The following is a 72,089-nucleotide window of genomic DNA, read 5'->3' as shown; positions in this document are numbered from 1 at the left end:
TTCCATGTGTTTGTATAGTTTCCAGAGTTTCATTTGTTATTAATTTCTAGTTTTAATCCATTGTGGTCTGAGAAAATACATGGGATAATTCCAATTTTTTTGAATTTGTTGAGACTTGATTTGTGACCTAATATGTGATCTATCCTGGAGAATGATCCATGTGCTGATGAGAAGAATGAATATTCTGAGGTTGTTGGATGGAATGTTCTGTAGATATCTGCCAATTCCAATTGGACTAGAGTCTTGTTTAGATCTTGTGTATCTCTACTGATACTTTGACTAGATGATCTGTCTAATATTGACAGTGGAGTGTTCAGGTCCCCTGCTATTATGGTATTAGTGTCTATTTCCTTCTATAGGTCTAATAGAGTTTGTTTTATAAATCTGGCTGCTCCAACATTGGGTGCGTACCTATTTATGATTGTTATGTCTTCTTGATGGATCAGTCCTTTTATCATTAAGTAGTGTCCCTCATTGTCTCTTTTTATGGTTTTTAGTTTAAAGTCTATTTTGTCAGATATAAGAATAGCCACTCCAGCTCGTTTTTCTTTTCTGTTTGCATTATAAATCTTTTTCCATCCTTTCACTCTTAGTCTATGTGAATCTTTATGGGTGAGGTGGATCTCTTGTAGGCAGCATATAGTTGGGTCCTCCTTTTTGATCCAGTCAGCCAGTCTGTGTCTTTTGATTGGGGAATTTAAGCCTTTTACATTAAGAGTTGTTATTGAAAGGTGTTGATTTATTCCTAGCATTTTATTGGTTGTTTGGTTGTCTTAGGTGTCTTTTGTTCCTTGCTTTCTGATTTACTGTTTGGTTTCTGTGTTTGTTGGTTCCTTGGGTTGTAGATAGCGTTTTTTGTTTGTTTGTTTTCTCTTCATGAATGCCATTTTTATTATACTAGTGTGTTTTGATTTTTCTTGGGTTTTTATGGCAGTGGTAGCTATTTTTCAGGAACCAAACCCAGTACTCCCTTGAGGATTTCTTGTAAGGGTGGTCTTGTGGTAGTGAACTCCCGCAGTTTTTGTTTGTCTGAGAAATATACTATTTGCCCTTCATTTTGGAAGGATAGCCTTGCAGGGTAGAGTATTCTTTGCGGGCAATCTTTGTCTTTTAGTATTTTGAATATATCATCCCATTCCTTTCTAGCTTTTAGGGTTTATGATGAAAAGTCTGATGTTAGCCTGATTGGGGCTCCCTTATAGGTGATTTGACACTTCTCTCTTGCAGCTTTTAAGATTCTCTCTTTGTCTCTGAGTTTTGCCAATTTGACTATAACATGTCTTTGAGAAGGCCTTTTTGGGTTGAATACGTTTGGAGATCATTGAGCTTCCTGGATCTAAAGATCTGTGATTTTTCCTATACGTGGGAAGTTTTCTGCCACTATTTTGTTGAATATGTTTTCAATGCAATCTCCATTTTCCTCCCCTTCTGTAATACCCATCACTCGGATATTTGAGTGCTTAAGGTTGTCTGATATCTCTCTCAGATTTTCTTCAATGTCTTTGATTCCTTTTTCTTTCTTTTTGTCTGCTTGTGTTATTTCAAACAGCCCATCTTCAAGTTCAGAGGTTCTCTCTTCAACTTCGACAAGCCTGCTGGTTAAACTCTCCATTGTGTTTTTTATTTCGCTGAATAACTTCTTCAGTTCAGCAAGTTCTGCTACATTTTTTTTCAGGACATTGATTTCCTTGTACATTTCCTCTTTCAGGTCCTGTATACTTTTCCTCATTTCTTCATGATGTCTAGCTGAGTTTTCTTGTATCTCATTCAGTTTCCTTAGAATTATCACTTGAAATTCCTTGTCAGTCATTTCAAGGGCTTCTTGTTCTATAGGATCTAGAGTTTGAGATTTATTAACTTTTGGTGTTGTACTTTCTTGATTTTTTTGTATTTCTGGTATCTTTTTTTTATGTTTATTCATTGTGGCAGGGAGTTTCACAGTCCACCGGTTTGAGACTATTGACTAACTAAGATGTTGCTGTGGTTGCCAATTTGGTATGGCTACCTCCATGACTGCTCAGTTGGCCTCTAGTGCCTTGTGTGTGTGGTTGTCTCGGGTCTTGGGCCTCTCCAGGGAGCCACCTCTCTGGTCAGCTTGGACTCTGCTGGGCTGCCGGATCACCGGGCGGTACCACAGGGTGTGTGGTCTCTGCTGAGCATTCACTTCCCGTGCAGGACTTCTCCCTGATCCCTGCACTCTGGCCCGGGCTGTTGGATTGTGCAGTGGCGACTCCACAGGGTGTGTGGTTTCTGTCGAGTCTCCACCTCCCTAGCCGGACGTCTCCCCACTCTGTGCACACTGGGCTGGGCTGGGACGTGTCTTCTGCAACCCTTGTCTATCAGCTGGGTCTTTAAGATCCTGCTCGGCACCACCTCGCCCAGGAAGTCTACCAGGTTTCTGCTAGGTGCAGACGACCGGTCACTCTGGGTGCCTTTGTAGCACTGTGTAGATCTTTCTCAGGACTTATCATATTCCTCCTGGTATCGCGGTTATTTGTGTACTTGTCTTATCTCCCACACCAGAGTGTGAGCTCCTCGGGGGAGGAGCCCACAGCACACGGTTCACTTTTGAGTCCCCCCTGGTGCAGACTGAGTCCGGTGCCCACCCGCAGTCAGCACTCCGGCAGGTTCAAGCGAACTTGGGAACTCTCCAACCGCACTATTCCTAACCAGAAATCGGTTAGGCATTTTTCCGAACTGGTGGCCTCGGAGATGGTATCTGCCTCCCGGTAACAGGAAGTTTACCAGGGGCCGGAGCCCAGGGTGTGGTGGAGTGACAGTTGGCCCAGCCCGTACTTCCTTGCCCTCCCAACGCTGGCCGGGGACGCCCCATGCCACGAGCCCTGCCAGAGAACCGTGAAGGGATTGGGACATACTGAAGCTTTAGATGTGTGTATGTCCATGAGTCCCAGAAGTGATACTGGTTTAAAAAATGTATATATCCAGTGTGTTCATCTCATATGAAAAAGTATGTATAATATAAATATATAAGTATATTTATAATAATCTATTCACATATTTACATTTATTATAAATATATTTATATATAAACAGGAGAGAAATCAGCTTCAAAGTGTTGTGACTCAACTGGAAAAAACTACAGAAGAATTCGAAACAAAACCTTAAGAGCCAGTATTTGCTCAGAATCTGTCTTTTATTGTTATTGTTCTCTATCCATATATTACATATGTACTGAAAAGTGCATGATAAATACTCACAAGTGATCATACCTTGTGGTTGGCACCCAGATCAAGAAACAACAGTTTTGAAGGCCCAAAGGGAAGTGCCCACAGCCGCAGCAGCCGCTGAGGTGAGCCAAGACCTGCGTGGTACTGTGGCTCAGTCTTAGGCCCTGGAGGGAAGCACCCACAGGCCCAGCAGCTGCAGAGGTGAGTTGAGACACACGTGGCACTGGGAGCTCAGTCTATGGCCATGGATTCTGGAACAGGAGCCAAGGTGATGTAATATAGCCCCTGTTGTACCTACTGTCACTGCAAGGACAGTTCACCACCACAGTAGTGGCCAGGGCTACTCTACAGTCAACCTGCCACTCACTCGACTACATTGATATAAGAAAAGTCACCAGTAGAGCCTGCAAATAGAGGATGAAATCTTTATCCTCATAGCCAACCCCAGAGAAATAGAAGAAGCAAGCCCTCTACCAGATGACCAAACATCAATGAAAAATACTAGAACTATAAACAAACAAGAAGATATGACATTACCAAAGGAATATAGTAATACTCAAATTACAAACCCTACAGAACAGAGAATCCTTGAGATATCTGAAAAGGAATTCTGAGCAATGATCTTAAGAAGACTCAAAGAGATAAAAGACTCAATTAGAGAACACAATGAAACAAGAAAAGATATCCAGTATACGAAGGAGGAATTTTGCAAAGATTAATACCTTAAAAAAGAGTGTAGCAGAACGCCTAGAAATGAAAGATTCACTCTATGAAATAAAAAACACAACAGAGAGCTTGAGCAGCAGACTAGAGCAAGCAGAAGAAAGAATTTCAGATTTCAAACATGGTCTTTTCAAAATAACCCAGGCAGACAGGAAAAAAAAAGGAAAAAAATTAAAAATAATGAAGAAAATCTAAGAGAGATAGTAGACAACCTCAAGCACTCTAACATCTGAATTGTGGGTATCCCAGAAAGGGAGGAGAAAGGAAAAGGTATTGAAAACCTATCCAAGGAAATAATAGAAAACTTCCCAGGTGTAGAGAGAGATGCAGACCTTCAGGTCCAGGAAGCTCAAAGGTCCCCAAACAGATTAAAAAAGATCCTCCCAAGACACATTATAGTCAAATTTGCAAAGCTCAAAGACAAAGAGAGAATTCTAAAAGCAGCAAGAGAAAAGCATCAAGTCACCTATAAGGGAACCTCCATCAGACTAACAGCAGACTTCTCAACTGAAACCCTACAGGCCAGAAGAAAGTGAATTGATATATTCAAAATACTAAAAAAAAGAAATTGCCAGCCAAGAATTCTTTACCCAGCAAGGCTCCCCTTCAGAAATGAGTGAGAAATAATGTATTTCCCAAACAAACAAAAATTGTGGGAGTTCACCACCACATGACCATCCTTGCAAGAAATTCTCAAGGGAGTCCTTCATCTGGAATCTGAATAATGATGATCACTATCAAGAATACATAAGAAAGAGCAAAACCCACCATTAATACAAAAATGCCAGTGAGAAAAAGAAAAGCTAAATAATGCCACCTTAAATTTCCAACTAACATTGAAGAAGAGAAATAAAAGGGAAGAAGAGAAATAATGATCAAAAGATTTTAAGTCATCTAAACTAAAAGCAATTAAATGACAGGAATTAAAAAATACCTGTCAATAACTACCCTAAATGTGAACGGATTAAATTCCCCATTCGAAAGACACAGACTGATTGACTGGATTAAAAAGCTAGACCCAAATATATGCTGTCTTCAAGAGACCCACATCACCAGTGGAAACACACACAGACTAAAAGTGAAGGGATGGAAGAAGATGTACTATGCAAATGGAAACCAAAAACCATCAGGAGTAGCTGTTCTTATATCAGATAAAATAGACTTTAAACCAAAACCATAAAAAGAGACAAAGAAGGTCACTATATAATGATAAAAGGATCTATCCAGCTAGAAGACATACAATCATAAATATGTATGCACCCAATATTGGAGCACCCAGATATATCAAGCAAACACTCTTAGACCTAAAGAAATAGATAGGCCCTAATATGTTAATAGCAGGTGACCTGAATATTCCTCTCTCAGTATGGGACAGATCTTCCAGGTAACAAATCAACAAAGAGACACAGGATTTAAACTACACCTTAGACCAACTGGACCTGACAGATATATAGAGAACATTTCACCCAACAACTAAAGAATATACTTTCTTCTCATCAGCATGTGGAACATTCTGCAGGATAGACCACATATTAGGTCATAAATCTAGTCTCAGCAAATTTTAAAAAATTGAAATCATTCCAAGTATCTTTTCAGACCACAATGGACTAAAACTGGAAATTAATAACAAGCAAAACTCTGGAAACTATACAAATGCACGAAAACCAATAGGCTCCTGAATGACCTATGGGTCTAAGAAGAAATTAAACAGGAAATCAAAAAAATTCTTGAAAGTAATGAAAATAAAGACACATCATATCAAAACCTGTGTGCTTTTGCAGTACTAAGAGGGAAATTTATTGCAATAAATGCTTACATCAAAAGAATGGAAAGACTTCAAAAAAATGACCTAATATTACACCTCAAAGAACTAGAAAAACAGCAACAATCCAATCCTAAAGGTAGCAGACAGAAAGAAATAATTAAGATCAGAGCAGAACTAAATGGAATAGAGACCCAAAAAACAATAGAAAAGATTAACAAAATGAAAAGTTGGTTTTTCAAGAAGATAAATAAAATAGAAAAACCATTAGCTAGGCTAACAAAAAAAAGAAGAGAGAAGACCCAAATTTAAAAAAATAGAAATGAAAAGAGAGACATTACAACCAATACCACAAAAATATGAAGAATCATTAGAGACTATTATAAATAACTGTATGACAACAAATATGAAAACCTGGAAGATATAGATAAGTTTCTGGACACATACAAACTACCCAGACTGAACCAAGAAGAGAGAGAAAACCTGAACAGACCAATAACAAGCAATGAATTGAAGGTGTAATCAGCAATCTTCCAACAAAGAAAAGCCCAGGTCCAGATGGCTTTACAGTTGAATTCTATCAAAACTTTAAAGAGGAATTAATACCAATTCTCCTCAAACTATTCAAAAAAATTGAAACAGAAGCCACTCTCCCAAACTCATTTTATGAGGCCAGCATAACTTTGAACCAAAACCAGATAAAGACACAACAGAAAAAGAAAATTATAGGCCAATATCCTTGATGAACATAGATGCAAAAACCTCAACAAAATATTAGCAATCAGAATACAGTGACACATTAAAAAAATTATACACCATGATCAAGGGGGATTCATCCCAAGGATGCAAGGATGGTTCAACACAGGAAAGTCAATAAATGTGATACATCACATCAACAAACTCAAGAACAAAAACTGTATGATTATCTCAATAGATGCTGAAAAAGCATTTGACAAAATTCAACATCCCTTCATGATAAAGACTCTCAACAAATTAGGTATAGAAGGAAAGTATCTCAACACAGTAAAAGCCATCTATGACAAGCCCAGCACCAGCATCATTTTGAATGGTGAATTAAGAACAGGAACAAGACAAGGATGCCCACTCTCATCACTTCTATTTAACGTAGTACTGGAAGTACTAGCCAGAGAAATCAGGCAAGAGAAAGAAATAAAAGGTATCCAGATTGGAAAAGACGAAGTCAAACTGTCCCTATTTGCAGATCCCATGATACCATAGAAAAAGTAAAGATTTTATCAAAAAACTCAGTAATTTTAGTAATGTTGCAGGACACAAAATAAATGCCCCCAAATCAGCTGCATTTATATTCTCCAATAATGAGCTAACAGAAAGAGTAATCAAGTAAGTAAGCTCATTTACAACAGTCATGAAATAAAAATACATTGGAATTGATTTAACCAAGGAGGTGAAAGATCTCTACAGTGAGAACTACAAGCCACTACTGAAAAAAATTAAAGAAGACACAAAAAGATGGAAAGACATTCTATGCTCTTGGCTTGGAAGAATTAACATTGTGAAAATGTCTATTCTGCCCAAAGCAATCTACAGACTCAGTGCGATCCCCATCAAAATACCAATGACATTCTTCACAGAAATGGAAAGAGCCATCTTAATATTTATATGGAACAACAAAAGACCCCGAATAGCCAAAGCAATCCTGAGCAAAAAAAAAAAAAAAAAAAAAAAATAGCCAGAGATGTAATACTACCTGACTTCAAATTATACTACAAGGCTATAGTAACCAAAACAGGTACTGGCATAAAAATAGACACTTGGACCATTGAAGCAGAATAGAGAACCCAGAAACCACCCCTCAGGCTTACATCTATCTGATATTTGACAAAAGCAACAAAAACCTACATTAGGGGAAAGACTGCTTCTTCAGTAAGTGGTGCTGGGAAAATTGGATATGGATATATGAAACTAAAGAGCTTCTGCACGGCAAAGGAAACAATCAACAGAGTGAAATGACAACCTAGAGTGGGAGAAAATTTTTGCTAACTATGCATCTGACGAGGGATTGATATCCATACCATACAAGGAACTCAAACAATTACACAGTAAAAAAACAAATAACCCAATTAAAAACTGGGGAAAGGAGATGAATACACATTTTTCTTATTTATTTATTTATTTGTTTGTTTGTTTATTAATTTATTATGAATATTCATGAACTACAAAACTGATTGTCCCCCCCTCCTGCCCATGATGTAAGGGCCAGATTCATACTGGGGGCATACCCAATACCAGAAATTAATTATGTACCCTTTGTCCCTTCCCAATTATCCCCCAACCTCCCTCCCCCTCCATCTCTCCCATCCACTCCAATTTGTAGCCCTAGGAATGTTCCCTCCCTCTGTTGGATCACGGCACTACTGTGGTCTTTCTTTCCTGCCTTCCTTTCTCTCTTGGCTCCCACATATGAGTGAGCACATGCAGTATTTATCCCTCTCTGCTTTGCTTGTTTCACTGAACATAAATTTCTCCAGGTTGATCCTTGTTGTTGCAAATGGGAGTATTTCATTCTTTTTTATGGCAGAGTAATATTCCATAGTGTATATATACCACAGTTTCCTTATCCAATCATCTATTAATGGACATTTTGGTTGGTTCCATATCTTGGCTATTGTAAACAGAGCTGTAATAAACATGGGAGTGCAGGTATCTCTTCCACATGATGATTTCCATTCCTCTGGATATATACCCAGAAGAGGGATTGCTGGATCATATGGAAGATCTATCTGTAGTTGTTTGAGAAACCTCCAAATTGTTTTCCAAAGTGGTTGTACTAATTTGCAGTCCCACCAACAATGGAGTAGCGTTCCCTTCTCTCAAACCCTCACCAGCATTTGTTATTCACCATCTTTTAGATTATAGCCAGTCTAACCAGAGTGAGGTGGTATTAATGTGGTTTTAATTTGCATTTCCCTGATGACTGGTGATGTTGAGCATTTTTTCATGTATCTGTTGGCCATTTGTATGTCTTCCTTTGAAAAATGTCTTGAATAGACATACAAATGGCCAACAGGAACATGAAAAAATGCTCAACATCACTAGCCATTAGGGAAATGCAAATTAAAACCACACTGAGATATCATCTCACCCTAGTTAGACTGGCTATAATCAAAAAGTTAGAGAATAACAAATACTGGTGAGGGTGTGGAGAGAAGGGAATGCTCCTACGCTGTTGGTAGGACTGTAAATTAGTACAACCACTGTGGAAAACGGTATGGAGTTTTCTCAAACAACTACAGATAGATCTTCCATACGATCCAGCAATCCCACTTCTGGGTATATACTCAAAAGAATGGAAATCACCAAGTCAAAGGGATACCTGCACTCCAATGTTCATCATAGCTCTGTTCACAATAGCCAAGATATGGAGCCAACCTAAATGTCCATTGATGGATGACTGGATAAGGAAAATGTGGTATATATACACCATGGAATACTACTCTGCCATAAAAAAGAATGAAATTCTCCCATTTGCAACAACATGGATGAGCTTGGAGAAATTTATGTTGAGTGAAATAAGCAAAGCACAGAAGGATAAATACTGCATATACGCACTCATAAGTGGGAGCTAAGAGAGAAAAAAGGCAGGAAAGAAAGACCACAGTGGTGTGTTGGACTTGAGGAGGGAGAGAGCACACCTAGGGATACAAAGAAGAGTGGGGGAAAAGGGGATGGGGAGGGAGGTTGGGGATAACTGGGTGGAGGACACGGTATATAATTGCAATTTGTGGTAATGGGAATGCTGCCAGTATGAATGTGGCCCTCACATCATGGGCACAAGTGGTGACAATTAGCTTTGTATCTCATGAATATTCATAACCAATAAGAAAAGAAACGACACTTTTAATAAACATGAGGAAATTCTATTGTGACACTGTTCTCAGAGAAAAAGGGATAAGCACATAAGGTGATAGATGTCCTCATTCACCTTGACTGCTGAGCACATGCACTTGCATACACACGTGCCCACGTTTTTCTTATACATTTGACTATGAAGATGCCCCCTCTTATATGATCAAACCATTCCCTGGGTGACAGAGACTCTTGGCTGTCTATCAAATAAATATTCATCCTGCCTTTTTTCCCTCAAATTCACAAACCCTGATGTTTACTTGGACACATTGCCATCCATCTACAGGCTCGATTTCCCACCTCCTTACATTTTAGTGTGGCCATGTACCTAAGTTTTAGCAATGCTATATAAGCAGAAATTGTGTGTGCCTTCTGGAAAGGGATGGGAAGATATTCCTCTCCTAATCCTAATCCTAATCCTACCTGATTCACCATGTATATCCTCAAATGGATAATATACCTATTCTCCAATAGAAACCAACTCAAACTTATAGCCAGCTCCTGCATATAGAGACAATACCATGGATACAATTTTGTCTGAGTTCAGGTCTCCAGATGATGGCTATTGTTCTATTAGTTCTACTATGTTTTATAGGCCAATCTCACTTATAAATAGAAATCCTAAATAAAATATTACCGACTTGAATTTATTAATATTATAAAATATTACAGAGTTTATCCCAGGAGTGCAAAGATAAATGGTTTAACTTTAAACATTTTTATTTATAAAATACTATTTAGGTAATTAACCATGAGACATAGTTAAAGGGGGAAAAGCATGCAATCACTTCAATAACGTAAAAGAATTTGTGACAAAAACTTTCTTATCAGTTTAGTAGATGAGAACTTTTTTAACTCAATAAAGAGAATTTTGCTAAAGAAAATTGTGATATAATAAGAAATATATAGTTGGTCTCTGTCCCTAGTTTCTGGCCCACAGCTTCTAAGACTCTTGGAATCTCCAGAGTGATTAGTGTCTTTTGTATGCTAATGAGTTGACCGATGAGGGGGCATAGATAGCTTTAGGATGGGGGCTGGTGACTAGAAATACAAAGGCATAATTAGAGGAGAGGGGAGAGGAACTGAACATTGAGTTGATCACCAATAGCCCATAATGTAATCAATCATGCCTGTGTAATAAAGCCTCCATAAAAGCCCTAAAGGACTGTGTTTGGAGAGTTTCTGGTTTGCTGAACAAGTGGAGGTACCTGGAGGGTGACACGCCTGGGGAGGGCATGTAAGCTCTGCACCCCTTCCCACATGTCTTGCTCTATGCATCTCTTACAACTGGCTGTTCATCTTTATTCTTTGTAATATCCTTTATAATAAATGGGTAAATGTAAGTATAGTGTTTTCAGAGTTCTGTGAAATGCTCTAGCAAATTAACTGAACCTGAAGAGGGGGTTATGGGAACCCCAATTTACAGCCAGTTGGTCAGAAGCACAGGTCACAACCTGGGGCTTTCAATTGGCATATGAAGTGGGAGCAGTTTTGTGGGACTGAGCCCTTAACCTATGGGATCTGATGTTATCTCCAGGTAGACAGTACCAGAATGGACTTGAATTATAGAATATCCAGTTGGTTTCTGCTGGAGAATTGCTTGGTGTAGGGGAAAACCCTCACACATATGGTGTAAGAAGTATTGCACTGAGTGACTGTGAGTACAGAGTAGGAAAAAACCAACTGTTTTTAACAGAAAAACTATAGAAGATTTTATCAAAAATGGCAGAGTAATGTTTTCCAAAAATTCTTTCCTCCATAAGAACAACAAGAAAACTGGAAAAAATGATCAGAATCAACTTTTAGAAGTCTGGACATTAACCAAAAGTTTGCAACAATCCAGGGAGTGTTTTTTCAAGAAAAATGACTGCATCTGAGTAAGAACAGTGAGCTTTGTGGCATTTTTAACTTGCCATATTATCCTACCCTCCCTAGCCTCTCTCTAGCCTTTAAAACCAACATGGTGACATACTCAAAATCATGGTGAAAACCAGAATCTTGGCAGCCACTGAAAGGAGTAGAAGGAGGTTGGAGCTCCTTCAAAACCTCAGTCCCAGAGAATGTCTTATTTGACCTCTCTAGTGGTTCTTTGGAGGACCCCACTTAAAAGATTGTCTTTACTGGACCTGATTTAGTAATCATCCAGTGCAAAAGGCTTTTTTCCAGGACTGTTTTTCAAAAACAATTAGAGACAAGTGATAAACTTTGTGGCTGTCTCAGGTGGTGGCTAACAGTTGGGGGAAAATAATACACTAATTAGAAAGATTAAAAGAAAAACTGGGAGAATGAGACGTCCATATGTGGCATTGAAAAGCTCTGATGTATTCCTGGGAATCTATAAGGCCATGCAGATGTGTAGGACTGTGTGCATGCACAGAAACAAACTGAGAGGCCCTAAGGTCTCACCTCTAGTTGACGTTTAGGCTCTGCACAATCTGGAAGTGAAGGTTGAGGTAGTGTTGTCAACTGCCTGTATTGAAAGTATGTATGTCCAACACACACAGAGTCCTTTGGCAAAGACTAGGAAACTCATTAGTTCCAGGTGTTTAGGAAATCTCTGTTTAATTATTAGCTGACCACTAAGCTAACCAAGCAGAGACCTCAGTGCCTAAACATGACAAAGAATTCAGACTTTTACAGAATTAATCCAGAAAAGTCACTAAAAAAACAACAAAAAAAATCAACAGCAAAAAGTCCTGGGAAGAGGGAACAATCTGATTTCCAGATCTGCCATATTATTTAAAATGCCTAGTTTTCAACAAGAAAATACAAAACAAGTAAAGAAATGAGAAAGTGTGGTCTATTCACATAAAAAAGCAATCAATATAAACTGTCCCTGAGGAAGCACAGACATTGGCCTTACTAGACAAAGACTTTAAATCAACAGTCTTAAATATGTTCAAAGAACTAAAGTAAACCATGGACAAAGAGATAAACAAAGCCAGCCAGGAGAATAATGTCTCAGCAAATAGAAGACATCAATAAAAAGAAATAATAAAAATGAATCAAACATAAATTTATTCTGAATTTCTGAAGTACAATAACTAAAAGGTATAAAAATTGAAATGAAATATTCACTGGGATGTTTCAATAGCAGATTTGAGCAGGCAGAAAAAAGAGTCAGCAAATTTGAAGACAGGCCAATTGAAATTATCCAGTCTGAGAAGCGGCAAGGAAAAAAATGAAGAAAAGTGTACAGAGCCTAAGAGACCTGTGGGATACCATAAGTATAGCAATATATGCATATTGGGAATCTGAGGAGATGAGAGAGATAAAAGGAAAGAAAGAATATTTTCAGAAATAATAATAAAAAACTTCCCAAATCTGAGAAAAGATATGAATTTACACATCCAAGAAGCTCTATAAGCTCCAAGAATGATAAACACAGAAAGAGCCATATCAAGACACATTACAGTCAAGCTGTTGAGAGCCAAAGACACAGAGAGAATCTTGGAAGCAGCAAGAAAGAGTGATTTGTCACATGTAAGAAATTCCCAGTAAAATTATCAGTCAAGTTTTCAGCAGAAACCATGTAGGCCAGAAGGCAGTGGGATGACATATTCAAAACGCTAAAAAAAAAAAGACTGTCAACCAAGAATTCAATATCCAGAAAAACTAATCTTTAAAAATGAAAGAGAAATTTAGACATTACCAGATAAACAATTACTGAAAGAATGTATTCGACAACTTCAAAAAGAAGTCCTTCAGGCTGAAATAAAAGGGTACTAGACAATAATACAAATCCACATAAAGAAATAAAGAGCACTTGTAAAGGTAACTACATAGGTAAATATAAAAGACAGCATAAATATATTTTTTGTTTGTAATTCTTTTTTTCTCTTATTTGACTTAAAAGACAACTGTAAAAAGCAACAATTATAGACCTGTGTTAACAGCACACATGTACAACAATGTAATCTGTATGATAATAACAGCACAAAGGAGGACAGGGTAAAAAACTACTTAGAAACACATTTTTTTTTTTATGTTACTGAAATTAAGTTAACTGTAATCTCCAAAGAAACCATGAAGAAAATAACTTTAAAAACATAGCAAAAGAAATAACAAGAAAATTATAATGGTATGCTAGAGAATATATTTTTAACATACACAGGGTCAATAAGGGGAGAAGAGAGGAACAAAAACAAGATATAGAACACATATAAAATAATAAAAATGGCAGACAAAAATCTACCTTATCAATAATTACATTAAATATAAATATATTAAACATTCCAATTAAAAGGCAGAGATTGGTAGATGAATTAAAAAAAACACACTTCAGCTGTATGCTGTCTACAAAAGGCACACTCTAAATTCAAATACACCAAAAGGTTAAAAGTAAACATGGAAAAAGATCATCCCTTGGTATCTGTGGGGGATTGGTTCCAGGACCCCCTATAGATACCAAAATCAACAGATGCTCAAGTCCCTTATATAAAATGATATAGTATTTGCATGCAACCTACACACATCCTCCTATATACTTTAAATCATCTCTTGATTATTTATAATACCTAATACAATGCAAATGCCATGTAAATAGTTGTTATACTGTATTGTTTTTTAAAATTTGTATTATTTTTATTGTTGATTTTTATTTTTTATTGTTTTATTTTCAAATATTTTCAATACACAGTTGGTCAGATTCATGATGTGAAACCCAAGATTACAGAGGGCCAACTGTACTATGCAAACAGTATCCAAAGGGAACTGGGCTGGTGATATTAAGACAAGTCAAAATAGAATTTAACACAAATGTTGTAAAGGCAAAGAGTAACATTTTGTAATGATAAAAGGGTCAATTCAGCAAAAAGATAATAATTGCTAGCATAAATGCACCCCCAAACAGAGCCCACACATACATGAAGCAAAAACATGCAAAATTGAAATGAGAAATAGTCAATTCAACAATAATCATTGAAGACTACAACTCCACTTTAAATATTGAATTGAACAACTAGGCATAAGCTCAACAAGGAAACAAAAGACTTGAACAACTCTATAAACCAAGTAAACTTAACCAACATTTATAGAACACACTACCAAACAACAGCAGAATACATATTCTTCTCAAATGCACAGAGAACATTCTCCAGAATAGATCATAAAAAAAGTCTCAATAAATTTAAAGTGATTAAAATCACAGAAACATTGAAAGTATGTTTCCAACTATAATGAAATGAAAGTATAAATCAATAACAGAAGGATACTTGGAAAATTCAGAAATATGTGAAAATTGAACAACACATTCCTAAGCAACTAATGGGTCAAAGGATAAATCACAAATATTAGAAAGTACTTAGATATGAATGAAAAGAAAAAAAAGAGCACATCGAAACATTATGAGATGCAGTGAAAGTGGTGCTTAGAGGAACATTTATAGCTATGAATGTCTATATTAAAAAAGAAGATAGATTTCAAGTCAATAGCTAACCTTCTACCTTAGGAAACTATAAAAAGAAGAAGAAACTAAACCAAATCCAAGCAGGAGGAATATAAATAAATAGATATAAGAGTGGAAATAAATGAAATAAAGATAGAAAAACAATAGGGCAATTAAACAAATCCAAACATTGGTTCTTTGGAAAGATTAACAAAATTGACAAACCTTTAGCTAGACTGACCAAGAAAAAAATAAAGAAGACTCAAATGACTAAAATCAGGAATAAAGGGGGTCATTGCTACTGACCTTAGAGAAATAAAAATAAGAGAACACATTGATCAATTATATGGCAATAAATTAGGTAATCTAGACAAAGTAGAAAAATTCCTAGAAACACAGAAATTACCACAAGTGACTCAGGAAGATAGGCGATGATAGACATAGATAGATAGACAGAAGAGAAGGTTCTTGCTCACAGTGAAAGGCTAACTGGTAAATGTGGAGAAGGTTGCTGGAGTGGAAAGACGATCGTTTTGCAATCATCACAGTCAAGTTAGGGTCTGGCAAAAGTCACCAGCAGGTGCTAAATCTTAGAGAAAAATTTGATGAGGAATGAGATGTTTGCACGGGCCAACAGTGTATGCCAACAGATTGTCATAAATTAAAACAGAAAAAGACAAAGTGACTATGCAATGGAGAAATCCGATAACATCTTGACCAGGTGATCCACATTAACATCACCAAGGAGAAGACATCAAGGGCCTCTAGATGTGATACCTTGAGAAGGATACCGCGTCACTTATGTAGTACTCGGTCTGGGAACGCACAATCTGAATCTAATCACAAGAAAATAGCAGAAAACCCCAAGTGAGAAACTCGGTATTAAAAAAAGTAGGAGTGGAAGGACTTCATTCTTCAAATATGTCTGTCTCATAAAGGAGAAAAAATAGCTGTGGAAATGTTCCGGATTAAAGAAGACTAAAGAAATATGACAACTATATGCAATATCTGATAGAAAACATGACTTTAAAGGACATTATTGGGTCAATTGACAAAATCGGAGTACAAACAGTAGACTAGATAAAAAATACTGTTATCAGTGTAAAATTTACTTACGTGGTGACTATGCTGTTGTTGGGTAAGAGACTATTCTAATTCTTCACACTGAAGTATTTAGAGATAAAGGGCCATGATATACATAACTTACCCTCAAATGGTTCAAGAAAAAGCATATAGATATGGGGGGTGGGGGGTTGGGGGGAGGGGAGAGAGATCTAATATTAAAGCAATATGGGGCAAAATATTAAATAACAAGTATTCACAGCCACAACCAACTCATAGCTCTCTTGTAGGCTGGCTGTAGCGAACTTCTAAATTGATTATAAGGATGTTCTTATACTAGTTTTTTGCCTGCCTAGTTTTTTGATATTATTTTCAAAAGAAAAGCTAAAAAGACAGATTCATAAACAGTCTGCTGTATTTGTTTCCCCTTGGTGGTCCTTCAAGGTGCTGCATGCCTGTTTTTCTTCTACCATGTTCTCTTCTTTCCCTGTACAGGCTTCTCCTTTTATAGAGCTGTGAGCTCTCAGGATGCATAATCATTTTCAACCTCTAATTCCCACTGAATCTTCAGCTGTAAGAGGACGGATTATTTTTCTGTTGATCCAATCAAGAAGAGGAGAAAGTTCCCATGAATAACAAATAGGTGGGAACTACAAGTTGGCTGTGGCTCTGCGGGGCTCTGCCCCATGTGTCTTTCTATTCTGTCTCCCAGGTTATGGGAGCAGCTCCTCTCTCAGCCTTGCTAACTTTGGCAGATGGCAGGAACACATAGCAGTTGGATCTTTTCAAAGCATAAGTTTGGCGATGACATTTCCATGCTTAAAACCTTCAAGGGCAGGCTCTTTAGATAACCTAAAGGCTACTACTGATCCTTATGTGACTTGGTTTCTGTGGAATTCTCCTGTCTCATTTCTAGCTTGGCCCCTCCCTTGCAACAAATGCTGCAACTTTCCTGCACTGCTTGCAATTCCCCGAACTCCCCTAGTGTCATTGCTCAAACTTTTGCCCCTCCTGGAATCTCCCCTCTGCCTCCTTGTTAGCCTCACAAACTCCTACTCATTTGTTAAGACTCGGACCAAGTGTTGCCTCTCCAAAGCCCAAGAACCACTTAGGAGTGGAATTCTCTCCCTCCCCCATATATCACTTCTTTCCACCCCCTACGTGATAAAAATGATTACTACACAGAAGACTTGAAAATCATCAGCAGGGAAGCCCACAGAATTTGCATTTCCCCATATTGTCTTTAATCATGGAAGGTCAAGAGAGAGAAATGGCTTGCCCAAGACCATCTGGCAAGTTACCAGCAGAGCTGATCTGGAAGTCAAAGACACTTTCTCTTTTCTTTGCTGATGTCCACTGGGTATTCCCTAGGGCTTGACACAGTGCCCATCTTACATTCTTACAAACCCCAAACCACTGAATTTTGTAGGACCTGCTGGAATGGCAGTATTGGAGGACTTGTTGGCTCTTAGAGAGAGCACTGAAATGAGTATGTTTGGTCTCCAGGCTTACCTAATACCTGGAATCACATTAAAAGATGCCAGAAGGCTCCATGGTGTAGGAGAATGAGCATGACCTTTGCAACCAGATAGTCTTGGGTTCCAGTTCCAAACCCACCATTTGCCAGCTTTAGAACCTCAGGAAAAGTAAACTTTCTAAGCCACAATTTCCTCATGTGAAAAAAAGGATGATATTTTTATTGGATTAAATGAGATAACCTCAGTAAACTATCCAGCACAAGGACTATCATACAGTAAGTACTCAATATGTATTAGTTGCCTTACTCTGTCTCAGACTGCTTCCTGCTCTCTTCCAGGCTCAGGACTCTACTTTGATTAAATCAAGACAAGATCTCTTAGCCTAAGTTGCTCCAAGTGTAAAGTAAGAGGGAATTGATTACATGATTTCTGTGCCCCAAATCGTATCTTCTTTCTACTCTTCTTGCTTTTCAATCTTTCTGGTCAGGTCTGTGGACCGAGTACAAAGTCTGCCCGTGGGTGTGACCTGAACAGCAGAGGTTTTGCTATCGGAGGAAGTGAAAAGGGGTTGGGAGGTACCTGGAGAAATGCAAATTTGGTGGCTAACTAGGACTTCCCTGGGTCTGATGACTTCCAAGATGCCTCTGAGATATAATTCCAGTGATGATGTGGAGAGGAGGGGCCAGCCATACGTCAAGAATAGGTGCAATCAGTATACTCATTCCACAAACACTTTTAGCACTTACTGTATGTCAGGCATTATTTAGATTGGGGAAACATGAAGACAAACAGAGCATAATGAAACTCAATCAGGAGGTGGGTGCACTGACCTAGATCCAGGAGATCTGGTTTCTGTTCATGGCTGTGCAAAAACTGGCCATGTGGCAAGTCCCTTAGAGGTGTTAGTCTCTCAGCCTTAGATTTCTCAGGGTGAGATAAGGGGGCTGAAAAGTTGGTATCTAAGTTTGTTTGTTTGTTCTCCTCCAGATTATACCTCTCCTGTGAAATTCAGCCCTTATGTATTCAAATACCCCCTGGAAATCTCCATTTGGATGAGCCGTAAACATTTGAACTGAACATATCCCAAGCCAGCAAACTAATCTTATACCCCTTGTTCCCAATTTTGCCCCAAATTTATCTCCACTTCCCATACTTTCTATCTCAGAGAATGGCATTGCCATTTGCTAGGAGACTAAGCCAAAAGTCTAAAGGCCATTTATGGGTCACATTCCTTCACACTCCACATCCAATCAGTCACCAAACCCTGCCAAATTCATCTATGAAATAACTCTCCAATGGACCCTCTTTTATCCCATCTCATTGCCACTTCTTCAGTTTAGACTATTATTTCTTCTAATCTGCTCCTGACCTCTAGATTTACCTAAATCTCTTCCACATTATGGCCAAAGCAATCTTTCTAAAGTGAAAATATGAACAGGTCACTCACCTGCTTAAAAATTTTGGTGGCTCCCATCAGGGAATGAATGGCTTTCCAAGAATGTGCTGAATTATTTGTATGCAAAAAGAAGTTTTGATCTAGTGAGAAGAGGGACACAGCCTCCTATGGGAAGGCCTGGATTCACTAGGGATAAATAAGTAAAACAATTAAAAACAGATTAAAACAATAAGAAAGAGAAGGAAACTAGCAATCTTGAGTGCGCACAATATATCAAATACTGTACTTCATATACACTGTTTTTTTAACACTCAAAATATATATGAGATTTCTTAGGTCAGGTTCCCCCAAAATCAGATTCTTAGATGGAAATTCATGTACAGGAAGATTATTAGGAAGTGCTCCTGGAACCAAACAATACCTGTGGGGAGTGAAGGAAGTAAGACTGAGCAGAGGGAGAAGTTAAACTACAAATGCAGTAGCAACAAAGGCCCCAGCCAACTTCATGAAGAGCTCTCTCTGGAACCGGGGTGGCCTTTTAGAGCTGTTTCAAACTGAGGCATGGGAGCTGGATTTTTACATCCTTTCATCCACCAATTGACTAGTTCTTGGATGTGGGCTGCCCTCAGTGGAGGAACTGGCTGAGGGCAGTTCCTGGGGAGGGATTCAGCTGAGAGCTGTCCTCCAGCAATACTTCCAACATTGTGGAGTGATTGCTTTGGTCCTGAGGGGGTAGATCCAAGCTGCACATCATGACATCCACTATGAGGTAACGTGAAGTACACTGTTTTATAGATAAGAAAACTGAGTTTCACCAACACTGTGACTTACTCTATGTCATACAAGTAGTGAGTGAAAGCCCTGTGGTTCTAATTCATGTCTGTCTCCATGCTCCATTGGCTATATGTACCTCTGCAATTAGAAACTTCATTGGTGCAAACATTTTATTAGCAAAAGTCCAACTTGAATCCTTAGGTACCTTGGGTGGCAGTATACATTGTCATACACGTGAATCATTCAAGGAAGAACTAGAGCTGAGCAATGGTGGGACCACATAGCTAAGGTCCCAAGCAGAGATTTATGAGAGTGGCAGTGGGAGTATCGGGGCCTGTGGAGTCTCAATGTACACTCAAAACAAGGAGAGCAGGAGCATGCTTATGGCGGGCCCAGGAAGAGTCTTTTCAGAGGACTGACTGCTGAAAAAGCCAGCAGGGCAACAACTGTAAACCTGGGCCAGTGGCCAGAAAGTCTTGGGAGCTAGAGAGCTCAGACGTGTGAGGGGGTGGGATAGGGAGAGAGGGAGAAAGAAAGAGCCTAAGGTCAAGACCAGGACAGTTCCTAAGAAGATGACAGGAAAGACTAAATGAAATGAAGAGCCAAAAGATCCTTTATGATAAGTAGATTAGGACATGGCCACAGAGCCCAGAAATGACGTGACAGAACGATCATGTAGAGCCAGAGTTGTTCTCCTTGCCTGGTCTCTCCTTATCCAGCTTCCTTGCCCCTGGATGCTAAGGGCTCAGATAATGGCTTTGCTAAGCAGCACGTATCCTGGCCCAGTGTGGCAGGAGGCAGTAGAGCTTATATCTAAGTGCTGTCTCTGCTATTTATTTACTGTATGACTTCAGGCAAGTTATTTAACTCTCTAAGCCTCGGTTTCCTCATCTGTGAACTGGGGTTAGTAATAGTAAGGTTAAACCTGGTGCAGCTTATCTTTATGGGAAAGGACCCAAGCTCTTAAAGTAGATTCTTGTATTTTAAGGAGTTTAGTAAACATTATAGGAAGCAACATGATTGCTTGTCTTTCTCTCAGCCCTTTGCCCCACAGTAGGGTTTTCTTAAGGTATGAAAGTCTCCACTAGGAGGAATAGTGGATGCTCTGGGATGTGGGGGAGATGTCTTTGCAGAAACCCCTGCTGGAGGTTCTGGCTGAATGGGAAGCTGAGAAGGACAGCTGGGTCTCAGGATGCCATCTGAGCATGCAAGTATCTCATATCCCAGCCACTTGGGGCTTGGGCAAGAGCAAAGCTCAACATTTTAATGACAGGTTCTATCATCAGAACTGGGAATGATGAGCCATCCTTCTTAAAGACAATACAACAGAAGTAGAAGCCTCTTCCTAATTGATTCATTTACTCCTAGAAAAATTTCTTAAGACCTACTCCTTTTTGTTTTAAAGTTATTATCTTGCTCAACAAAGCAAAGTTTAGAAACAATAAAAGTAATGAAGCATATGTCTCTGACTATGGTCTTTACTTCTTTTACCTTATAGAATGCCTACTATAATCTGACATTTAAAAAAATCTCATTCCTAGGCTGGCAAGCCACACACACACACACACACACACACACACACACACACACACACACACACACACACACACACACAAAAAGAAGAAGTCATCTTCTTTTGTTCTTTTTTCAAGGCAAGGTAATGAACACAATATTCTTTATGAAATTCCTCTTTATAAAAGTAGGCAACAGCATGTAATACATTTTTATATATTACGCTAAATAAAAAAGAACAGCAAAGTGTGTGTATGCTAGTGATTTTAGTTACTAATGTGTTTCCAGAACAAGTGGCTCACTGAGGCAAGAAAAAACTTCACTTAAACATCTGCTTCATAAGGGGCACTGCTCCTATGGTCTCTGCCCCATGCACCAGCATCTTGATTGTAATTATCACTTGGGATTAATCCAAGTATCAGATGTTTACTTATGATGATACCCAGAGGCATTTTTTTTTTACTTGAAATTTCATAATACAGCAAAAAGATAAATTAAAGTGACAAGATCCACCCTACAGAATGAGAATCCCATAGGTGTTTTATACAGTTAAAATAAACAATAACTGCCATTACTATACTGTGTGATTCTCGTATTTTCTTCAAATCCCTCCATACATGAATTTTGTGAAACTGAATCAGATGTGGTTAAAGTTCAGTTCATATTTTCATTCTGTTTCAAATTTTCTGTCCTGGTTCATATTTTATTTTACTGTTCTTGTTATATACTATACACTGGTATTTTTCTTTAAGAAATGTGATAGTCTATGTTGAGAATTTTTAATTCTTCTTATAACAGGTTTTTTTTAAAAAGTACTATCACATAAAATCCATCTCTCTGTCTTTAATTGCTAGATGTTCTTAATGGCCCATATGGTGTTTCTATCTCTAATTTATCCTGCAAAGTTACTGTTGTCTCTTAAAGAGAAGCCCAGGAATGACATTCATTTGTGAGATGCTTGAAGCATTCTGCTCCATGTCTTTGAGAATTGTCCCTGATCTTGACCACATGGTAGTACTTCCTGTGCATCCCCAGCTGCAGCTATGTGGGGTTCATTATTTAATCACTCATGACCACCTTCAGGAAACAATAAAAATGATAGGCATGCTCTTAGTCCATTTTCTACTGCTGTAACAGAATACCTAGACTGGGTAATTTATAAAGAAAAGAAATTTAGGTCTCACAGTTCTGGAGGCTGAGAAGTCCAAGAGCATGGCAGCAGCATCTGGCAAGGGCTTTCCCATGCGTTATCCCATGGCAGAAGGCAAAAGCACATCCCATTTGCTGTGTAATCCCATGGCAGAAGGAAGAGGTAGAGGCAAGCACATGAGACAGAGAGACAAAGATGGGGGCTGAACTTATCCTTTTGTCAGGAGCCCACTGTCATAATATCTAATCCACTCCCACAATAAGGGCATTAATCCATTCATGAGATCAACTCTTAATGACCCCACTTCTTAATACAGTTACAATAGCAGTTAAATTTCAACATGAGTTTTGGAGGGGACATTCAAACCATAGCAGACACCAAATGCAAAATTGCTGCCACATGCCAGGCACTGAACACCTTACTTGCATTAATGCCATCAGTTCTGCCAAAACCCTATGAGACAGTTCCTCATCTTAACTCTGTTCCTGATGAGGAAAACATAGCTTAGAGAGATTAAATAACTTGCCCAAAGTGGCATGCTTTATAAATAATAGACTGGGGACTTAAACCCAGATCTATCTGACCATGGATCCAGAGTTCTGAACCAGTCAAATATACTGCCTTATAAACAAAGATTTGGAGATTTGCAAACTTGAAAGTAGTTGCAACAAGGTTAAAAAATCATGGGAGATTTTATTTCCCTTATTTTTGTTAAATTTTCTTTAGTGCTACATTACATTTGCAATTTTAAACAGAGGAGATGTGTATTAGTCAGGGTTCTCCAGCAAAACAGAGACTCAATAGGAGATATATGTTGCAAATCCTAGTCTAAAGGCCAGAGAAGAATCAACGTCCCAGCTCAGGCAGGCAGGCAGGAAGCTAGAGGGGTGAATTCTTCCTTCCTCTGCCTTTTTGTTTTATTCAGGCCCTCAAGGGATTAGATGATATCCAGCATGTGAGAGAAGACAATCTACTTTACTGAGTCCACTGACTCAAACGCTAATCTCATCCGGAAACATCCTCACAGGCACATGCAAAAATAATGTTTAATCTGGGTACTCATGGTGCTGTTGTATTGACATAAAATTAACCATCACAGGATGAAACCCTAATATTTAAAAACCCCAATTTCTAAATATCTTTCTCTTAACTAGGAATGTCATCTGATGAAGTCATTCAAGTTGTTGATTAGATGTGTTACTTCTTATAAGTATAATTATAACATTAAAGGATGTTTAGAGTCATTATATTTTAAACCAATGGAATGGTTTTCTCATGGTTAGTGCTGGGACTGGCAAGTGGACAGAGAAGAGGAAGCTGTTGGAGTCCCAGCACTGTGCCTCATCTGGAGTTATTCTCCACAATTCACCTCTGCTAAAGATATGGAGGGAAGAACAAGTCTGACAGTGGTTACCCAGGTTTCTAGGGTACTTTGCAAATTATCGTCATATCCACCACTTTGTCTAAGAAGGTAGATCAGGGTTATGGGAGGCAGTTTTTGGTGTACAGAAAAGGTCTGAGGCTGTGACTCAACAACCACTGTCATTGGTTCCTGAATCCTATTGCTTCCTAGAAGGAGTAGAATGGCATGGGCATTTCCCTCTCTAACAACTTATGTCAGTAAAAAGCAAGATAGCAAACTGCATGACTGCCACATGATATACTTCAGGGGTACTAAGAAGCACCCCCAATCCTACCAAGAATGCTTCTAGAAATGCTGTGGAGAGAGCCCATGAAGCAACTCCTTATCAGAATTACCCCTTAAAAGACATGAGGAGTTCAGAGTCAGCCCAGGGCAGGCTCTGGGAGGGGAGGGACCCTCCCACATTGGCTCTGGGGTCTAGAAGGATGGCAGGAGCATCAGCGGAAATGGCAGAAGTTTGGAGAGGAAACCCTTAGATGACAGATGCCCACAGATATCGCTCAACTTCCAGACTCCAGTGCTTTGAACCAGATCTGTACTGCTGGAGAAGGCACTGATAGAAGTAACCTGGGAGAACCTTAGAGTGGGCATCTCAGCACCACTGGGGGTAAAGACCAGGAGGCACCACCAGTGGGCATCTCTACAGGCTGCCTTGGACCATGTTTCCATCTCCCCTCTCTAGGCCTGTGTCACTCAGCACATCCACCTGCCCAGGAAGGTAACCGGCAGGGTAAAGGAGCTGGGTAAAGCCTGGGCCTAGATCTGGTCTAAAGCCACCTCACAGCCCAGTTTTCTCCTCTCTTTCCCCTCAACTCCCACAGTCCCAGCCCCACAATAAGGCTATCTGGTTGACTGGTCTGCTCAACCCCCATATCAGACACCTGACCCCGCGGGCTTCCTCATCTCAACCAACAGGGCCGACCCCAGCATGTTTTTCCCAGTGCTTTCCCCAGGCCAATTTTAGACTCTGCAGTCAGATCTCCTAGGAGATGTTTCAGAGTTTGGGGGAATTTTGTATTTTCATTTTGTTTTTGTGGGTTTTTGTTCTTTACTTACCCAGATAAATGTGCTCATCACAGGCTTCATGTGGCCAGGTGCTCTGGCCTGCCCCTCAGTGACCCTTCCCCTGCGGGGCTGGCTAATGTAATAGGGGACCTCTGGTCAGAGGCTGTGATGAAGATGGCCATCGGCCAGGAAGCCAAGATGCTCAGGGGCAGTTCAGCCCTGACAGTTAGGCAGGTCGCTTTTCTGTTCCTAGCCATGCAGTGTCAGGAGAGAGAGCAGCAAGTCTCAGGCAGACATTACGCCCACCCGTTAAAGATCAGAGATGGCCTCGTTGTGTAGCCCACACAAGGTTTTTGGGGAGGGCTGTTTTCCACAGAAGTATGGTCCTCCTCACCTTCAGGGTGGGGCTCTGCATAACCAGAGGAAAGGAAGTGGTGCTGTGCCACAGACAACGAAGGACAGAGATGGGAAATGGTGCTTACCTAGGATTCTTCTGCTGCCCGTGCCTTGGTCTCTGCCAGAAGGAATGTTCCACAAAGAACGGGCCATTGGTCAGCATGAGCCTGAAGATGGGCTAAGGTTCTTGCTCAGTGTAGTGGAAGTGGTATAGCAAATGGATAGAGCACATTCTCTATCCAAACAAACTCTGGAGTCAGATTTTCCAGGATTTGAAGCCAACCCTTCCATTTTTTGGCTCTGGGACATTGGTTAAGTTCTTTACCAGCTCTATCTCAATGTGTCAAATGGGGATAATTATGCCTGCTTCTTGCCTTTATGAAGATTAATAGAATAACATGTAGAAGCCCCAGTCATCTAGCAAGTTCTGTTAGTGGGATTTCCTTCCTCCCCACCCTCTTGAGTCTTCATGGGGATAATGAGTACACTCCAGGGAAAGGGAAAGAGTTCTTGACCCAGAATCAGGGTTCACAAGCTTTGTCCATACCCTGCCTTACAACACCACCAGCTCTGCCTCCCTCATAGGGCTGTTCTGAGGATCAAATAAGGTAGTGAATATGAAGGCTTTTGAAAATGACTCTGTCAATGCAAGGCATTATCAACTGTGTATCTTTTGTTGTTGGTCTGTCAACATCTGCTCTTTATAGCTGAAGGAAGTATCTTGGAATAATAGGTGTACTAACTCTGCAAATCTCAGATTAGTGACATTGCCCTCAGGTCCTGTATCAGTTTCCTGTGGCTACTGTAATGAATTGTCACAAATTAGTGACTTAGAAGAACAAAAATTCATTCTCTCATAGTTTTGGGGGATAAAAGTCTGAAATTAAGATGTTGGCAGGACCAGCCTCCCTCCAAAGACTCTAGGGGAGAATCCATCCTTTCAGAAGCCTCTTCCAGCTTCTGGTGGTCTCAGGTGTTCCTTGGATTGTGGCTGCACAACTCCAACCTCTGCGTCTGTCTTCTCATAGCCCTCTTTTTTGTGTCTCTGTGTGTCCTTTTCTTTCTCTTATAAAGATAATCTCACTGGGTGTAGGAACCATCCTAACCCAGTCAGTATGATCTCTTCTCAATATTTACCTTAATTACATTTGAAAGACTCTTATTCTAAATAAGGCCACAATCTGAGGTTCCAGGTGGACAAGAATTTGGGGAGGGGAACACTATTCAACCCAATACAGGGTTTCAGAACCTGCATTTAAACCACTCCTGATCTTCATTCAACGAACACTTTTCTTGAGTTTTAGATTGCCCTGAAGAGTAAAACCCTTCAGAGAGTACCTAGTTTTAGCTCAGTGTGTGTCTGCTCAGAGGAAATTGTGGGGAATAGAGTAAAAATGCTTCATAGTGAGGCTAGAGAAGGGTTAATTCTGGAAGTAAGAAAAATGGTAAAATAAACAAGAGTGTAAGAGAGGGGCTTGGCATAAGTAGACAGAGCATGCATTACAGTAGCTGTTTAGCTTGAGGAGAGAACACCAGTCTTAAAGTCAGACGTGGATCGTTGGTTTCCCATATGTAAAATGGGGTTAATGATAAGACCCTCACCAAGATGTTTTAAGGATTAAATTGTATTAACGTAAAAAGTATAGCATAGTCTTGTCTCAGCATTTTTTTTTAAAAGCTAGAATAAATGTGTATTAACATGATAGGGGCCTACTCTGTCCCAATATTGTTTCTCAATCAAGTGGTTGTGTGGTTTACACCAAAGACTTATGCAATAGGCCTTAGGGCAATATGGGACCCTAATATTTCCATATAATTTATTTATATTTCTGCTGCTATCTCATAAGTATAGGAAGAGCATGCCACTTACCCCACGATTTGTATTCTCAGTTATTGTGACAGTGATGTGCTGGTAAATGTTTAACAGCATATTCTCTGAAAACTAATGTATGTACATATATGTAAATTAGTTTGTTATAAATTTTACTTATATGAAAGATGTGTAACACACAATTTATAAAATACAATTGATTGCATTTTAATAAAATGTACAATACCCTTTATTGTAAATTCCATATAGTCAATTGATTCTCAAAGAATGCCTATGTTTATATTGGTTTAACTCATATTCATAGCCAACCTGTGGTTACGATTGACAAATGAACATAGTTCCAACATGAATGTTGGTCGATGTCCTTTTTTAAGCTAAAAGAAATGTGAAACAACAAAGAGAAATGTTGGAACATCACTTGGTCATCAGTGGTGCTAGTGACTTTTTTCTGAATCAGCTGATAGTTTTTGGATCCTGGAAAAACATTTCCTCAATTTTTTTATGCCATTCCCAATGTAAGAGCTAGAGTCATGGCACACTTGTAACTTTAATCTGCATCCTTATGTTTTCTTTATCTCTTTCATCTAGACAATCAACAAAACAATAGAAGTTCTTATATCATTTGCAGATTTCTGTGGTATAAACTCCCACCATGGCCGATTTCAAGCTTCCAACATGTCACTGAATGCAAAGCTGGGAAGAGTGGTGCAGTAGCACTCATGATCTAGTATTTTCTTTCCATCACAGAGATGCAATAAATCAATGACCTCAAGAGCGTAGATACCCGTAATGCCATAAAATAATTAGGAACTAATGAGTTTTGAGGTTTTATTCCCTCAAATATATATTTAACTTATTTCATTATAAGCTTTTGTAATTTAATTTTATATAAGTTTATGTAATTCAATAATGGCCATGTTTATCAACCAGCTCACAAGATTCCTGAAAATTTAACAATTGGCTCTCATACCTTGGGATGTGTTGGCTCCAGCACATCACTGGGTAGTGTTGTGGGAAGGATAATTGGGTATTGGGGGAAGGAAGGAAGATCACAGTGATGATAAAGAGCAAGTTCTCATGCATCACCAGCTCTTACTACCCTGATCCCCTTGGAGATGCCCATTGGTGTCTGGTTAAAATGGATTCTAAAACATTACCCTGGCCTTTCAAAGTCTGTTTGTGAGCACTGGTAATAGCATTTTCCAGTGTTCCATTCTTAGAACTAACTCATGGAAAAGTACAGAGTCTTTCTTCTTCCAAATCTAGCCCCTTTCTCCTCAGTGAAAAGTTAGACATAAACTCTAAAATAAAGGCAACTCCTCAAAATACAACACAGGGCTAAGTTCTACTACACTGTACACAGCAGGGAAATCAGGTTTCTGCCAAGTGATCTGCACTTGCCCACCCCCTCTCTCTGACTGTGGCACCAGGACTGATTGCATGTAGAGGTGTTCTCCAAAATTATGAAAAAAAAAATCAAAACTAGGAGGTCCATCAGTTCATCAAAAATCAGTCTTCTAAGTTCAGCTTCGAACTACCAAGTTTGAGGGGTGTTCTGACAAAACTCTGTCTTTTCTTTGCACTTGAAGAAGAGTCACCAGAGAGAACTGCTCAGAGAAGCTATGTCACCAGTTTCCTGGAGACAGTTAAGGAAAGAAGGGGAGCGTGTTTCCGGACAAAGCCAAGGTTTGGCCGAGGTGACCACACACAGCCCCTTTCCTGGCTCCAGTCGTGAAGGGGCTGACTTCCTGAGAATCGTGCTTCTTGAGAACAACAAAGTGATTTAAGCCCTGAAAGGAGATGAGCAATCCTAGAGACAGATCAGAAAAAGTCCCATTGAGACAGGAAGCTCGTTCAGGAACCTGCTGGTTCATGATGCATAAACTAGACAGCAGAGGCAGCTGCTTGACTCGGAGCTCGTATCTTCCGCGGCGTCTCTGAGCAGCTGCCAGGTTCCCGGCTAGGCCTCCTTCCCTCTCCTCACTGGCCAATGGATCCCAAGGGGCTCCTCTCCTTGAACCTCCTATTTTTGTCCCTGGCTTTTGAGCTGAGCTACGGAACAGGTGAGTGTTCATTCATTTGTGGGCTTGAATCCCTTGATTAGCTGCCAGGAATCAGCACAGGCTCCTGGATAGAGAGAAGGTGCAGGGATTGGGGACTGTGGCTGGGCTGCCTCTTCCTTAGGGAGTGGCTGTGAGTTTCAACTGCCTCTTTCAAAGAGGAAGGAACATTATGAGTTCCTGGGCCCTTGGGTTCCAAGGCTCAGCCCCACCAAACCTAGTTTCCAAGGAAGCCAGGAGCTCTTCTAGGCCAAAGGCACCTGTCACATTCCTGACCAGTGTCTCAGGATGAGAGGAACCAGTTGAAGTCCTTGTTCAGTGGTATTTTGGATGGGTATCCTGTTTCAGTGGATTTTGCATAGGTATCCTTCAGACAAGGACTCTGCCTAGAGGGACTGAGCTGGAGGGATGCTCTGGGAGAAAATGTGTCCAATGTTGCTACCCTGAAAGGTCATCCCAACATGCACAGGAGACAAACCAGGAACATGGTCCAACAAAAAGCAAGTGAAAACCCCAGGCCTTAGGATGAGAACAGTGGCCACAGTGTGGTCATACTGGTGGCTACTTTCTTGGAAGAGAAGGTTCCAAACAGCAAGAGGGTGAGAGGTTGGGATTTCTGGAGCCCAGGACTGGTTATGGTATGTGGGAAATGCAAATCAGGAGCCCTCAGGGTCAGAGCAGTTCCAGCCTTAGGGCCAAGCAGCAGTAGCTGGCTTATCTTCCTCCCAATGCAAGTGGTATCAGGACTGTGAGAAAAGAAAAAGCCAAGCAAGAAGTGGACTTTGGGCTGATTGTGTGAGTGTGATAAGAATCTCCTGCTTAAATGCCTGGGACTTTGGTTAGATTGTGGGAGGCATGGAGTAGAGGTGGCATTAGGGAAGGGGGGAAATCCTGAGACCCAGGGTGTTTTGGGCTTGGGGTTTTCAAGACCGCAAATCCATTATGGACTTTTCCAGGAAAAGCCCCAAGATACTCCAGGGATGTGGGGGATTGTGCATGGGATGTGTCTCTTGCCAACTCCTAGATAAAGAGGCCCTTGTTTGGTCCCACTTTCTCCTGGATCAGTAGACCCACTACTCTTACTTCCCGCTGTCTAGGAGGGGGAAAACTGATCTCAGGGCTCAGAAAGCCATACCGAGCCACTTTAAGTGGTCACAGGGAGAGCCGAGCCTTACTTGTTGCACTCTAGTTGTGACTCCACCATTTTTGGAATGCTTCTTAGTGACTGAAAGGAGTTATGGTGCTCAACTGTGGGTTAGACTCTTCCATCTCTAATTGCTTGGCTCCTGGCCAGCCTGGCCCATGGCATCTCAGGCGCTGCTGACAGCTGCACTTAAGGCTTTGGAGGTCACTGGTTAGTGAGAAACAGCTCAGCCCCCCAAGGCGTGTCTACCCAGTCAGTGGATGCTCCCTTCCTTGCATTCTGTCTTCTCTAAAATAGGTACAAAAATTTCACAGTGTTTTTATTTTTAAATATGCACCCTTTTGTGAAACCCCAATAAAACCCAGACGGAAATGCTTTGCAAATGGGACAGGTCAGTCGTGACAGACTTACCCAGCCAAGAAGCTTGATTCTTATGAAATCTGTACCCACTCACCTTCCCATCTCTACTCAGCTCAACTCCAATTCCCAGTCAGAACTGTAATAAAAAAGTTTACATGTCCCTTCCCCCAAAAAGTGAATTTTCCATTTCCCCCAATGAGATTCTTTTCAAAAAATACATATTTTATTTTTTTAGAGCAGTTTTAGCATCACAGAACAATTGAGCAGAAGGCACAGAGATTTCCCATATATACTTTACCCCCAAACATGGATAGCCTCCTGTTATCAACATCCCCCAGCATAGGGGTACATTTATTATAACAGGTAACTTACCCCAATGGGAGTTTTGATTCCTCCATATAGGTTCTCCCCACCCCCTTCACACGCACGGGGGTAGAAGGGAGGGACAAGTGCATGGGTTCTAGAGCTGGCCCAATTTTGTGTGTTTGCGGGCCCATTCTATCACAAGATGTTCACTTAAGCACTTTAATTTCTCAAAAGCTTTAATACTGGGATATGATGTGATCACCTTCACTGTCTCCAGCACTGGCCTGGAAATCAGAACATAAGGGCTCTCTGGCTTATCCATAGGTTGACTTTGGAGGGTCCCATTCAGCAATTAACTATTAAGGACACATAATGTGGCAGGCACTGTGCAAAGAGTGGGGGAAGCAAAATGAAAAACCACAGCCTCTGCCTAGCACCTGACACAGTGTCTGGCACATGGGAGCCCTCCACAAATGTTTGTTGAATGAATAATAATAGTATGTACTTCATAATTGTTATATACCATGCAGTGTTCTAAGTGCTATAGGTGTATCAATCATTTAACTTTCACATCAGCCCTATGAGATATGGACTATTGTTGTTACCGCCACAACTTTATGAATGAGGAAAGAGAGGCACAGAGTAGTTTAGCAATTTCTTTGCACTCACACAGCCTGACCAGAGGCCTCAGTGAATGCAACTGGATAAACCTATGTTTGGGGAGCAAAGAGAATGCTAAAATTTATATCCAGGTCCCATGGTAAAGCTTAGAATATTCCATCTGTAATTGAAGTATATGAGTTGAATTGAATTTAATTGAAATGCATTGATGAATAGGAATTTTCAAAAGGTGAGAGATGTTGATGAAATCATAGGAGAATGTAGATGGCATATAAGAAGTATTTGCTCTGGAATTTAGAAAGTGAATAGAGACTTTTTTCATCATGCTTGTTTTTATCTAATTTTTTTTGTTGACTAGTTTGTTTATTAGAACCGTATCACACGTATGTCTATAATAGTTCAACAGTACCAAAGGGTATAAAGACTAATCTCCCTTCCATACTCCTTGATGGAGGCAACCAATATTATCAGTTTCTTGTGTGTCTTTCCACATATATAGTTCTGGTAGGTTGGATTTTTTCTGGGACTTGAGAAAGAGTATTCTAGATGGAGGCACAAATGCAGAGGTAAAGTGTTCAGGGGGAATGGCGAGTGGTCTGTTTTCCCTGAAACCTAGGGCTCATAATGAAGACTTCCACCTCCTCACCTGGAAAGTGGGTAAAGGGTCCCTATCATTTTCCCCCATGCTATAGCTCTTAGGGGTGCTATAAAGGTTAAGCAGAGTATGTTCTGATCCTGGAGAGAAGAGAACTTAGATTCTGTGCTGTCATTTGTTCACTCACTCGTTTATTCCATCCCATTTTATTCATTCACGTGGGCAACAAGGATTTACTGAGCTCCTACCGTGTCCCAGGTGGGTGTTAGGGATGCGGCAGTGAATAAAACAGACACAGTCCCTGCTCCTGGAAGCTTACAATTGAACAAGGATGACATGCATCATGTGAAAAACATGATGAGTGATATGAAGGAGAGATGCAAAGTGCATTGGAAGCATATGGCAGGAAAACCTTACCTAAACTAGGAGTCATATAAGTCTCCCCTAAAGAAGAGATGTGGAGATGGAGACCAGAAGGAAGGAAGGAGTTAGCAAAGCAGTTAAAGGGTGGTTGTAGACCTTCAGGCCAGGGAACGGCCAGTGCGAATACTTGAAGATAGAAAGACCCAGCAGCTTGGAAAGAAGAATGGGAGTTTGACTGATGGGGCTACAGTTTAAAAAGGAACCTTAAATAAGTTATCTTTTCTTTCTGGGTCTAAATTTGCCATAAGAACTGTGGGGCCAATAAGTCCTTCTCTATTTGAAGAAATACTGCAGCAAGATACTAAAAGCACGTGTGAAAGTATATGGGCCAGGCCAAAAAAAAACCAACAAAAAAACAAAACAACATCAAAAATGTTATCGTTAGGTAGAATCCCATCTTGTGAAAGGGTTGGCTAAATCCTGCTAATTTCAGGCCAATATCCACAGGCCCATGTGAATCAGTCAACTTTCGAAGTAGAATTACCCATGAAGGAAAGTGAGTTGGTGGTAACAGCTATAAATGTTTCCTCCCAGACTCTTTTAGTAAACAGGGGCTGACTGAATCACAGGCCCACTGGAAAACACTCATCAGGCAGTAGGATGTCTCAGGAGCCGGGACTCCACTTGAAGGGTTTTATGAACCACTTTAAAACTCCCACTTATTTTTCCACTGGTGCTTGCTGGGGATGATCTCAAGCACGCCCTGCAGACCTGGGCACGCACACACTCAGACACTGCATCATGCTCTTCATGTGGCTTGTGGGGTGTAAGGGTCTCTTCTTGATGAAGTTTGGATTCCACTCCCCATGAACAAGTGTGTAAACCACTGAGCCCGTCCTTCTCAACCGCTCTTCCCCTTTCTTGTCCTCTTTCCCCTCCTCTCTCTCTTTTTTGGCTACTGCCTGTCTCACCCTATATCCCCTCTTTTTCTCTACCCCCATCAAATTCCAAACTCTGAAAGCAACCATGGTGCAAAGAGTCTGTAGGGTTAGGAGGGGGAAGGGGCACATGGGAGACATTTGTGAGGGTGGGAATAGTTTCCATTCCTGTTTTTTCTCCATATCAAAATTGGTCTAAAAACCCAACAGTGTGAGTGTGAATCTTAATCTTGTGTTGACTCCCTTTGAGGGATGGCATTTATGGATATGCTCCCAGAAAAAATGAATGTATGCTTACCTACACTACTTTTCGTATACAAGTTCAGGGGGTACATACTTGCACATACGGCTCTAAATTTTCTTTCATTCCTTTATGTATGAAAGTTTAGGTTCAGTATTCAAGAATTTACTCACCTGGGTACTGTGCCTACAATTCAGACATGTGGCCACCAAAGGAGCCATATTATCTGGATGGTTATTTATAAGTGTGGCTAGAGGAAAGCCGATCATGCTTTCCAATTTATCTATGTAATATCAACCACCATGACCACCGCAATAACATGCCTTATCTAATCAAGTGACAGGGCAGAGCACTCTGCTTTAAGGGTTGATGTATTAGCAATATTTAAAAGAACAATAATCTAATTGCCTTTCTCATTTTTTCCTTAACAATTGTGAGTCTCAACCATTCCAATCCTGATTTTAGACCAGGTAAACTGCTTTTTCTTTTTTCCTAATCACTGAATCTCCAGTCCAATATTAACTGGGCCCTTTATTGGACAGTGCTGGGATTTCAGGGTATTTTGGTATCAAGGACATTTTGGCCAGTTTGCCCAATTTTGCAACAGCTCATCTTAACTACAAGTCAGTTGTCGAGAAGTTTCTTCAAGGTAGCTGCATTACTTAACCAGATGGTTATATTTTATTCTTCTTTCTTATCAACTAAAACAATCTGTGCTCTCTCTGAGTCATGGCTCCTTTTACAAGCACTAGCTTATGGTTCAGTTCAGTTATATACATGTTAAGCAAAGCCAAATAAGAGAGATTTGGGTCAGGTAACATGGTTTTCAGCCTTCATAAATTGAACAGATATTTATTAAAGTCTTCCTCTGTGCCAAGCACTGTTCTAGGTCCCAGGGACAGTACAGTAAATAAAATGAAGTTCTTCCTCTTGGGGGATTCACTTTCTAGTGGGGGGACAAAAATAAAATAAAGAAATACACAATATAGCATTGGTAGCCATAAATGAAATAGGAAGGGGAAGATGATTTTCGGTAGATGGTTAGAGGAGTTCTCTCAGAGGAAATGTTTTTGAGTGGAGACGTAAACTAAAGTGAGGGAATGAGCTATCCAGGCATGTAAGGGAAGAGGTTTCCAGGGAGAGGAACAGCAAATGCAAAAGCTCTGAGACAGGAACATTCCTGGTGAGTTTAAGGAAGAGCCAGGCCAGTGTGGCCACAGTGCAGTGAGCGCAGGAGAGAGGGCAGGAGACGGAGTCAGAGCAACACCAGGGACAGGCTCTGCAGGGTCTTTGAAGCCATATCAATCAAGGACTAATCAGGATTTTATCCCATGGGTGCTAGAAAGCCCCGGAAATTCAAATGCAGGAGAGAGACAAAATTGAACATAGTTTTAAAAGATTGCTCTGTCCATTGTACGGGTTCAGGTAGACCAATTGGATGACAATGGCAGTTCACAGCACTGTGATGATGGTGCTGGAAAAGAGGATGTGCAGAGTGCCCAGATGCCAGACATATTCTGAAGTCAGAGGCAACAGGATTTGCTGTTAGACTGAATGTGGAGCGTGAGAGAAAGAAAGGAGCCAAGGATGATTGCAATGTTTTGGCCTGAGAAATTGGTGAATTGTAATGTTTGCAGAAGGGGCTATGGAAGCAAGTTCATTTGCTAACTTTGTGTTGCCCTTTAGACCTCTAAATACTGATCTGTGTATGCAGTTGGAAGTACAGTGAAGGGCTTAGGTGGGAGATATAACTCTGTAAGTATTCTAGAAATATCGAATGAGACTGGATATGTGCGGATGGGGAAAGAAGAAGTCAGAGCCCTGGAGTGCTCCAATATTTAGAGGTCCGGAAGAGCAGCAGGTTCTCACCAAGGAGACTGAGAAGGGGAAGCCAATCAAATGGAAGGAAAACAAGGAGAGTTATGGTGCTTTAGGGGCAAAATGAAAGAGAGTTTCAAGGAGAGAGTGATGAACCATGTCAGGTGTTCATGAGGAAGCAAGTACAGAATCGACGGGGAATGGACTTGGCTTCATGGAATAGACAGTGACCTTGACAAAGGTGGTTCCAGGGAGCAGTAGGGAAGAGCACCTGTTTAGAGTTAAGGAAAAATGGGTCAGGAAATGCGAGCAGAAAGTATAAACACACATTAAAGGTCTTTGTTATAAAGGAAAACAGAAATGGGAGGTAGTTGGGGCTGGACCAGGGATCAGGGGAGGGAGTTTTAAGATGGGAGAAATTACATATCTGTATGCTGTGCGTCAATGGAAATTACCCAGTAAAAAAACTGATGATGCAAAGGGTGGGGCAATTATGGAAGCAAAGCCTCAAAGCAAGCGAGTGCTCCGTGGAGAAGTCTGGCCTCACGTGGGAAAACACACTGTCCATCCAGGCAGGCAGGTTGATTGGGTGGTGGCAAAAATGGAAATTCTCATTTTATTTCTTCTACTTTTTTGGTAAAACGAAAAGCAAGGTCGTCAGCTGAGAGAGGAGGGAGAGAGGCAGGTTGCGGGTTTGAAGAAAGAGGAGGTGTTAAAATAATCAGCAGTAGGATCCCTTCTAGTGGTTTGAAAGGTTTTTGGTTTCTTGAGTGTGTGTGTGTGTGTGTTTTTCCTTTTTTTGTTGGCTCAGCTCTTTTGAAAAAGAGAAATAAAATAATATGTCACCCTTGACATTATTAACTTTCTCAGGGTTTTTGGAATACTAGGATTCCACAGTCTGAACCACAGGCTCACCACTTCTCAGACGGCACGCTCCTCAGACTTTGCTGTTTTCCTCATCATCTGAAAGGATACTTCTGTAATCTTGGTCCCCTGGGCTCATGAATTCAGAGTCATTTTTAGTTGCTCTTTATCCTTCATCCTATATTCCGAGTGCTGGTGAGAACCCCGGTAGAGGAATTAACAGACCTGGATTCTAGTCCATTTAACTTTTCTGTGTTTTAGGTGCCTTCAGTGTAAATCTGAGTTGATAGGAACCCAGTGTTCTAGTTAGTCTGTACAGCTCTATCCTAAGCAATGGTCAGATTTCCATTGAGATTTTGAAATACTGAGAATATAGTGGGGCCCTCGTGGCAGTCCCTAACAGACCACTGAGGACCTGGCAACCCCAAGGTTAGCTCGAGAGGAAAAGGGACAGCCTCCAATCTGTCATTCCTGATCCAGACACGAAGTGGTTCTCAAGGCCTCCGTGATAAGGGACTCTCTTCTCCCTCCCACAGGTGGGGGCATGATGAACTGCCCAAAAGTTCTCCAGCAGCTGGGAAGCAACGTGTTGCTGCCCCTGACATACGAAGGGATAAATAAGAGCATGAACAAAAGCATTCACATCCTTGTTACCATGGCAAAATCACCAGGAAACAGCGTCAAGAAGAAAATAGTGTCTCTTGATTTGTCTAAAGGGGAATCTCCACGTCATGTAGAGAGCCGCTATAAGTTTTATCTGGAGAACTTGAGCCTGGGAATCCTGGAAAGCAGGAAGGAGGATGAGGGATGGTACTTCATGGCCCTGGAAGGAAACGTTTCAGTCCAGAACTTTTGCCTGCAGCTGATGCTTTATGGTAAAAATGGTGGCTTCCCCAGTCCACACTGAAGGGCCAAGATAGTTTCTTGTCTAAGAATTTAGTCCTTTCTCAGAAGCAAAAGGTATTCAGAATTGAAAGTAACTTGAAAGATCATCTAATCCAGGGGTATTTAAACTGTGCTTCACGGAAGGGGCCTTATAAGTTGACAGTTTATTTTTCTAAATTGTACATTGATGGTGGCTGATTAACATTAGTTACCCTTCCTCCCAGTTCCAAAGGAAAGGGGCCCAGATGCCTGTGTGCTGGAGGGCCTGGAGCCCCAAGATTCTTTGCAAATATGATTTTATTTGATAAATGAATGTTTTTCTGATTTTTAAAAAGTTTGAATACCACTGATCAAACCTAACCTCTCTCATACAGGAGGGCACTGAAATCTAGAGAGAAGTGGCTTGTGCATGCTTGCACATGTTTGTGTGGGTGGCTCACTGCTCTAGGGGCTCTGAGCATGGAGAGCTGAAATTCAGCACATACACCATTCACCAAGCCCCGTGTCTGGGGTAGGAGCACACCTACCTGGTGGAAGAAGTGTCTTTTTCTCATTTAAATCAAGGCTCTGGTAATAAAGTCTCTCAGTAGCAGTACTTAAAGTGGAACCAAGATCCCCTTGAATCCAAGGCCAGTGCTTTTTTGAGCCTCTTTAACTGCCACCCCCTCTTTAATGTACCCAGGGTTTTGTGTCTCTCAGGCCCAGAGGCTCACCTGAATTCTCACTAATCCTAACAGCCACATGGGGCTTTCCTGCTGCTTCAGAGTGACTTCCCTATCTCAGGATGGGATAGGGAGCCCCATTTCTTTGAAATCCTCAGGTGTCTTGAGGAGAGGCAGCAATACCCTCTCTCACCCTTCCCTGCTCCAGCTTCCCTTTCCTTCACACAGTGCAAGCAGAATTCCTATGGCCTTCCACCAGGTACCTAACAGGGATGCTGGGGCAAGGTTGCCATGAGCACGGAGACCACACATCAGGCATTTTTCAAAACAGTGTAGATGCCATACATACTGTCCTTTTGCTCCTATAAATATATTGCCTTTGTCACATCTTGTAATCAAATTCTTAGTTTGGAAAATGTGGTCTCTGCAGCCATGGAATTCTTCTCAATTCAAAGGAGGAGGCTGGATTTCAGAGTCAGACCTAGGTTCAGATCTCAGCTCAACCACTTAGAAGCTGTGTGACATTGTGTAAGACATTTCACCTCTCTGGGACTCAGTTTCTTTGTCTACAAAATGGGAATAATTATAACTACAGTTATAATTGCCAACAAGGTTGAAGAAGATGATCAATGTGAAACTACAGCCCTGTGCTTGTTCTATAGCAGTTGCCAAATAAACGAGACTTTCTCTTCTACCTTGCCTATTTCATGGCAATAGAGTGGGATAGACTGACGGGGCCTACGGCTATGACTGAGGACCTATCCCTAGCTCAGAAACACAAAAGCACTTGCTACACACACACACACACACACACACACACACACACACACACACACACACACACGTGCGCATGCACACCATAGATAAAATACCCCCACTAAAAAGGCATTCTTTTTGGTCTAGGAAGTAATACTTTAAACCAATTAAAACCCATGGGGGGTTAGTTGCAGCAAACTCCACTGATAGAATACAGGAGAACAACCTGTATCAAAAACATCAGGAAGGGCAAGTGGAGCCCTAACAGTATTGGCATAAGGGGACAAAAACCAAATTCTTCTCTATTTTATCCCAAGGTGGTCCTGGGAAGGATGTAGTGGGGAGTGAGTGGAGGTGCAAAGCAGTAGGTCACCAGTAGAAAAAAATCACACTGAAGCCCCCTCAGGGAGGAAAAAAGCCATTAGGCTGTACTTTGTTCTAATGAAAAGATCAAGTGAGAATTCCAGGGAGTTCATTTCAATGGTGGCCCCCTTCCTTCCCCTCCTGACAGAGCAGGTCTCCACTCCAGAAATTAAAGTGTTAAACAAGACCCAGGAGAACGGGACCTGCAGCTTGATGCTGTCTTGCACAGTGGAGAAGGGGGACCATGTGGCTTACAGCTGGAGTGAGGAGGCGGGCACCCACCCACTGAGCCCAGCCAGCAGCTCCCACCTCCTGTACCTCACCCTTGGCGCCCAGCATGCTGACAATATCTACATCTGCTCCGCAAGCAACCCCATCAGCAACCGCTCTCAGACCTTCACCCCGTGGTCCAGATGCATGCCAGATCCCACAGGTGAGTACACTGGTGGTGACTAATGTGCCACATTGGTGAGCATGGGCTCAGTCCCCACCTGGGCCAGTTGTTCTGCTTCACTTTGGTAACAACACTCTACATTTTCCTTATAGTTTGCAAAAGCTTCCCATGTGCATTCAGTGAGCACACTGTCATATTGACCAGGGGGGCATTATTACGAATAGTTTACAATTGAGGAAACCAACAGGAAATGATGAAGCCAGACCCAGAACCCAGGTTTCCAAGGCTCGATCCTTCTCTTCTGCCTCCTGCGCTGGCTCCAACTTGCAAGATTGACTGGGTGAAGGAGTGAAGGTGGCAGGTCCTGACTCTCAAGTTTATCCCCCACTAATAGTGGGACAGTTCCATATCATCAATAAATATTTATTGATCACCTACCCTGTAGGAAATTGGGAATAGATATGATCTCTGCTCTCTAACAATGCATTGTAAAGATAAGGTACAAAACATTTGCTCAATAATGAAACACAGGATCTAATGAAGGACCTCATTTTATGGAATGGACTGTGAATCCCATAGCAGTTTGGAGAGAGGTGGTATTAAGACCTGGACTGTGAAGTCTGGGGAATAATGATAAATTGTATAGCACTTTATTATTGGCAAAGCACTTTCAATTGTACGATTTTTTTTGATCCTCACAATAACCTTGCCAGATAGTTGTTATCATTCTCATTTTATAATTCAGGAAATTGAAGTTCATAGCATTTAAGTACCCTCTTCAAGTTTCTTCAACTTCTAAATAGTGGAATTAGCATCTACACCTAGATCTTCTGACTTCTCTTTCTCTAGAAAGAAAAGCATCATTATTCTGTTACCAAAAGGCACAGAGAGAGCTCATTAAGTCAGTCCATCTCACCACTTGGAAACAAGATTAAACACTGACACATTTCACCAACAGATCTTGTGTCCCTGCCTCAAGCAGGTTCAGGGACAGAAGGACTAGGCTTCTGGCCCTGCCAAGCATTGCTTATGCTCTGACATTCTCCTCTCTGTATCCACTGAGGGGAAACAGGAGTCATTCCAATGAGACTCCTGCCCATAGTAGACTTGGTGTCTATGTGGAGGGCTTTCTCAAATGACCAGGGATGAGGGGGCAGGGGAATCCAGTCAAGTTATACTCTCCTGCATACCACCTCCTTTTGCAGAGACTACCCTAGAGTATTCCCAGAAGGACTTCTAGGAAAATTCCAGCTAGCCTCCAATGTGCACCTGGGAGTTTTGTGGTGGACCTAACCCACTTCATGTTGCCTCTCGCAGCCATTACATAGCATGAGTCAACCATCTGTCCACCTGCAGATGTGTCTGGCCGCTTGTGCACCTTGCATACAAATCACATTCAGAGACATTCCCCCAAATTCAGACCTCCCTCTCTGCCCACGGTCATTAAGAATGTGTGACAGGATCAAGAAAGCAGTGTTGCATAGTGAGTAGTTTATAGAACATGGCCCCAGAGGTCTTAGATCCAAGGCGGTCCTTTCTACTTACAAGGATAAGTCGCTCAACCCCTCTGAGACTTAGATTCTTCACCTGTAAATAATAACAGGCAAGTCTTAATTGTCTATGTGCGGCTATGTGGCATCTTCTTTAATCCTCACAGCAACCAAATAATGTCAATAGTATTAGCATTCCTGCTTTAAAGGTGAGAAAATAAAGCTATAAAAAGGTTAAGTAAAGTCACACACAGAATAAGTGAGAGAGATGGGTGGTCTGATCCTGGAATCCTCATAGGTATTAGTGGAAGAGATAACACAATTAACATGCCCTATAAACTATAATAAAAATGTAGTTTTTATTATGAAAACTACATAACTACTATTAAGTAAGTTATTATTTTAAACGAGGAAGCAGTAACCCTCACCCCAGCACAGCGCTCTCTGGTTACAGCAGCCCTCTCTGGTTAGAGTAAAGACGGGGCACCAGATGTTATATACTGGGCTGTCCCAAAACAGAGGGAGAGCTCTCTTCATCCTCCTCAATGTGGTTTCACAAGAATTTAATTAGTGCATACCAAAGCCTTGCTGTCCATAAAGATAAGGGCAGTTGGCTCAGGACATTTTAAGGAAACATGTGACAATGTTCTCACCCATCTAAGCCACTCTGAGGACCAAGTACACACTATTGTGAACAGATTTACAGTATACGAAGCTGGCTCTTGTGACGTGCAGAGGGACACAAAGCAGCAGAAATAGGCCACGGGAAGAGCCCTGTCAGATCTCAGCTCAGGCTTTAGGAGAGCCACTCTACGTGAGGCGGCCATTGCCCTCTCTTGAGCCTGTTTAATCGTGTGTGAAATGAAAAGGGTGGACAAGTGCAGTCCCTTCCAGAGCTGACAGTCTATGACTCAGTTTGTATGTATATGAATAAGTTCTGCTTATAAAGGGTTGTTGAGGTATCAGTTTGCTAAGACTTTATAACGAAGTACAACAAACTGGATGGATCAAACAATTGACATTTATTGTCTCTCATTTCTGGAACCTAGAAGTCAGAACAAGGTGTCCGCAGGATCAGTTTCTCCCGAGGGCTGCGGGGGAAGGATCTGTTCTAGGCCTCTCTCCTCGGCTTGTGGATCACTGTCTTCTCCTTGCGTCTCCACGTTCGTCGCCTCTCTGTGCATATTTCTGTGTCCAAATTTCTTCTTCTTGTCAGGACACCAGTCATATTGGATTAGGGCCCATCTGTAGCAGTTTGCTAGGGCTGGTTACTTAAATAAGAGAAATTTATTTTCTCACAGTTCTGGAGGTTAGAAGTTCAAGATCAAGGTGTGGGCAGGTTTGGTTTCTTCTGATGCCTCTCTCCTTAGCTTGCAGATGGCCACCTTTTCACTGCATCCTCTTCTGGTCTTTTTTGTGTGTGTATTCACATCCCTCGTGTCTCTTCATATGTCCAAGTTTCCTCTTCTTTTAAGGACACCAGTCAGACTAGATTAGGGTCCAACCTAATGACCTCATTTCAACTCAATCACCTCTTTAAAGACCCTATCCCCAAATACAGTCATATCTGAGGTACTGGGGGTTAGGGCTTCAACATATGAATTTTCAGGGAGACACAATTCAGCCCATAACATCACTCTAATGACCTCATTTTAACTTGATTACCTCAGTAAAGACCTTATGTCCAAGTAAGGACATCAACACAGGAATTTTGGGGTGACACAATTCAACCAGTAACACAAGTAGAGATACCTCCCACACACACTGCCTTTGGGGATGGGGGACCACACAGCATCAGAACCAGGTCACAAGGCTGGTTTACACTATACTCTTCCCAGCACACTTGGTTGCTTAAATACTGAAAACAGAGTTTTATCAGTACATTGATTTGTGTTTGCAGATGAATGCTACTAATTCTTAAAACATTGTGCTTAGTTTGGCAAGCACTTATTGAGGTTCTACGGTGTTCCAACATTGTGCTAGGTGCTGAGTACACAGAGATAAAAAGGACACAATCCTTGTCCTTAAGAGGGAAGACAGTTCTATAAATAAATAAGTACCGTAGATCACATAGTGTGATAGGTGCAAAACAGAAATAAGCGCAAGGTAACAAAGAGAAAGGAATGATTAACAGTGTCTCAGGGGATCAGAGGGAGTCTCACAGAGGGCGTAACATAAACTGAACTTTGAAGAATAAATAGAAATTACCCGAGCTGACAAAAAACATTCTAGGCAGAGGGAAAAGCGGGTGGAGCTGGGTGTTGAATTGTATTATCCTGTGGGTGATGGGCACTAATAAAGAGTTTTAGATAGAAGAGTAACACCACCAGTTTTGCATTTCAAAGAGAAAATTCAGTGATATAGAGAATAGACTGAGGGAGAAGAAAGAGAAACTGGTTATGAGAAATGCTTTACTCCAGTCATTCATCAAGAGATGATGAGGCCTGAGCAAAAGCAGTGACGGTTAGTTAACAAAGACTTTTTTCATGGGGGATATAAAGGGAATACAGCCTTGTGATGAAGTAGCAGGGTCTGAGGGTTTATTTACTTTACTTCACTGTCTATAGTGAAAAACTCAAATTGGTTAACCAAGTGATGAGACCAAAGGTGACGTGATGTCAGCACTATCTCTCGACAGGACTCAAACTGCTGTGCAGAGACATATTTGCTCCTTGAAATATTTTTTAAGTGACATTTGTCCAGGCTCATGATCATATATTCATCCTCATTTCAATTGCCATCTGCGTGTTTTACAGTAAGAAACACTTTAATGTCTATTTAATTAAGCATCTTTATTGCAAAGTCCAAATCCTAGGGTGCTATAAAGTACCCTGGCTAGGTCACGGGAAGCATGTTGATGTGGGTCAACACCGGACAGTATGTGACTTGCTTCCATCCTTAATGACTGTGCTCTGAGATAGTTATAGCTGTACTGAAATCATTAGTATACAACCTTAAATGATTCAGCTAAGAGGGAGTGCCCTGGAAGCTCATCTTGAAAAGGGGACCTCTTTTAATAGATTAGCAAAAAGCTGGCTCAGCATGTCTGAGCTACCTCAGTGGAAGAAAAGACTGACACCTACCAGTGAGCCCTGGAGTCTCCCCCTTTCTAACAAGGCCATTTCCTCAAATAGGGAGCTCCCATTGTTACCTAGATGTTCCATGCACTGGGGCAAGTTCCAGTCCATGGTCTTCCCAAACCAGCAAGTCTGATCACCATGGTGGGAGGATGGAACCTGGGTGCTTATGGGCCAGAGCCTTGTCACATGGTCACACCTGCTACAAGGAAGGCTGAGAAATATAGTCCTTAGCTGTCTGTGCAGCCATGTACCTGGATGAGACTAGCATTACTATGCAGGAATGGGAGAAATGGCCCTAGGGGCACAACCAGTAGCCTCTGCAACACCATGCTAGATGAGATAGGCAAGTGTAAGGGATTTTTCTGGAAGCTGAGAACTCTGAATTTTTACTTGGATGGTCCCAGACCTTAAATTTGTATATGGTTCATGAGCATCCTTTCCCTGCCCCCAATTCTGAGTAGAAACCACCGCCAACAAGAAGGTATATCTTAAAGATGGTTGACTTCCTCACAGAGTCGTGGGCCATGTGGCTGCCTTGCTGACAGAACCACATGAAAGGCAGGAAAGAGATCCGGTGCTCTCAGACCGTTACGTTGGCATCTCAGTATCTCCTGGGTGAACTACATTTGTTTCTCAGATTCTTTATTGTTTTCTTCTTTATCTTCCTTAAAAAATAAGGTTTGGGGACTTGAGGAGAGAGAGAAGCTTTTGTGTTTCTGTGGCAACAGACTTTCAGAGACAAAAAAGGTCTTCCGGCATTTTCTTTGGAGGCATGGCTATGTGCCAAGTTACCACATTTAAACCACAGTCAGTAGAGGAGAGGACCACAGGGTGAAGACTCATGCAAAGTTCTCTGCGTAAATGGCACAGGAGTTCTCAACCAGGTAGCCTGCTCAGCTACCTCTGAGAGGTTCCAGGGGGGGAAATGTCCCAAACCTGTAGTTCAAGAATGTTCAGGTAGAGTTTCTTTGTGGATGGAGAATGGGGGCCTGTGAACCCAGGACAACCTTTGCCTGACTTCTGAGCATCCCCATCCCGAGAGGCCTCCTTACATGACTGAGCAAAAAGAGAGAGAGAGCTGGAGTTTCTGCCACAGGAAATAGAGGTTTGTAAATGGGAGCACAGGTGACATGTTCAAGGTGCAGACACGCACTTTCCTCCAGGCACCACTTTGTTATTACAGAGCATATGCCAAGTAGGTCATTGCTCCTTCCCTTCGACTCCTGCCTTGGGCCATTCCAAAGGTGACTTTGCGTAGGTCTCCTTCTGAGACCTTCTTATATTTAGCACTCTGATAATTCTTTAAAAAAGCATACATAACAATCCTCTCCCAGATCCATTCTTATGGCCTCTAATTTAATTTAGCTTAGTTCATCAAGGGCATATTGACTGTCCCCTGCTCTGTATTGTATCAGGTGGCATGCGGGGTGCAAATAAAGAATAAGGGACAGGACCTACTTTCACAAAATTTGCTATCTAGGTGGGACTTTATACCTTACTAGGTAGAAAGCTCTTATCATATTAAAACACCACTATTGGACTTCCTCTTTGGAAGGGAACAGTATTCATTTAGGATTGTACCTTAATAAATGCTAGAAGGCAGAAAGGATCCCCCAAGGAATCCAAATGTGGGTTGGATGGTTCTGTGTGAGAACAGGGAAGACGTTGCTTGTACAGAAATAGCAAGAGAAACAGAGGGTCTGAACCTGTCATATAGTGATTAAAAAACCCACAAAATTCTCAGTGTAAGGGTTTTTTTTTGTTTGTTTTTGTTGTTTTTTTGTGGAAACTGATGAAGAGACTGAACCTTGCACTCACGACAGCACAGAGTAGAGCAAGTGGAGCTACAAGAGCAAAGACTTAGAAGACCATGAGAAAATTATTCCCAGAAATTACAGAAATCTGGGCAGTCTGGCCCCAAAAAGCTGTAAAAGTAGCATTTTGTCCATATTTATTCAAATTCCTAAGGGTATAGAGTTCCCGACATTTAGTTTCCATATAAATATCATAAGTAGAGAATAGCACCAAATGAATAAACACTAATTGTAAATACACATTATAGAAAAACTAAGTCATAAGCAAAGGACAGGATGGGGCTGAAGCATCTCTGGACATCAGTGAAGAGATTCCTTTGGACTTGAGATCAAACCCATCTTCTTTTTCTGTCGATCAACCAACAAGAATTTACCAAGGACCTATTATGTGCCAAGTACTAAGACGGCTGCAAAAGAAGTATAAGAGATGGTGTCTGGCCTCCAGGTACCAACCAGCTAGTTGAAGAATTGAGGCTAGTAGAAGTAGTTGTAATTTATGGACTACATGATGGATTCCAGGCATTTCTCTGGGTACTCTCCATGCATTACTGCATTGGTTCATCAGAGCAACTCTGAACTGAATATGATTATGATCATTTTACAGATGAGGAAACTGAGACCCAAGAGGGTTTGAGTAGCAGATCTGAGGCCACAGAGCTGTCAAGTGGTAGACCCAGAATTTGAATTTGTCTGTCTGGCTCCAAATACCATCACTGAAAATGGTCTCTACAGCGAAAATATTGTTGCCAAAACTCAGGTTCTAATACACACGACATAAACCACAGGTGCTGCAGGAGCCGAAGGGAGAGGGAAGAATGAGAGCTGGGTTGGCCAGGAAAGGTGACAGAAAGGAAGTGAGATTGGCTGGTGTCAGGCTGGGCAGGCATGGGGGACCACTGAAGGTGCAGCAAGGAGAGTATGGGTGGAGCAACGGGCCAGGAAGGGGCATGTGTTGGACCGAGGATGGAAAAGGAAGAGTCAGCTGCCCAGAGGTCTTTTGATTCAAGCGGTCTTCTAGGCATCACAGCCTGACACTACTTTCCTCGAGGTGGGCCCCATATCCAGAGGCTAAAACGCACACTGCAAAATCTGCAGTTCTCATCTCACCCCATTCTGCCATCAGTGTTTTCTGTGACTCTAGTACGAGTCTCAGTTTCCTCAACGTAAAATTAGTTGGTTGAGTGACATAAGCACTATATTGTACTTCCTTTAAGTTTTAAAAAAGAGTCTATGGTTCTGTAACTTAAATCCCTTGGTAGATTCATATCTGTATGCAAAAACTAGGAGAAAAATAAGAGTTTATGAAATATCTTTCAGGACTATGGCTGAATTGTCTCCCAGATCTAGCTGGACTGGCAGAAGCTGGTCATTTATGTCATAGGAGGGTGTGGCAGACATTTTCAACCTCATAAGACCCTGGAAAAGACTGAAAGGGCTGGCATTATCATGTCCTTGGAGAGTCAATATTGTGCCCCAGTCACTGTTATGTGGGTAGGTGGGCAGCAGAGTTGTCGGCAGCAGGTGTGAGGGGAGAGGAGAGAGGCTGACTTGGCACGCATTACTGAAGCAACTTTGTCGTCTGTGATTTTCTAGTTTTGGAGGCACCACCTTGTTTGTTGGTTTTATTTATTTATTTTTAAAATCTCAAATAAATTTGAGAGAAATACTATCTTTTAAAATGATATAAATGGTTGGGGTACTTATTCTCAAATTAGCTTTTGTTTTAGAAGTTCCCAAAATACATATGGTAGAAAAAGAAAGAGGAAATAGTCTCAAAATAGTGAGTGCTGCTATCACAGTTTGCAGAGTTGGTTCCATGGGCTGGTGAAATACAAAGTTTCCGCTGCTGGCTCTGCTTCTTATCATTGCATTTGGGAGGCTTCTCCGTAGGTCCCTGGTGTTGACAGCATAAAACCTGAATCAATCGATCTCCCTCTCAGACACACACCCCTGCACAGAGGGTTCTCAGCAACCATAAGCCATTCACAACGATCATTCAGAGTAGAGCTGCTAACAGGGCACCACCAGCCTCAGCAGCGATTCCAAATTTCATACTTTATACAAGTTCGTGAGTCTTTTTAGAACTCTCTGCCTGTCTCCTAACTTTTTGATCATATCACATGACTGTCTGTTGAAGTTGGTATCCAGCAGGGTTAAAACATGTTCAATTTGGGGAAAACAATTTACAACCAAGGCATTCACAAAGTTAGTGCAGTGAGACTCCTTGGGATAACTTGATGTATAAAAGTAAGAAAGAGAGAATCTTTTCAAATCTGGAAGGCACTTTCTGGTTAGCTATCAGGTTGGAGGCCCACTGGGCCTTGGTGGGATGCCTTTTATCAAGGCATTGAGACTTCAGTCTGTATCTTTGGTCAACTCGTGAACTTCTGAATTGTGTCTGCCATCACTCTGTTCCTCTGTAACCCGTATATTCCTTCTTTTCAACTTCTTCCCAGCAAATCCATCCCAGGTCCAACAACAAACAGGCTAACTCCACAATAATCCTTATAAGTACCCTTACACATTAACGTGAACACTTGGTGTTACACTATTTAAGACCTTAGCGCTATTACTTTACTTAGAATCCAATTGCTTCAGGTTGGCCCCCAATGTTCATTACTCTGGTGTAACTTTCCCCAAGTCCATAAGCCTCTCTGACTCTCCAAGAAGTCTATCTTTAGTATTCAGCCATGTTTCTACTCCTAGACCAAGCTCTAGTTCTTGAACTTCCTCGTGCCTGCTTTCTTATTCCATAAAATGGGAGTATGAGAGTACCTACCTTGTAGGATTGTTGTGAGGATTAAATACATTAGTACACATAATGCACTAAAAAAAGTCTGGCCCATTGTAAGTACTCAATAATTGTCTATTGCTATCTTTTTGCAATAAATGTCTTCTTTACTAGGGCAATAAGTATCATTTACTGTTTTGCAAAGTGTTGCCACTGGTTCAAAAGGATTTGATAAAGTGGGTAAAGGAGAAGAAGCAATAAATTTGTGTCTCTGATTTTGAGCCTGGGTGATTGATACTCTAGGGCTAATTTTAAACATGACAATGATTGAGAGGAAAAACTATATGTTTTTCTTTCAGTTCAAGTCTGGTAGGTTTCACACAGTTATTTGCATGGGAGGACAATAATAACACTGCTATGTATATTTTTAAAAAAGGAGAGTAGATCTTTCTTCCTCCCAATGTCTCATGAGAATGGCGTGAGGGTATGGCGATGGCATCTGGAACCAGCATGTTTTTTTTTTTTTTTTTTTTTTTACCCAGAATGATACAGGACACAGAGAAATTTTAAAAATTGAGAAACTGGGCAGAGAGATTGACTTAGGAAAGATGAAGATATGTTTAATTTCAGACATGTAGTAGTGGAGGTGAAAATAAAGCATTTGAAAAGAAAAAAGTTTATGGAAGTTAGGAACATGAAATTCAATTATAGTGAGAGAAATTAGGGTAAGAAAATAGCTCTGGAAATCTCCAATGGTCTAAAGATGATCTCTGAAACCATGAAAATGAATGTCTCCTTGGGGAGAGAATAGAGAAATAGAAAATGAGCTCGGTTTTCTCTCTTCTGTGTAGGATGTTCTGAAATTCACAGTACTTTTGAGATTTCCCTTTGGCTTTTTTTTCAGTATTTCCAAGACAATGGGGACTGTATGCTGGGCTGTTCTTAGGGGGCATCGTTGGTGTCATCATGATTCTAGAAGTGGTAATACTACTGTTGAAAAGAAAAGGTAGGTGTCTGACAATAAAGAGATTCTCATCAGACTGTCTGTGGTTATCGAGGGACCTCTTCTCACAAGTGCAGACCTGCTCTCACCACTTTGCTTTCTGTATGCGGCCACCTTTGCAAAAACACTAAATATACATATCCTGGGACCTTGCTCAATTCAGTCCGATTCAATATGTTTTGATCCCCTATACTAGGCTATGGATTAATAGAGAGAAGAGCTACAGTTGTCTAATGTGGGAGACATTATGCAGATCATTTTAATTTGGTATGACTAGCATTGCAGTACAGGCATGTACAAGATGCTGAAGGGGGTCTAGCCAAGAGGCTTAACAGTAAGTATTCACTGGGAACAAAACTCAGAGAATTCTTGGATCTTGTTCAAAAGTCCCCTGGGATGGACTAAAACCATTAAGGCCCAATTATTCCCCTGCAGTTTATGTGCCTAGAGGCAATATCTGCTGGCCTCTTCTCCAAACTACTGATTCAATACCTCAGGGCAATGTGCTCCCCTCAGCCACACAACCCCCGACCCACATTGGAGACAATGTCTTGACCAAGACCAGAACAAATTCCCTGGCTGGCATTCTCATGGTGAAGGTAGTACTTGGTCCTCACACCACCAAGGTGATGGCTGATCTCATTCTCAAGTAGATCAAATGTTATCCACGTGCGATCTTCTTAGAAAAGTGCTTACCTCAGCACTCTGTGTTGGTTTTGCTCATATAAGAAAACCTAGATCAGAGCACACACGGCTGCCCACTTTTGTCTCGTTTCCTACGTCTAAGAGTGAGCTGGGGAGGAGGGATGGGTGATTCATATAGAAATTGTGTTGACAGCCTAAAGGGATGGGGCTGAAGTCACCACCTTTGGCTTGTATTATATGGAAACAGTGAGATACCAGGGATGAGAAAGCCGTGGTTAACTCACCCACATTAACTTAACTGAAATCTTACCTTCTACACTTTCCTCAACTACATTCCACTCGTCACATGGCTGTGCTCTGAAGGGACGAGTGCTGCCCCTCTCACCACAGTTCCCTACACCTTCTCCAACACATACCCATCCTCATCTCCCCTCACCACTGATTCCTCGTGAGAGCCAGTAACACACAAAACTGCCTCAATCTGTGGTAAAGTCTATATTTAGTTGCTATATCCTCCACAAAAACTTTGCTTGAAAGATTGTTGGCAGCTTCTAATGGTATCATCTTCAGAATGCAGCCTGACTCTGAAGGTTTTCAAATTGACTGTCTAACAATTTCATGTCCAGGAGAATATGCTGGTTGAGAACATGGGCTTTGGCATTAGGCAAGCTTACATTCAAATGCAGGCTTTGCCACTGACAAGCTGTGTGAACAAATAAATGACAACCTCTCATCTGCAATGTGAGGCTGATATTTGTACTTCATGGTATTACTGTGAGAACTGGCAAGTTGATACACAGAAAGAACTGAACACAGGGACTTCCATAGATTGAAGGATGATAGATAGATAGACAGTCCATACCTTCATTTTACAGCTATGGTAAAAGAAGAGACCCATTGAGATGACACCACTTGTTCAATGCCGCACAGCTAATGATGGCTACAACGGAGATGCTGTAATTCTAAGGCCAAGACCTTTTTCATTAGACTCTAAGACCTTGCTGACTTTGAACTGAGTTGAGTTGGCTCCTGAAAACCTGCTGTTGCTCTGGGGCAAAAATCTGAGACTAAATGATCTTGATCCAGTGGTCTTTTGAGCAGCAATGGCCAGTCTCATTTTTTCCTTCTGTCTGACCATTTAGGACTGTCCCCCCAATTCTAAATTTCAGCCTGAGCTGACCTACAAGAGTAAATGTACACACACACACACACACACACACACACTCAGTTCAGGATTCACCCTGACCAAAAAAGTGAAGTAGGAACCACCAGGCACACTATGCTCGTACCTGCACAAGTCTCATGTTGACTTTCCTTGAATTCTTAGAACTTTCCCAGTGACTGCCCATCATTTCCTCCCCAAGAATCACACCTCATGCTGCACATTCCATCATGCTAACCACATATGTACTAGGCATCTTCCTTCCCAAATAAAAAATATGCCTCTCCTAAGTGCTGTTCCCTCAGAGACATGTTCTCAGTTGTTTTAAGAGGATAAATGAACTGATGTTAAAATAAGTTCATCCTAAAGACTGTGTGATTGTCTCTGGGTCAAGCCTCCATAGCCTCTGCTTGGACTTTGCAATCATCCCTCCACAGGCCTCCATGCCTCCGTCTTACCTCTGACCATCCTGGCTGCTGCATGATGTGTGCAAAGCACAGCACGCAACATTAACAAGAATGAGATAGATCCACTGCACTAGCATGAAAGAGATCCTCAACACATTTTAAATGAAAAGGTCAAGTTACACAGAAGCGTATATAGAATGTCCCATTTGTGTAAAAAGAAAAAATGTATGTAAGTATAGGAAATATTCAGAACTGCACTGTTCACATGTGGCTATTTAAATTTAAATGAATTTGAATTAAATATAATTTAATATTTAGTCCCTCAATTGCATTAGTCATGGTTCAAGTGCTCAATAGCCACCTGTGGCTTGTGGCTATGTTAGACAGTGCGGGTATGAAACATTTCCACCATCTCTGAAAGTTCTATTGCACACAGCTGGTCTAAAAGGCTATACACTAAACTTTTAAGAGTGATTACTTCTGGGAATAAAATTGGGTTGGCTAATGGGGGAGAGGGACTTATGCTTTTTATCTGATGCATTTCTATACAATTTTAATTTTCATAATGAGAATGAATTACTCCTACAATTTCAAGAGAAAAAAAACTGGCTAAAAATGAAAATATTCTGCAATTTGTTAATTTCCACAGACCCTAAGCTCTGAGCAAAATTTCCAGATGGTGGTCAATAGGTGATGTTGTAGCTTTATTTTCCAAATAGTCTCAGGTCGATTGTTCCTACCCAAATCTGCCCTCTCCCACACCACCAAGTCCCCCAGAAATAGGGACGTGAGAAAGCTGCAAGTAAAGCAACATGCTACCCGCTGGAGAATTCAAAAGAGGTATAGATAACTAGCCATACCCTCGAAGAACTTAGAATCCTATTAGGAGACAGATATGCACATCAAACAATGGAGATTAAAATCATTAAATGGCACATCAAAGAGAATACACCTAACACATATTGGGTGTTTACTATGTGCCAGGCTCTGTTCTAAACACTTTACAAATAATATCTCATTTAATTATCACAACAGCACTGTGAGGCAGATATTTCAAATCCCATTTCACAAATAAGGAAATAGTCCTAGAGAGATCAGGTAACTGATACAATAGCATATAACAAATGTGCAGCGGATTTGGGACTCAGTGCTTTTTTCCTATAGTACTCTTGGGGAAGGTGGGTATGCGATGGGGAGTAGAGACCCGACAGCTGAGCAGGGAGTTCATGATTGGGACCAGAGGGAGATAACCATTATGGTTTCTTTTCCCCAGGTAAAACAGACCACCAGCCGACAACGGAAGGAAAAAGCTTTACTATCTATGCCCAAGTCCAGAAATCAGGTGTAAGTTCTTTTCTTTCTTTGGGACAGACCTGTCATGTTTCCCATGGGATCCCTAGCCAGTCTGCCATGCGTGTCAGACATTCATGGTTCTGCATGTGTTCTAGAGCAGAGAAAATTAGGGAAGCAGAAGTGAGGAACAAGAGCTCTCCCAAAGTTCACTAAACTTCAGTGTCATATGGGGCTGTTTATTATTTGAAACAATAGAAACCACTTGGGTAATCTTCTGGTCATCTGTTTCTTCATAGGAAAAATTTGAGAAATCTGGAAACACACGATATATGACTCCTTCCAGCTCTGGCGTTCTAAGAGTCCACAGTTACAGGAGTAGTCTACAGTTCCATGTTACCAAACTCTTTCCTTCTCTAGGAAAATGGGTGCAGGCTAGAGGAGAGAGGGGATTTGGAAAAGCTATTGTGCGATGTGTTGGCCTGATCCAAGTTTAAGCATTTGCAAAGAGCAAAAGGGACAAGGAAGGGAGGATCTTGAGAATTCTGTCTGGAGTATGGTGAAGAGATGGAAGATGATATGTAGACTGGAGATGAAAGAAAGCAAAACTGTGATAGAGTGATCATTGGACTACCAAGAGAGTGATGGGAAAATGAGGCATGATGAAGTTGAGGAGCAGATACACTACATGAGACAGGGAGGCTCAAAGGATTGTGGTTGGTTATGAGGATATTGTAGCTTCTCAGACATGAAGACATTTTATCTGACCATCTGGGCTGGGGGTGGGGGCAAATTCTGGAGTAAAGGATATTAAGATAATGGTAGCTTTGATTATATCTTGGAAAATTGCATCAGATAGCAATAAATGCAATTCTGAAAACCGGGAGACGGACTCTTGGACAAAGCTCTTATTTCTGCTGACCCCTACTGGCCTGGAGGGTTTGCTAGGCAACCCATGACCACCCCACCCACTTCCTTTCCTCTGAGAACCAAGCTCCATTTAAATATATGAGAGTCCCAAAAGTAAATGCCCTTACCCTCACATTTACACATTTAGGTAACCAGGTTCATTTTTACCATGGTGTCTTTCCTATGCACCCTATTCCGCGCTGCTAGCATCCCTCTTTTTTACTGTGAAGTATGACATGTTACAAAAAAAAGCACACAACACATACAAGTCAGCTCAGTGACTTACCCTTAAATGCAAATCTTGATATCTGGTAAAGCAAATTTTCCTACCTTGTTTTTCTTCAAGAGTTTTTGGCTGTGCTTGTCCCTTCATACTTTTGTACGCATTTTAGAATCAGCTTCTCTGGTACCGCACAAAGAAAAATAAAATCCTATTAGGATTGCATTGAATCTACAGATCTATTTGAGGAGAAGTTATATTTTTCAGTATTGAGTTTTTTAATAGCATAAAACTACCACACAGATCAAGGAACAGAATATTGCTGGTACCTCCAGAAGATCTGTGTCACCTCCCAATCACCACTACCTCTCTCCTCCCCAAAGATAACCACTCTCCTGACTTCTAGAAACACAGTTTAGTTTTCCCTTTTATAAAACCTTATAAAAATGAAATTTTGCATTATTTTTTGAATCTATAGTTCACAGATATGTATGAATATCATAAAGGTAATATTGAGCAAAAGAAACCAGACACAAATATTATAAAAAATAAGCATTTATTTTGATGCTTTATAGAATTTCAGTATATGAATATTCTAGAGTTTATTTATCCAGTTGACTATCGATGGGCATTTGGATTTTTTTCAGTTTGAGGCTAGTATGAAAATTGCATCTATGAATATTCATATGCATGTCTTTTGGTGCATATGTGCACTTATTTTTGTTGGGTATGTACCTAGAAATAGAATTACTGAATCATGTAGTACGCATATCCTCAAATTGACTAGATAAGACCAAACTGTTTTTCAAAGTGGGTGTAATAATTTACTTTTCTATCAGCTACACATGAGAGTTTCAACTGCTATGCATTCTAACCAACTCCTGGTATTATCAGTCTTTTAAGTTTGAGTCATACTTTTGGATGTGTCTTACTATGGCTTTAGTTTGTATCTCTCTAATTATTAAGGAAGTTGAACAACTTTTCATATGTTTATTGGCCATATTAAAACTCTCTCTTCTAAAGTGCCTATTAAATCTCTTGCCCATTTACCTTTGAGTTTCAGACTATTAAATGGATTAGTATAAGCTTTTTATATATTTTGAATATGAGCCCTGACAGAGTTTGGATGTGTTGTCCCCTCCAAAACTCGTGGAAATTTGATCCCCAATGTGGCAGTGTTGGAAACTGATTGCATCATGGGGGCGGATCCCTCATGAATGGATTAATGCTTCCCCTGGGGGAGGGGGTATTAATGAGTGAGTTCTCTCTCTATTAGTTCCCGTGAGAGCTTGTTGTTTAAAAGACCCTGGCACCTCCTCTCTCTCTCTTGCTTCCTCTCGCCATGTGATCTGCTTGTATCCCTGGCTGCCTGCCACTTTCCACCAAGAGTAGAAGCAGCCTGAGGCCCATGCCAGATGCAGCTGTCCCAGAATCATGAGCCAAATAAACCTCTGTTCTTCATAAATTACCCAGCCTCGGGTAATTCTGTTATAGCAACACAAAATAGATTAATACAAGCCCTTTGGCAGTTATATGTGTAGCAAATATCCTCACCCATCTGTGGCTTGCCTTGACAATTTCTCAGAGATACCTATTGTTAGAGAGAAGTTCTTATTTTTAGTGTAGAACAATTTAGTAATCTCTTCCTTTATAGTTAGCAGTTTTTCTGTCCTGTTTGAGAAATCTTTCTCTGTTCCCATGTAATGAAAATATTCTTCGATCATCTTCTAAAACCCGTGTGGTTTATCTTTCATGTTTACATCTCCTATATACCTGGAAATGATTTTTGGTGTATGGTGTGAGAGGGGTCAAGTCTCATTTTTTCCATATGGATATGCTATCAACCGTTATTGAAAAGATTGTCCTTGCCCCACTGCAGTGTCGTCTTTATCATAAATCAAAGGTCCATATATGTGTGGTCTGTTTTGATGTTATCTATTCTGCTCCATTGATCTATTTGTTTATACTGTGCCAGTGCCATACTGTCTTGATCACAGATTTATTATGAAAGTTGATATGTGCTAAAATGAATTTTCCAATTTGTTCTTTTTCTTCAAGAGTTCTTGGCTACTTTTGTTTTTTGAATTTTTATATGTATTTTAGAATCAGTTTGTCAAGCTCTCCCTCCCCCAAATCCTGGTGGAATTTTAATTAGGACTGCATATATTAATTTGAAGAGAACACATATCTTTATACTATTGAGTCTTTCAATTCACAAAAAAATAATATATCCCTTTATTTAGATCTTTTTAAATTTCTCTAAATAATATTTTACATTTTTTCTTCATAAGAGGACTTGTATTTCCTTTAAAATTTTTTTCCACTTACTCAGCTTCCATACTTTATAATTTATCATTTGGCATTTGATATTTTGGGAAACTATCATCAATGTTATCTTTTAAAAATTTTTTAGTTTTCAATTATTTGTTATTGACATATGAAAATACAATTAATTTTTGTATATTAACCTTGTATCTGCAACATTGATAAACTCATTTATAAGTCCTAGTCATTTATCTATAGATGATTTGGATTTTCTCTGTGCACAACTGTATCATCTGTAAAAAATTAGTTTTACTTTTTAAATTTACTACTCACATAACTTTCTTGTCCTATTTTACTGGCAGAGATGTCCCACACAATGGTAAATGGAAGTGGTAATAGTGGCATCCTTGTATAGTTCCTAATTCAAAAGGAAAGCTTAATATCTCACCATTAAGTATGATTTTTGCTAAAGTTTTTTTTTTGTAGTGGCCTTTTTCTATTGCACTAAGAATATTATCTTCTATTCTTGGTTTGCCAAGACATTTTAATCATGAATTGATGTTGAATTTTATCAACACTTTTTCTGCATCTGTTGAGATAATCTTACAACTGTTTTGTTTTGTTTTGTTTTGTTTTTTCCCCTTATTTATTTGTGGCTATAGTGAGCTATACTGATTTTCAAAAATTAAACCAACTTTGCATTCTTAAAATAGAAGCAATTTAGTCTGGTCCTTTTTAAATGTTGCTGGATTTTATTTGCTAATATTTTGTTAAGGATTTCTCTCCCCACCCCCCAACTTATGTTTCTTAGTAAAATTGGCCTTTAATTCTTCTTTCTTGCAATGCTCTTGTGAGGTTTTGTTATCAAGATTGTGCTAACCTCTTAAAATGAGTTGGGGTGTGTGTTTGTTTCCTAGAGCTGTCATAGCAAATTATTACAAACTTGGTGGCTTAAAAGAACTTTATTCTCTACCAGCTCTGGAGGCCAGAAGTTCATAATCAAGGTGTCAAGGTGTCATGTCAGCAGGGCCACAGTCCCTCTGAATGCTCTAGGGGAGAGTCTTCTTCACATCTTCCAGAATCTGATGGCTCCAGCAAGTCTTTGGCATTTGTTGGCTGACAGCTGCATGACTGTGATTTTCACCTCCAGTTTCACATGACTTTCCCCTCTCTGTGCCTATGTGTCTTTTCCTTTTATGTCTCTTATAAGGACACTTGTCACTGGATTTAGGACCCACCGTATTCCAGGATGACCTCATTTTGAAATTCTTACCTGAATTACATATACAAAAACCTTTATTCCAAATAAAGGAAGAGATTCTGAGTGGACTTATCTTTTGGGGGCCACAATTCAACCCACTACAAGGTGAATTTCCTTTTCATTACTTTCTGGAAATGTTGGGCTAGAATTAATCTTATTTCTTCCCTTAAATATTTGGCAGAATTTACTGGTATCTGAGACTGGGAATTCACTGCTATTTGAGACAGGAGTTTTTTGGTGGAGGGTTTTTTAAATTATATTTTTATCATTCCATTTTCTCCTCTACTATATGAGGAAAAATTGGTAATTACTCATACTAGTAATTAAACAATTTTTTTTTCTATTCTTTTAGTGGCTACCCTAGAAATTATAAAATACATCCTTATTAAGGTGTAATATTTACTCCTTTCCTGGATAACACTTTAACTCCACTATAACTTTACCTCTTTATGTGCCATTTTTGGTCATTAGGGTAACTGAATATATATTTTAAGCATACAAAATGTAATTATCATTGTTTTACATAACCTTACGATTTCCTTTGTTTATATTTGCAATGCATATATTACGTCATTACAAAGACTGCAATAATATAGACAATTATTCAAAAATTAACATTTCCTTTGTTCTTATTTGTAATGGCTATATAATATTCTTATAAAGAATATAATAACGTGGAAAATTACTTATCCTATGTCCACTATCTGCTAGGACCACTTCCAGGACTTATCAGAGCTATTGCCTTGCACAGTTAATTCCAGGGGCCAACATTCACAAAGAATATGTGAAAATAATGCTCCTGGAGTTCCTTGTAAATGATGCTTCCTAGAGGTATGCAAGTTGGTGGCCCTAGCTGAAGATACCAAGATACAAATATGTACCAAATTATTACAATTATGTTTAAAATAATTCCCTATGTGTAGATAAAAATCATGAAGGGAAATCTAATAACATGCATAGTCTGTGTGGGACTATGGGTGATTTCTTTCATACCTTTCTCCTTTCTAAAACTTCCTAATGAATTTTAATAGCTTAAGTTATTTACCTCTTCCTCCTTGCCTCTAGGTCAGGTCATACTACTGTTCTCCCAGACAGGAAGACAGGCAGGAGCCATATTTGTTGATAAAAGTCTCTTAATAAACTGTTTTTGTATTCTCTTCATCTATTTCATTGCTGCAAGAAGTTTTTCCTTAAATTCAAATTTTCTCCAAAATGTACTATCTAAGAATCGTATGGGATTTGAAAGTCATCTATTTTAACTACCCAGTTACTGCCTGAGTGATCTTTTACAACATTACTTCCAAAGGGTTAGCTGGCTCTTTTTTACTAAGATATAGTCTGTAAACAAGCAGGATCAGAATTACTTGAGAACTTATTAGAAATGCAGACTCTCAGGCCCTACCCCAGATCTTCTGAAATAGAACCAACCTTTCAACAAGATCCCCAGGTAACTTATATGCACAACAAAAGTGTGAGAAGCATGGGTCTAGCCCAGGCCCAAGCACTTCTAGTAATGCTTCCTAAGACAATTCATCCCACACTGGAGCATCTTTTATTATTAAAAGATCTTCATTATATTGAACCAAAATACTTCCCCCAAATTCCAATCTTGGTTTAAACCTGAAGGACTATACAGACAAATCAAATTCCTCCTCCATATGGCAGTTCATTTAGTAAGTGAAGAGAAAGGTCGTGTCCCACCTCGAATCTTCTTTCCTCCCAGTCAACTTTTCCAGATCTTTAACCCTTTTATCAGATGACAAGATTCCAAATTCTCTAGTATTAAAACACATCTGCTGCAGTTTCAAGTCTTGCTCTGTGTCCAGGGAGAGTGAAGAGCAGCATTATTCTATGATCAGTGTCCCCAAAATGTGTTGAAATGATGACTTCCCTATCATAAGTGATGTCATCCCCATCTTACAGGGATGTAGTCTCAATTTACCCTTACCTGACTTTGTCCTGATATTGTGCATTTTAATTCATTCAAAGTAATATCAAAAAATATAATCTCAAGGTGTTTTTTTTTTATGTGTCCAGCATTGTTTCATGAAGGATGCACAGAAATATAGGCTACTTCTCAAGGAATTTATAGTTTGTATGGAGAAACAATGTGTAAATATTTTAGGGTATTTTAAATACAGTGTACTGTTGCCATAATGTGTGAATTAGACATTAAATACCTGAGGAATTTAGGTAAAGGACAGGTCATTTTAAGTTGAGGTAGACAAAGAATAATGATAGGAAGAACATGTACTTAAGTTGAAAGACTTTGGTGGCACTGCTGGCTGTGGTAGTCCTTGCATGTGCACATTAGGAAAGTACTTAATCTTTTCGAGCTTTAGCTTCTTCATCTGTAAAATGTAACAACAGTATTTAACATATGTAGTTCTTGTGAGGCAATGAGAAGACGTATGCTAGGGTGAGGAAGAGCAGGGGCGGCAGCGTGGGATGGAACAAACTCTGCATGTAGTGGATGATGTGAGAGAGACATGCTGCTTTGCCTGCCACGGATTTGTCACTCCTCTTCCCCTGGGTGATGGAGCCTCAAAAGATTACTCAAAGCCCATCTCTTCTTAGCAGTGAGAAGCCCTGAAGGAGTTAATCTCCCAGAACCCTCTAGAGAGAGGCATTCCTTCCATTTGGGAAATTAACCATGAATTGGGGTTCTCTTCCCACATTGATTCTCCAGACCAGGAAGTTACAGGAAGAGAAGATAGGTGGGGTTATAGTGTAACAATATAGGCTGGTAACATTCAGTAAAACAAGCAAAATGACATTGCATAATGTGATTTGCAAGAAGTTAAGTGATCCACCAACAAAAGCTTGATCTTAGCAAACATTCTCTCTCCCTACACAGCTTCCCAGTATCTTTACATATCAATCAGTAACCTGTCTGTCTTTGAGCCAGCAACCTGCTGTGTTACAATTCTTTATCTTACAACAGAGACTATAGCCTGGGGAAAATTTCCTGTCTTTTGCAAGGTCAACATTTTATAGGTACTTTTAAGAAGTTAGACTAAACCTGAAACTACAAGAAACTGGGCCCTGTGAAATATATTTGCTTTATAGTATACTCCACAGAGACAGACTAAATTCTAAGATCCAGTCCCCTTGAGCTGCCCCTTTAAGGGCCACACCAACTTCGACTCACTGTGAGGAAGGCTTTTTAAACACCTGGAAAGCGTGAATGAGGCTACCTTGGGAGGTTGTGAGACCTAAGATGTCACTCAGGGAGTCCAAGCAAAGCCTGGAGAATTGAGTTCCAGGGAAGTTGGTGGAGAATTCTTACCTGGGAAGGAGGCTGGATCAAATGTCCCTAAGGAGTTTTCTAACTCAAGGCTTCTTGGATCTGTGCTTCTCCCTGGGGAGAGTTAGATGGGAACTAGCTCTCTGCTCAGCTAATCTGCTTTCTTTGCTTCTCTGGTAGCCTCTTCAGAAGCAACCAGACCCCCTACCAGCTCAGGATCCCTGCACCACCATTTATGTTGCTGCTGAAGAGCCTGTCCCAGAGTCTGTCCAGGTGAGGCGTCTCTCTGTGCCTCCTCTCTGTTGAGAGGGAATAGGCGGAGGAATGGAGGAGAAGTGTTTGTTTGTTTGTTGAGATGAAGTAAAACTGATTGATGAGTGGGGAAGGTAGGCCACAGCCAGCAGGCAGCTAGGAGTATCTGTGGCGTTGGTTTTAACAGCTTCCTCATGCCTGCTCACATGGGGTCATGGCTCACATTCTATTGCCTGGTGTTTCTCTGAGAGTCGTCCAAGGACCACATCAGAATCAGCTGGCATACTTATTAAAAACAGATTCCTGGGGCCTTTCACCTAGGGGTCTGTTAAAACAGAAGGCCTACAGAGAGTACTCAGGGACCTACACATTAGAAAACAACATACACCAGGTGATTCAGATGCATACTTAGGTTTGGGAATCATAGATTGAGTCCAGGAGTTCTCAACTACAGCTGCAAAACAGAATCACCAAGGTAGCTTTGTAAATGCTCATGCCTAGACTCTGTTCAACCCCGTTTAATCAGAATATTTAGGGGTGGAGCCCTGCATAGGTGTGAAGTCTAGAGGAGAATACTACGCACAACTCAGAATGAGACTCATCTCTTCGACCCCACTGCAAAGTCAACATGGACTAAGTTTACGTCTGGCAGGAATCCTCCTTTTACTAAATGAACAGAAATAAATTCTGAAATCTTGGCTCCAGTCAAGCTCTATGTAACGAAGTATTTTAGGAAGGAGCCCAGCTTTAGAGATGCACAAAGGTCACAGAAATGCCTACATCTACCTCTCTTCTTCAAAGCTTCTGCTGCTCACACACCCAAATATGCCTGGGCGGGTGCCCTACTTCAAGATGAAATAGGCCTTCATCTGCGGTCTATTTTCAGTACATTATCATATCCGGGAGGGAAGTAAAAATATAAATCTGGCTTCAAAAGCTTTTAAAAATAACATAGATTTTAAATGAAATTTATGTGGGGAAGGAAAACAGTATGTTATATTTCACATTTTACAGCGATACCTCCTAAACACCCCATTCCCTTCTCTTTCTTTCACAGACTCTCCTCTCCCCGTGAGAGGTCTTTGTCTTCCCCTCTCCTGCCCTTCCTGCTGCAACCACTGCTCCCCTCTCCCTTTGGGTCTTGCTAGCCCTTTCAAAAACTCAATAATTTAGAACTCTCTTGGCTTCTCCAAATTTTTCCCATACCTGACAGCAAAACAAATGGTTTCCCTTACAAGGGAAGGGAAGGGAAATGAAGAGGGCAGAGAGGGAGACAGGGCACTGAGTGCCAGTCCCCAGATCACTGGGGACAGGGCCTGTCTCCCCGATGACATGCTTCTGCTTAGAAGGGAGCTGTAGCGCTTTCTGAAGGCAGGGCAGCAGTCTGGGACCTGAGTATTGCCTCCAGCAATGTCCCATCTGTGACAGTCCCTCAGAAGTAGCTGTGCTACAGGATCTCGGAAGCCCTTTCCTTTTCCTAAGCAGTGCTGTTTCCATTTGCAGCCAGCGAAGCTAGTTCGCAGTCCCTTCACTCATGGACTTCTGCTTTGCCTCCAGGAACCAAATTCCATCACAGTCTATGCCAGTGTGACACTTCCAGAGAGCTGACACCACAGATCCAGTAAAGAGACTTTCTGAAAGAAAATGGAAGAACCAAAATAAATGCTGAACTTGGCTCCAGGCCCTGAGTTCCCTGTGACAGACAATCTACACATCTGCACCCTTCTCGGATCAAAGTGATGTTTCTTCCATGTACGCCTGTGAAATGGACAAGGAAGCAAGGCTTCCAAGCATTTAGCCTGCACTGCAGTGGACACAGGCATAGAACACAGAGCTACTTGATAAAGTTTTGCATCTTTGTGATGTAACCAGTGACATGGATAACGTGAGACCAGACTTCCAGGCATTTTGCCCTTTGCTGGGATTGGATAATAAAAACCAAAGACAGAAAACCAGAACATCTATCTCAGACAGCAAACCATGAGCCATAAAGTCTGGAAAAGTTTATATTTTTGCTGTTTGTTCTGGGAACTAATCCTGATAACCTGCAGACCTGATTAAGACTCTGTGCCTCAGTTTCTGTCTCTGGGTAAAGGGTATTTAAAGGGTGAAAGGCAAATTCCTTATTATATTCCTTATTATATGAGATTAATCTATAAAAGAAGCTGAGAGGATCACTATTTTATTTGTGAAACCCAGAAGCTAAAAAGTCAATAAACTGAAAGAATGACTTTGAGGTCTCTGAGCTTGGAACAGTAGAATGGAAACCATCTAAGATTTTAAAAAGTATCGTTCTGTGCAAATGCCATTCAGTTTTAAAGAAAATTGTCTAGTATTTGGTGATACTGTTATGAAGGAACTTGAGATACTCAGAAAAATTTGTCTCCGGGTGATTTTCCACTTCCCAAAATGATTTTTAGATCCCACTTCTCTGTTTATTCCCTTAAGCAACAAATCTGGAGCCTCAGCTAGGACTCTCTGACCTGATTCTGAACCCATTGGACATCCACGGCCTTATGTGACATTGCAGGTCAGAGTCTCCTCCAGGCACTTCCTGCTCCCTGCATACCTCTCCTTACACTAGACTTACCTTCAAGTAGAAAATTAAGTTATTTCAGCCCCACAGCTTTAAGTGATTAAATGCTCAATAACTTAGATTGCAGGCTGCAGTCAGAAAGAAGCTCTTTTAGTAAAGTCCTATTTTCTTCCTGTTCTCTGCTTTCAGATAGGCTGTCTTCAATTTAAGTTCTTTTATTATTTTTTTTCTTATTGGTTCTTGTATAACTTTGGTGAACACTTTAAGAAACAACTAACTTTTGTGACATTGCTTAACAAAGGGCACCAGCTTCCTAGCTCAACTCTGAAGTCCTTATTGCCTTGTATCTTACCTCTTCCGTTCAGTCAATTCATGCTTTAGGTTCTGCTGCTTAGAACATCCCATTTCCTGGTACCAACTTCTGTAATAGGGTTCTTAGTTGCACTCAACAGAAACTGCCTTTGGATTTTTTTAGGTAGAAAGGGAACCTACTGAAAAGATATTGGTTTGCTCAAAGAACTGCTAGGAGGTTCTGAAAAGCCATGCCCTGAAAGTGAGCAGGAAAAAAAGTAGACTAGGCTGTGGCTAGGATCACAGTCAAAACTGCAAAACCAGCCCTGTGATGATGATCCTGGGCACCACAGTGGCAGGGCCACTGTCCCCAACACTAGGCACAGACTCCACCACTGCTTCAACTGCCTCTGCTGGACTTGGAAACTCGATATTACTGTTGCTGCTGCACTGTCTGCCACCAAAACAAATTCACCACGGTCCCTTCATATTTTCATCTCTAGTTTCTAATTCAAAGTGTGGGACTGAGTGACCAATCCTAGGTCACATGTCTATGTGCTACCTTTACGGGAGGCTGAGAATTGAATATCTGGCATTTTCCACTTTCATAGTAGTTGGTAGGCTGTGCCTCTTTTGAGTGTGGGTGTTACCCAAAAAGAATAGAGGGGTTCAGGTGCTAGGCAGGCAAAAAACAAATGTCCACTACACCATCCTTGTATAACCTTAGGCTCGTTAGTTGTCTATTCTCAAAACTGTAGAGCTACTAACAGGGATTTGTAAACCTTGAGATTATGAGCACTTATTTCTTTCCTACGACTCAGACTGCTTCCAAAGCTCAGTTCCCAGCATGGGTTTTTTTCTGTGGCTGAATTCTACCTGATGGAAGGATAGAAACAAAGAGGGAATAAGAGGCTATCCCCTCAAAATGCCCTGAACCCCTGGGCTTAAGACCTCACTGGGGAGGGGGCGATGCCTTAGAGGGAGTCTTTTGGGCCACACATCAAGCAACACTTGACATTATGTCCTGCACCCCAGGCCCCATACAACGAATGGGGAAACAGAGAGCCCCTTCTGCTTGTACTCTTGACATTCTCCAGTTTTCCCCAAATGGCACTGCAGGTGAGTGGAAGCTTGCCTTTTCCTCAGGCTTCAAAAAATGAAACAGATTTTAGAGTCTGGTTTTTACATGTCTCTCCTCTAATGTTGTTTTCTTTCGACCAAGCATATTTGAATTCTGGAGAAGTCAGGAGGAACAAATCTGTTCTCGGTTTTAAGGCACTGATGTTCTGAAATATGACTGGGTGTGGTCCCAGGCCCCTTTAGGACACTTTAGTCACACAACCAGAATGTGATTGTTGCAGGGTGTGTATGATGGCTGAGAAGACACTGCGAGTTAATCTTCTCCCTGAAGTTTGTGTTTCTACTTCTTGGAAATGAATAAAACATAGCCAATCCATCAAAGACATTGCACTTTTCTGTTTCCTAGAGGATTTATCACATGGCAGTGGACAAGACAGGTGTTGTGGCCTTGTGTCTCCACAGCTATAACTCTGCAACACTGAAGGTGGCCAATTTGATTGAATGAGCTGTGAGATTTTCCCTTTCCTAGGGTGCGGGCAAGGGTTTGTTCAGTGCCCCCTTCACCAAAGGCCAGGAATCACCCTCCGCACAGAGAAGAGAGCTCCATTTAAAGGATTGTTTAGTTTTTGTCACTGCCAGAGGAATCCCCTTCCCTCAACTTCCCTAAATTCCCCCTAGAAAAGAGTTTCTCTACTGTGGCACTATTGACATTTCGGGCTGGATAATTCTTTGTTGTGGGGTTTGTCCCATGCATTGTAGGTTTAGCAGCATCCCTGGCCTCTACCCACTAGATGCCAGAAGCACATACCCTATCTTTGATCACGACAATCAAAAGTGTCTCCAGACATTGCCAAATATCCCCTGGTAGACAAATCTTCCCCAGTTGAGAACCACTGATCTAAAGATATGTTGGCCCCCTAGTCAGCTTTGAGTAGACTAAATATACTTCTATATACCAAGAAGCAGATCCATCAAAAATCACATTTTGAAAGTGGCCACCTGGTCACTTAAGTGTGGGCCAAACCTGCCAATACTCCCAAGGTTATCTAAATATTAGAATTTCCTGGGTGGTTTTTTAAAGACACTGATGCACTAATCCTACCTCAAACCCAAATGAAATCTGGGTTGATATACAGAACCACCACCCCAGAGGCTGTAAGACAGACAGAATTTTGTGATGTGTTCCACACAACAGCCACAAGAGGGTGATGTAACAATATAGTCCACACTAGCCCAGCGTCCTTACCACTATTTCCCTTGCCTTTAAAGGAGTGCGGGCTTAGTCAAAGGTCGCTTAAACTGTGACTGGATTCTCATCATCTCACAGCATTTGCAGGCTGGAGGGAGAGATGCCCCCATCCTTAGAAATAAGGAGGCCCAATGTGATTGATGACAGGCTCTAATTAAGGTTAATTGCAGTAAGTTTATTTCACAGAAGACTCCTACTTCTATTCAATGCTTCACTCATTCAACAATAGTTAAGTTCTTACAAAGTATGAGAGCTTATTGCCCAGTGGGAGATACAGAGAACACAGGCAATTAAAATGTTATGATAGGTAGGTCAGTACATGATCTACTGAGACCCATTGGAAATTAAAAGGAGATGCTCTAATAATCATACTGAGATAATGACTAGGGTATATAGTCACACTAATGACAGAGGAAGTAAAGGGTCTTCAGGAAGCCCACAGGAGGTGCACCCAACTCAGAATTCAGCAGTATGGAGGGTAAGTTATTTTAGGTAAAAAGTTTAAAGTGACAATGGAAATGAAGCAGGAAATTTCTTTGAAGTAGCTAAAAAATGAGACACTGTAGTTCATTGTAGTCCCACTTTGAAGCTGAGACTAGGGAGAGAGAGAGAAACAACAGATAGGCCGTTGATACTGTTATGACCACTTTTAAAAGGCAGAAGAATTTAAAACATAGCCACGGTTGCAAATCAAATCACTTGGTGTAACAGAAGGCAAGAGAGGAGATTCCAAGGAGGACAAAAGAGTCACCTACATCAGAAGGTTTTGAAGGAGAAAGAGTTTAGAAAGGGACACTGGATTTGGTAACAGATTATAAAGTGAGGATTGTGTGAGATGATTTGTAAAATCAGGAAGTGAGATGAGAGAAGTAAAATGAAATAAAAATTGTTTGGCCAAATGTAGTGCTTTTTCAAATTTCTTGCCATTTCTTGCCCCCAAAGATGTTTTGGGGTCATAAATCAAACATTGCTATTACATGATTGTGGATAGTCAGGGTTGGAAGAGCCTTAAAGGCAACCAACGCCATCCATTCGTTGGCCCAATTCCTGGATCTTCCCCACCACATCCCGGACATTGTAACCTATGCTTTACTGCCTCCAGTAGTGGGGGGACACTCACTCTCCCAATAAGGTAAAGTGCATCTCTGGTTGTTGGAGAGTGCTCTAAACAGAGCAAATATCCACCTTCCTATCACAGCCCCCTCTATTTACCCCTCACCTGCACTGGTCCCATCCTTCTCATTGGAGCTGAGTCAAATAAAAACTAACTCTTCTTCTATCTAAACATTCTTGGAACATTTAAAGACATTGATTCTTCTCCTTAATTTCTGCTCCCAACCTCCCTGCTCCCTTGTTAGTCTGGTGGAAACTCCGTTATAGGTGACTTGATGTTTTTCTCTTACTGTTTTTAGGATTCTGTCTTTGTCTTTGAGTTTTGCCAATTTGACTATAATATGTCTCAGAGAGGACCTTTTTGGAATGAATCTGTTTGGGGATCTTTGAGCCTCCTGAATCTGAAAATCTGTGTCTCCCCCTATACGTGGGAAGTTTTCTGCTATTATTTCATTGAATATGTCCTCAACGCCTTTTCCTTTCTCCTCCCCTTCTGGAACACCCATGATTCAGATATTTGTGCACTTAAGGTTGTCTGCTGTCTGCTATCACTCTTAGATCATTTTTTTAAATTCTTTTTTTTGGTCTGCCTGAGTTATTTAGAAGAGACTGTCTTCAAGATCAGAAATTTTTTCTTCTGACCGCTCTAGCCTGCTGCTTAAGCTCTCAGTTGTGTTCTTTGTTTTGTCAAATGACTCCTTCAGTTGCATGAGTCCTGCTACATTCTTTTTTAAAGTATTAATCTCTTTGTAAATTTCCTCCTTCATATCCTGGATAGTTTTGCTCAGTTCATTGTATTATCTAACTGTGTCTTCTTTTCATTTTCAGTTATCTCAAGGGTTTCCTGCTCTATGGGGTCTGGTACTTGAGAGTTATTTTATTCCTTTGGTGGACTCATATTTTCTTGTTTTTTCATATTTCTAGTATCTCTATGTTGATGTCCGGTCATCTTGTAGAGCAGTTGCTTATTCTAGTACTCTCCTTTCCTGGACTCTGCATGTGACCCTCCTTGTGTCTATGCAGTCAAGTAGGCTGCTGCTCTGGTAGCAGGCCACCCTTGTGGCAGTGGTGGTTATGGAGGTGACTTCAGTGGTGGCTCCAGTGGTGGCATGCTGTTTGCATGATGATGGTGGGTACCTGGTGGCACTGGTGGTGGCAGCAACTGCAGCAGTGGGAATACTTTGTGCGGGTGGCAGCAACACCTGCAGCTCCAATTAGCTCTCTTGCATCTGGTGTCCTTGGCTACAGCTGGGTTACCATGCAGCAGCAGCAGCAGCAGCAGCGCTGGAGACAGCTCTTCACATCTGTGGTGTCCTTGGCAATGTCATTGGCAGCAGCAGGGTTACCTCATGGGGGCAGCAGTGGCACCAGTGGCTACAGCTAGTCTCCCTCATGTCTGCAGTTTTCTTGGTGGCAGTGGGGTTAACTTGCAGCGGCAGCAATGGTGGCAGTGGTTGCAGCTGCCTCCTTGCATCTGCAGAGTCCATGGCTGCAGTGAAGGAACACACACAAAACTGCTGCTCTGTGGGGAGCTGCTCTGCAATGGCAATGGTTCTGGGACTAGACCATGGCTCTAGTGACTGCTATGGCAGTGGCGGTGGGCTCATTTTGATCTTCTGTGCGAGGAATCTTCGGGCACCTCTAGTCTGCCATACTCCTGGAATTCCTCCCATTTTCTTTATAATAAACAAATTTCTCCTCTTGTCTTTATCATTTTTTGTCAGATATTTGTGTGTGAGTGGGGGTGAGGGGGATTCTGCAACTGACTCACAATAAGGACAGGAAAGGGTCTACGGGTGCTTTTAAAATGTGGTGTTTTCATTGGTGTGCTCCTCCAGCTCTGTCTAGTATCTATTGATGGCCTGTCTGAGAATTTTATTTCATGTCCCCTCGACAGTTATCTGGAATCCCTAAAATGGGTTGGTATAGTATCATAGCAATGCTTTACTGCCAACTTTGGGAGAGAAGAAATCATGAATGATTTGGTCTTGGAAAGAGGTACTCAGACTAAACAAGGTTTAAGTCAACTGGAAAAAGGAGTAACCAAGAAGGTATGATACTCTGGTGGAGGGGAATTGAAGAAATAAAGGAAAACAGTAGCAGGCTAAAACTGAGAATGTATTTTAAGAAATTTACCATTTAAATAAATGGTAGGAATCTTAGAGTTCTCTATAATCTCATCCCAGACTCAATGTAGACATCCTTTTCTAGTGGAGGCACTGCAGGTAGAATGACATTTCTGGGGTCTCTCTTACCCCACCTGCATTTTCTCCATCTCAAGGGAGGAGAAGTGCATAAACTGCTTTATGAGTTTTGAAAGACAACTGAGCAAGCTCAACTCAGCCCTCCTGAGCTCTCTTTTCTGGGGCCAGCCTGTCTGTAGGATGCGTATATTCTTGTCTACTTATATTTGCTCACGAAGGCAGACTGTACTCATCTTGGGAGGCTTGAGGGTGGCCCACTTATGGCCTCCACCTTCTTTCCCTTCTCTCTCTACCCCCACCTCTTATCATCATTATGATGATAATGATGGTCAACATTTATTGAGTGCTTTCTAAGTGCCAGACATTGTCCTGAGTGCTAATCATACATTAACTCACCTAAAGCCACTTTTGCCAAACAGAGTTGACACTTTTTCTCCATCTATATGACTCTGCTGTCTATCTCAAAATTGATTCCAAACTTAGGAGGGGCAGGAGATATCATTTATTTCTCCCTCCCTGAAACTCCAGCACTTTCTCTAACTCCCTGGCAAAGCATCCTCTATGGCTCCCCTGAATTTTTCTCTCACAGCAGTTCCTCATGTTCCATTGTTAGAGATGTGCAGGTAAAAAGTTATTGTACATTAAAATTCTTCTTGAAACTTGCCTACTTTTATCCTAGTGGTTCTCTCTGGGTAATTGAATTCTTCTTCCACATGACAATTTTTCAACTATCTGAAAAAAACTGTCCTTTCTATATGAACTATGACTGTGGACAACCCCTTAACCTCCAGGATTTCATGTCTTCACTAGTTAAAATGTGCTTGTGAGAGAGTGAACCAGATGATTTTTAAGGTTTCCTTTTTCCTTAAAATTCTGTTGTGTGTAAGTCTTTTCTTCAAACAACCATTATGTGACACAGGTCCCTTACATGCCCCTTCCGTTGTTCCAACTGCCCTCCTCTAAACACAGTCCTGCTTGTCAATGTCTCTTAAAATTTGCTACTGAAGACTGAACTCTGTGTTTCGGATGTAAAATATACCAATGCAGAAAAAAGTGGAACAGTTATCTCCCATGATATGAGTAGTATACAACCCTTTTGGGTTTTAAGTTGGACTTCAGTTCCACAACTACAGATTGATACAGTTAATCACATGCCTAAATTCATGTTATATAATCATCATGGGTATATGGAGCACATTGCTTTTATTTTTATTTTATTCTTCTATATTCCCATTCTATAGCATATCCCTTCTCCTCTTTCTACTCTCTACCTCTGTGTCCCTGAATAGACATCCATTCTCATCTATTTGATGTGTGTGTGCCCTTTTTAGTTCATTGTCTATACATTAATTTATTTGTGTATGTTTACAAGTATATATGAATATGAAGAATGGTTTTCAGGGTACATATATAAGGCTGTGGATTGAATGTCCCCCGCAAACTAACTGAAACTTGACCCCCATTATAACAGTGCTAAGAGGTTGGGAAATCCAATTATGCTTATTTAAAAGGTGGAGTCTTTAAGAGGTGATTAGATTGTGAGGGCTGTGTGCTGGTGAATGGATTGATCCATTCATGGAGTAATGGGCTGATGGTTTAATGGGTGGTCATAGATGTGGTTCTGAAGACTTTGTAAAAAGAGTGAGTGAGCAGGTTAGTACTGGTGCTCAGGTCAATCTCATTATGTGACACACTGGTTTCTACCTGGGGCTCTGTAGAGAGTTCCAACCCAGAAGAAGGCCCTCACCAGATATGCCCCCTGGACTGCGGACTTGCCAGCCTCCAAAACTGTAAGAAATAAATTTATTTTCTTTATTAATTACCCAGTTTCAGGTATTCTATTATAAGCAACAGAAACAGATTAATATATACAGGGTCCTCATTCTGCTTCTCAGTTATGTTTTATTGTGTTTTTATTATTCAATATTGTGTTTTTTAGATCTTTCCATGGTTATATATACAAGTATAGTTTTAGTTTGATATTTTTGAATACCGTATAGTGTTACATTATACAGATATGCTACATTTCATTTCTGTTGATAGGCATTTAGGTTTCTCTAATTCTCTGTTATTATGGACAATGCTGGGGTGAACAATCTTATATCTGTCCTTTTATGTCTTTTTTTATATCCACGTAAGTGGTTCTCTGGGTAGTCCCCTGCAGTGGAATCACTGGGTCATAAATTGTGCAAATACTCAACTTTTGTAATTTGCACAATTGTTCTCCAAAATTTATACTCCTATTGGCAGTACATTAGAGTTCCTCTGTCCCCCTTTCCTTACCAGCAGTTGATGTTATCTGATTTTCTTTGCCAATCAAATATGTGATCTAGAACAGTTGTTCTAATTTTTATTTCTCTGATCCTTAAGGAAGGATATTGAATCTCTTCATATGCTTATTTGCTGTTTCAATTCCCATTTCTATGAGTTGTTTATGCATATTATTGACTGATTTTTCCACTAGATAATCTGTCTGTTCTCTATCATATGTAGATT

General features: G+C 40.8%; 1 protein-coding gene across 2 annotated transcripts; it reads left to right on the top strand.

Annotated features, from left to right (window-relative positions):
* Positions 1-28,964: 28,964 nt before the first annotated feature.
* Positions 28,965-62,728, top strand: SLAMF1 (signaling lymphocytic activation molecule family member 1). 2 transcript variants are annotated; one of them, XM_063106748.1, is made up of 9 exons: positions 28,965-29,037; positions 36,821-37,159; positions 39,099-39,383; positions 46,576-46,582; positions 49,374-49,469; positions 49,979-50,044; positions 52,940-53,020; positions 61,049-61,141; positions 62,678-62,711. In XM_063106748.1, the coding sequence occupies exons 1-9, from the start codon at positions 28,965-28,967 to the stop codon at positions 62,709-62,711; spliced, it is 1,074 nt and encodes a 357-aa protein (XP_062962818.1). The 2 variants fall into 2 exon arrangements, with proteins under 2 accessions (XP_062962818.1, XP_062962819.1); XM_063106749.1 differs by lacking the exon at positions 49,979-50,044 and having other exon boundaries at positions 49,374-49,465; positions 52,950-53,020; positions 62,678-62,728.
* The last annotated feature ends 9,361 nt before the right edge of the window (positions 62,729-72,089 follow it).

This window comes from Cynocephalus volans, chromosome 8, assembly GCF_027409185.1.
Source record: "Cynocephalus volans isolate mCynVol1 chromosome 8, mCynVol1.pri, whole genome shotgun sequence".
Lineage (NCBI taxonomy): Eukaryota > Metazoa > Chordata > Mammalia > Dermoptera > Cynocephalidae > Cynocephalus > Cynocephalus volans.
Note: the sequence above shows the minus strand (reverse complement) of the source record. Positions and strands in the feature narration are given on the sequence as shown.

Coding starts and splice junctions, on each gene's coding strand:
- SLAMF1 (XM_063106748.1), top strand. CDS start 28,965: ATGGATCCCAAGGGGCTCCTCTCCTTGAACCTCCTATTTTTGTCCCTG. Junction 49,470..49,978: donor CTGTTGAAAAGAAAAGGTAG/GTGTCTGACAAT, acceptor TGCTCCCCTCAG/CCACACAACCCCCGACCCAC. Junction 61,142..62,677: donor CTGTCCCAGAGTCTGTCCAG/GTGAGGCGTCTC, acceptor CTTTGCCTCCAG/GAACCAAATTCCATCACAGT.